A 72,089-nucleotide genomic window follows, 5' to 3' on the forward strand; every position below is an offset into this window, starting at 1 on the left:
AGGGTGTATAAAACCCATCTATAAAATTACCAAGACCTGTTGTATGTCTCTATTATAGGACAGCAAAGTTACTGAGTCAGTTCATTTAATGTTTTCATTTTCTTCTATTGTTCTACTTCTTCTTAAGAAAATTATGGTAGTATGTCCTTCAAAATTACTAGCATTAGTTTTTGCTTTGAATTGTATTATGATTTTAAAAATCTCTATAGAATCTGTATTAAAAGCCCTGTTTCCTCTTAAGTGTTAACTTGTACTTCTATCTTTTTATTGATCATTTTGCCAAAGGTTTGTTTTACTTATTTAGAATATCTTGAGGATACATCATTTGACAAGAGAATTTCTTTTTTTTTTAATATTATGCTTATATCAGCAACATAGAAGTCAAGAATTTTTGGAGGTCAAAATTTTTATATAAACATTTCTTTTATCAAATCCTGACATATTATTAGAGGTTTGACCTTTAGATACAGACAGATGACATACCTTCCAGACTTCTCCAATTTAGATTTATTCTTTATACCTTGAAAATAGAAGGATGTTTTCCAACAAGCTCCTCTAACTGTATTTAGTTGAAATCAGAGACCGGATTAACTCTTCTTTTGTTGCATGCCTTATCTACCCAGAGGGAGAGAAAAACCAATCCTGAGACGTCCTTACCTGGTGAATAAGTTATAGAGAAGAGGAAGAGTTGTTGCCACTTTCTTATTCTTTCCCTGCCCTTAAGAACATCAATCTCTTTTATTTTAAGTAGTTGGTTTTAAGTTGTCTCAGTTTAATTGATACACATTAGATTATACAGAAATAAAATAGGTCATCTATAATCCCTGTAACTGAACTAGAAGTCATTTACATCAGACCTTTAAGTATCCTTAAAATAATTTTTTTTACTTATATTCTGTAGTTTTACAAATTGCATGATTCTTTTTTATTTGGGGAGAGATGTGATTAAAATAAATTCAGCTACTTCCATTCCAGAATGAATAATTGCTTCTCTCCATATCAAAAGGCCTTGTTCAACAATCTCATGTTTTTCTACTTAGAATATCTATCCAAATAACATATATCATACTATTAATATATTAAATGCTCAGATAATGAGCTCTTTGGGTCAATTGTATATTTTATTTCGGCTCAAAGTAAATATATGATCTTTCATCAAATGTTGTGGTAGAGCAAAACATTGTGTACAATAAATGTGAACATTCATTCTTTCAAAAAACTAGCCAGTTTATTGATGGCTGTTCAGGGGATAGAACTCAGTGAGGTCAGACTTTTCTATTTTAACTTTACTGGCTGATAAGCCAGTGATTCAACTGTAACTTTTTTTCAGAATCACTGGGGATACTTTAAAAAAATATTCTGATCACAATCTCAGAAATTCTGATTTAATTTGTCTGGGCAGGTCCATGCATTTGTATTTTTTTCAAAAGATCCCTTGGAGACCCACTGAAATGGGCCAACATATGGGGTCATGACCCAGAGTTTAAGAACTACTAGACAAAACAAGCTTCAAACACCCAAAGCACTGAGTTCCAGCCAAGTGATCTTTCTCTAGTAGAACACTGTAGAAGACTGCTTAATGACTGAGAAGAATGCCATTAAGACCTTGGCAAGATAATGTGTGAATAGTAATTGAATAATGTCACTGTGTTTTTAAAATCTGCTTTTGCTTCCTCATGATACGCCCACCTAAAACCTTGGGATTCAGGATACTAATGACCTGCTTAGGGCCATATATAATAACGAAACAATTAACTTTTGTTTTATGTAATTGCTCCTGATTTTATGTCATTTTTATGTGTGTGTGGTTTATGTGGTATATGCTCTTTGTATTAAATTATTCAGTACCATTTCCCTCTCAGTACCATTTCTCTACTGTAAACAGGGAATGAGAAATGACACCTGTTATAACATAGATTACAACAGTTCTAAATTCCCTCATCCTATAGCTATCAAAACCTTGAAGCATTACATTTGTAGAGCTAAGTGCATGACACTCATTGATATACTAGGCATCACTGCACACCCATTATTTGCCAGGAATAGAATCATCCCTGGCCCAGAAGAGGTTACTGTCCAGCAAGAGAGCCAGTTTGCCAAGCATGTCATTGCAACTAATGTACTATCCAAGTCAGTAAACACACGTTAATTGTATTGTTGACACTCACGTCACTGGCCCTGGTTACAAAATGGTAGTCCCATAAGTAGTCCCTATCCTTGTAGAGATAATTGTCTAACTGAATATAAGTATCTATTATTGAAGGAGGCATTATTAGTTCAGAAAAAATTTCTTATGAGTGGGGATATATATGTAAAGACAGAGTTAAGATTTATAACTCAGTTGATTGTGTCCACAGGCCAGTTGGGCAAGAACTTTCTCTTCTGTAGATGAACAAGCAACAGGAAAACCAGCAAACTGGTAATAAGTGTATATTGGGCACAACAGTAGAGTTGTCAGCGGACAATGTTGTGGAAATATATGTAGGTGGGAGAAGCAATAGCCTATGAGGACCACTGGATCAAGAGAAAACAGTTTACCAGGGTTTGATATAAAAATTGATGGGATGGTTCAGAAGACAGCTTGTACAAAAAGAAAACTCAGATTGAATCTATGGAGCAGTGTGCTGCACTGTCATCTTTTATCAGCCACATCATCCTATCAAACATATAATTGAGTTTCTAAAGAGCCATAGTTAATAGTTTCTCTATCTCCACATCTCTGTTGTCATGGCAACAAATGTGGAAGACCCACTGAGTGATCAGTCCCCTGAAATGAAGGAAAGTCTGATATGAACTTCTCTATTTTCCTTTGCTTGAGAAGAACCAGACAGAAGCCCATTAAATGGGATCCTATTAAATACTGACTTCTCCCAAATTTCTGTGACTCACTCTTATTTTCAGACTTCAGATCATCTGTCAAAGTAGATGTTCAGATTTTCTGCCAAGGTAGAATTTTTTCATGTGGCTCTAGTTGTAAAATATAGGCTCTTTTAATTATATTTGTAAAATCTTTCTCTCCTTGATTTATGTCTCATGAACGTATTCAAGTCAATTATTTGTCTCCATATATCTTATCATTAGTGATTCTACTATGAAGGAATACCTATCAATAGATCATTGCAAATTTCATTTTTTAGCAATAGACGCAATTATAGACATCTTTGCCCCAAACACAATGGAAACAGCACCTAAAATCGATATTACTTCCTGGATGAATCCATCATGAAATTTTGGATTCTAACATTTTTTTGCACTATGAAATTTCTGCCAATGGAACGAAGTAAAAATAAAGTCCATCCACGTTATAAGCTACAACAATTAATACATTTGGTAAAACGATTATAACAAACATGGTGAATCCCCAAATTTTAGTAGTATAGTAACAGGATAATATTTTGAAATATTTTGAAAATATTTCGAAATATTTACTGGTGCATGGTATTTTGTAACTCCTACTTGTCTCAAATCAGCTCTCTAACCATTGAATCAAATCATTGTATTACTTCAGAGGAAGTGCAACTGAGAACAAAGTAATCATTACTTTGCTTTAATTTTCCAAATTGTTGTGTTTTATTTTAGAAATTACAAACAGTAAAACTTACTTTTTGTGGTGTACAGTTCTGTGGGTTTTCACAAAGGCATAGAGTAACATATCCACCACTACAGTCATGACACAAAATAGTTCCATCACCTCCCAAATCCCTTACCCTTTTATAGACAATCCCTCCCCCTGACTTGCAGCTCCTGGGAATCACTCATCTGATCTGTCTCCAGTAATTTTGCCTTTTCCTACAATCCGTGCATAATTTCTTTCGCTTATCAGAATGCATTTGAGAGTCATCTATGTTGTTACGGGAGTCAAAATTTTATCCTTCTTACTGAGAGTATACAGTGGAATATATGCCACAGTTGGTTTATCCATTTACTGGCTGAAGGACATTTAGGTTGTATCTTGCTTTCGGTGATAAGAAATAAAGCTACTATAAACAAACATTTGCATGCAGGACTTATACAAACATGAGTTTCTATTCCTCTTAGACAAATAACTAGAAGTGGAATTTGCTGGGATTTATAGGAAGTCTATCTCTAACTTTATAAGAAAAGGTCAAATTGTTTTCTGCTATGGCTGCACTGTTTTGCATTCCCACCACCAAGGTGGGAGAGTTAGAGCTGGTCTACATACTTGCCAGCAATTGGTATTGCCAAATTTTTTTTCCTCATTCTAATAAGTATGCAGTGATATCTCATTGTGGTTTTAACGGGGATTTTACTAATGAATAATTACGTTGAGCATATTTTCATGCACGTATTTGCCATCCACATATCTTCTTTGATGAAGTGCCTTTCAGTTCTTTTGCTTATTCTTTAATATCAGGTTGTTTCTTTTCTTATGGCTGAGTTTTGAGAGTTCTAATATAATCTGCAAACAAGCCTTTTGTCAGAAACATGATTTTCTCCCAGTTTATAGCTTGTCTTCTCTTTCTTTTAACTGTTTTCATGGACCTAAAGTTTTTAGTTTTGATAAAGCTCCAATTTTTCTTTTATGAATTTTGCTAAAAACTTTTTGACTGACCCAACAAGTTTTTTCTTCTGTATTTTCTATGGGTGAGCTGTGAGCTATGGGTCAAGATTTGTGTGTGTGTGTGTGACACCACTTACTTAAAAGATATCATTTCTCAATCAGTTTATCTTTGGATCTTTGTCAAAAATCGATTTCCCATATTTATGTGCGTTTATTTCTGTATTGTCTATTCTATTCCAATAATCTATGTATATCCTTTCACCAATACCACACTGTCTTGATTACTGTAGTTTTATACTAGGTCTTGTAATTGGGTTGCATGAGATCAGTCAAGATACTTTTGATTGGCAATAATTATGCACTTCAGAGAAGCCTGGGAGACTCAGGGTACAGAATTTACAGTACTGACCCAAAAGTCTGCAATAAAGTGTGTTTCTGTTCTTAGGAAACAGAAACAACTTAAATTTCTCTGATTTTCATAACAAGTTCTAAATGTCACAAATAAGTAGTAACATTTGGCCAGGTCTCACAAAACTATCTTTACTTGCATGTGATCTCATTTGGTATGTGCATTATTGTGAGGACTTGTGAATGTATAAATCAATCACCAAATAATCCAGCTCCTTTTGGTCCCTAACATATACCAGGTCCTAGACTGACCCCTGCCTCACAATGTTCAATTAAGAAAGTCTCTACCTTTAATGGCCTTGGAGTTAGGGGGTGAAAGGTAAGCATAAAATTTAGAGCAACATGATGCAAAATTGCTCTTCTAACTTAAGGGGAAAAAACCCACAGAAATGTTCTTTGCTTTAAAAGTCAAGGTAAAAGTAGAAACCAAATTTAATAAAGCTGTAAAACCACTCTATATAGTTGGCATTTTCATATTTTTGTCATCTTACTTCCTGGAGGCATTTAACTTTTCAATACAGTCATTGTAACAAAAATGCAGCACTGTTGAATGATCATAATAAATCATCTGTTCAAAGGAAAATTTTTAATTTATAACACCGTTAACGAATGCATTTGCTGTAATTATACATGGATCGATCCATAGCATTTGAGAGGGGCTGAGTAATGTTCATCTTCACAGTTATCCATAAATCACTGAAATGAAGTGCACACACTAAAGTTAAATTGTTGAACGAAGTTGTACTTTTAATTATGCCAATTATTCCCTGAGCTATGTGATCTGGGCAAAGGGAATTAACTTAAACTATGAATTATGTCATACCTCTAGCTCTTGGCTAAATCAGAGATAATTTGCATATGTATGGCTTCACTTCTATTTCTATTTACGTTGAAATGATTTGACAAGTGGAAATGGGGAGCTGATACTTAGAAATACTGGGTTTACTACCTGTGGAAAATTAAATGCCATAAAATATTCCCAAGGGACCACAGTGGTAAGACACTCTCAGATGGGGCTGCAGAGTTGCCGAGAGAAAATCTGAAATCATGGGTCAGCTCCAAGTACTGGTTCCAAATGTATGCGAGGTCTCTGTAGCCAAGATTATTTGGTCTGCCTGGGAAACCTCGGCAAACATAACATTTATAATTTTGATCCAGATGTGTTGCTTGCTGTCTCAAAAATTTCCGACTCTCATAAATTTCTCTCTATATCTCTTTATATTGGTAAACATGGAGAGTAGGAGCCACAGAAATAACCTTTATCCTTGCTGTATTTCAGCCTGGTAGACACTGAGCTCCAGGTGCATGCTATATATAGGACACAGACAGGAAAACTGACCGACCGTGGATCAGGGATAATTCATGGATAAAATTTATATAAAACTTCTTTTCCTGATAAAGGTATGACTCTTCCTTCTAGATTAATGTTACATTTTCTGATAAAGTCTGGTCATTTTATCAGAAAGGTGGTGTTCTTTGCACTTAGGAAATAAAATTATGAAACCAGAGTATAATTGAAAAATGTTTCAATTTTTTTCATTATGTCAAATTATTTGAAATACTTTTTACTTAAGTAATAGATTCATAATCTTTATATCATTCTTCTTTAAATAGTTTCAGATCATACCTTTCTTGTTACTGCCCCCATAAACATCTACACACACTTTAGGCGCCAACTATTGTCTATTTGTTCTGTGTTGTGCCTCTGACACAAGCCTTTGCACATGGAAAGGCAGAATGACAAACTAGAAAGAAAATGCGTTTTGAACACTGAGTTCAGAAACTTATCTCAAAACAACAATTTTAAAACTTGTGTTTGTAGTATTAATAATATTAGCATGTATCTAGGGTCTATATTTAAGACTTCAGGCACTGTTTAAAGAACTTAATATAAACAAACTAATTCATTTACCTGTGAGGAATTCTTATTATTTATTATAGAGATGGGGAAAGTGACTACAGGAAGACCAGGGAACTTGCTAGTAAGGGGCAGTTTGCCTGGTTCCAGCATCTGTGCTCTTTAAGCTGTTTGTCATGCTTTTTATTTTCACAAAGTTTGTGACTATGCCTTCTTTAGAAAACAGAATCAGCTAAAATAAAATATGCCAAAGTGATTTCAAGCTAGAAAATGGCTATCAAAAATTAGATTATTACTAGCTAGTATCTCATTTTCAACAAATGCTTTCATAGGATTTTCATAGTGCAGTTTACCAGTGATTTAAACTTAGGAGGTTATAGAACCCAGTTAGACTATTTGTAATCAAAGTAAAAATAGCAAAAATATTCATAGCCTTTCAAGGACCATAGGCTCATAAAGTACTGCTAGAATTTATTAACCAAAGCTATTTTAATTATTTTATAATTTAAAACATGGTAAGGTTTGCAACTAGATGTACCAAAGATGCTTCTTTAAGAAATTTTAAAGTTATTCTTAACAGGATATTTCAGAGTATTGAGAGGAATCTTGGAGATGGTAAGACTGTTTGAATATCCAACGAACTGTAGAATTGAAGGCACAACAGTGTTTTTGTTTTGTTTTTTGTTTTTCATTTTTATTTATGGCTGTGTTGGGTCTTCATTGTTGCACACGGGCTTTCTCTAGTTGCGGCGAGCGGGGGCTACCCTTCGTTGTGGTGCGCGGGCTTCTCATTGTGGTGGCTTCCCTTGTTGCGGAGCACAGGCTCTAGGTGTGCGGGCTTCAGTAGTTGTGGCATGTGGGCTCAGTAGTTGTGGCTTACGGGCTCTAGAGCGCAGGCTCAGTAGTTGTGGTGCACGGGCTTAGGGGCTCTGTGGCAGGTGGGATTTTCCCGGACCAGGGCTCGAACCCATGTCCCCTGCATTGGCAGGTAGATTCTTAACCACTGCGCCACGAGGGAAGTCCCACGACAGTGTTCTTTATAAATGGCTCATTAGTTTGAGAGGATGCTGGTATGGTTTAGTGGGATATCTGTTATTCCTATAGATAGCTTAAATAATGTATCAGCATAGCCACTGTCATCACTTTATCAAGAAAGTGTCTTGCAAAGTTGTTTTTTTTATTTTTTCTATGTGAAAAGACATTCTGTGTAGGAGTGAAGATCAGAAAGATTTAATGCCCATTCATTCTTATATTTGTGAAAGGAAAACTATAATGGGGACCTAGACATAAGAAATCTCACAAGAGATGGGAAAAATTCCAATATTCTTGTAAAAATATTTATTGAATTTTTACCCACATTCCATGGGGGGGTTTAGATTAGGAAAAAACAGGTATATTTAGATGGACAATTTAGATGGAAAGGGTTGGATACCGTTCGAAATATAGCAAACAAAGGTGACAGCGGGGCATAGCCTCTGGGTGGAGCCAGTATTCCTCATCTCTTCGTGAAGGCTGGGCAAGCAGCCCAGGGGAAGAGCAAGGGACTGATTGGGCAGAATAAACATTAAAAGTTGTGTCCTAGATGGAGGACTAATGTGAAAGCCAGACATTAGAGGGAAAACAAAACAAAACAAACAAGCAAAAAAAAGCCTGACTCTTCATTCAAAAGGAATTACGGGACCAACTGAGCTCAAATGCCAAACAAAAAACTGAAGACCCCAAGAATATAAAGCAATTATGATTCAGCAAAAGAGAGACTGTTTAGAGTCAATCCTGTGCCACTGTGACTTTTCTCCATTGCAGACCCACTTCTATAGGGCTGCACTGGAAACAGTGAAGGAATTAACTTAGACCAGGGTCTTCAAGCATTTCTTCTCAGTCTCCTGGGTCAGATAATCATTGAGCTAATACAAAGGATCTGAATTGTCAAATCAGACTCAGAGATCGTGTTCAGTATGAAGATTTACTAAGAATTTCTAGGATACACGTAATTGCGAAGCACAAAGTAGAGAGAGGCATGGGATTGTCAAAGAGTTGCCCAGGTCCTTTCTTGCTGGTTCAGACTACATTAACATATGAAGTCTCTAGGTAATGTATGATGCTACATTAATTACATGGAAGGGAGCTTTTTCAGTCATGAAACATCTCTACTTTATATTCAGGTAGCTATATAACTCGTGTGATATTTTCCAGAGAGCTAAGCCCTGTAAATCCATACATTTCATCTTGTTTTCTACATGCAAGTTAAATAAGACAATGACGTTGTGCTAATATGGGTCTCCCTTTTGGATTCTTGAGCTACTGAGATCTAAGCTGTCTCTCAAGCTAGAAACTTCAGGCTCTGTGGACTTTTATCTTCTCAATGCACGTTGGCAAATTTACTGCCGAAACTTAATTCCCTATTACCTTGCACTGCTAAATTCTTATCTCTTCTTGGATTATTGCAATGGCCTCTAAGGCCTGCTCTTCCTCCAATCAGTCCTTGAAACTGCCATCAAAATCAATGTCTTTTCCCCCCTCATCAATACAAGTTTTATTTTATTACCCCCACTGCATTCACTTTAGTTGTTTTCACAATGTCAAAATGCTAAATTTAAGGACCTATAATTCTCTAGCTACTTGAAGCAGACTCCGTAATTTTACACTCTACTCCAGCAATAGCAAACTGTTTATTTAAGTATTTTTGATTCTCCACGTAACTCTGATTATCATTGCTCCATGTTATCTGCCTGGTAAGAATCTAAATATTTCAGAACCCCCTTTGGATGTTGTTATATGTTTCAAGTGTCCTCTATATGTTATGCACAATTCTATACTAGCACTTTGAATTGAAAATAAAATTTAAAAACACATTATTTTCACTTTTTGGTCTACCCTAAGTTCAGGAGACACAGTCTCTCTGGAAGTCATCTCTGTTGGTTAAACCAGTGCTATCTATTATATGTCATATATTTGGGAAAAGTTCAAAAGAAAAAGATAAAGTTAGTAATATCCCTTTAAGAATTTTATGTTAAACTAAGTCTCTTAACAGCAAGAAAGGAGCCCATTTTATAGAATTCCTGTAAGTTATGGAAAGAAAACTCACACATTATTTCATGTAATACAAGGTTTGTGTCAGAACCTTGGTTGAGAGAACACAGCAAAGGGAACAGTGTTCTGTGGCTAAAATAATTTTGACTGGCCATGAAATAAAAAATAATCCAAGTTCAAGGGTGGGGGGATGACACAGGTTAATGAGTATTATCCTTTCTTTAATTTAAATGTTACAATTTTTCAACAATGTGTAAAATAGGTATCCAAATAATTGAAAATGCTGTATACCTCAAAACAGAACAATGCTTATTAGGTTCCTTGTTATTAACAAGACACTGCTGAATAAAACAGAACTGATATTGGAAGAAAGCACTGTTTTAACTAATTTATATAACCTATGCAATACATATTGAAGTATTCTTATGATTTAGTATATTCTTATTTCAAAGTGTTGATTAAGAAATAAAACCAATACCTAAAATTGTGGCTGTAGGGACAAAGAAACTTGAGGCATATTTTTTGAAAAGGAAATGTTTAATCTGTGCGTGATAAACTTTATGTAATGATAAGCAGTTATGAATAATGCATAGGGAAGAAACAGATTTATGTTTCTAAGTCTGACAGACCAGATCGCATTTGGAACAAACCCTCCCGTATAGCACAGTTATTCTTATTAAAGGATACGTTGCACTAAGATACTTAAACTGCTCTTCCCTGTATTTCACAAAGACACAAACTATCAAAGTCTGTAGCATAATCAATTTTATGTTTCCTCTGAGAAAAACTTTGGACATGAAATGTCTTATTTATATGGTAGAAGAGCAATTGAAAAGAATCTCTATCCCAATTCATGTGTCTTTATTTCTAAAATATAAAAGTTTTCAGACATTTAACTTGAATGGATGCAACAGAGCTTGAAAAACAGAAGGGTACAATCTCCTCTGTAATGAAGAACCATGACAGTATTTGCACCCTGAATGATTAATAAAGATAAAACCAATGTTATGGAACTTTATTTTTACCTAGTCTAGCTACTGGGTTGGCCAAGAAGTTCGTTGAGTTTTTTTCCATAAAATGGCTCTAGTAGTGCTTAGTTGTCTTTAACTTCATTCAAAACAATTTTGTTAGATTGTATTGTGACAGGTGTCGTATCAGTGTGCATTTTTAAAAAAACATCAAAATTGGTGAATTTTTGTGTAGCCATTTTAATATTGAATATAGAAGAAAAAAAGCAACATTTTCAGCATATTATGTTTTATTACTTCAAGAAAGGTAAAAACGCAACCGAAACACAAAAGATTTGTTTAGTGTATGGAGAAGGTGCTGTGACGGATCAAATGCGTCAAAAGTGGTTTGTGAATTTTCGTGCTGGAGATTTTAATATTTTAATATTTTAAATCTCTGGCTTTATTTGACATAATAAAAAATTAATTGTGCAAAACTAACGATTATGCACTGAGCCTATACACAGCCAAGACTACAGAGCTCTTATTGGGTCTGCCTTTCTGTTTGTCTGTTGGTGGGAAATAATTGTTAATGGGCTACAAAGAAGGAGTTATATATATATACTATATTAAATCCTTTTCCTCTCTGTATTCTTCTCTAAATTCAATTCTATATTTCCATTTATTTTTCTCATCATGTAATAATTTTTAAGGTCTCAGCTCTCTTTGAAGTTACAAAATTATTTGATTTTTTCCTATATTGAGAAAATATCTTTTAATTTTTTTCAGCTTTATTGTATTATAATTGATAATTAAAATTGTAACATATTTAAAGCGTGCATAATGATGATTTGATATATGTACACATTGTGAAAGAATAAAATAACATATACAGAGTGATTCAAAGTTTTAAAAAATATTTAACACAATTACTTTATTTTATTCTAACAACATCCCTGCAGTATAGGCACAATTATTATTCCTATTTCAGAGAAGAGGAAAGAGATCTGCATAGCTCAAGTGATTTGACAAATGGCTCGACTGGTAGTAGTGTATGTGAATTGCATCAAGGCATTTAGCAGGTTCTTTGTCATACACACTTGAGAGAAAACCTGGCTAGCGTCAAATTTGGGTTTTATTACTTATCAGCAGCATGCTGTTAGACACAGTATTTAAATTCTTTAAATCTTCATCTTCTCATTCATGAAATGGGGATAATAAATCACTTTAAATCGTAATATTGAGAGAAATAAATGAAACCATGCAAGTTAAGATTCGTAGCATACCGTAAGTGCTCAATGTTAACTCTATTATCTCAAAAAAGGAGCTGAAAAATACTGATTTTATCATCACTGTGGAGCTACCTGATTCCATTTTGTGAATTATGGCCAATATACTTTTGGAGAATTATAAAACGATGCCACTGTTGTTGACCTTTAGAGACATTAAAAATGGCACTGCAGAAAAAAATGAATTAAATCATTGCATAGAAACTTGGTAGAAGCCACAGTTCCTTCTAAATAAAAATGCAGGGATCAAAAGGCAAATATGTCAGCCCTTGTCATTCTCTTCCCTGACTCTCTGCTCCAAAATACAGAACGTTTTGTTCATCTGATTTATTGAAATAGAGAAACATCATAAGTATTATTTTATTTTTTACAGAAACAGAACACTACCATATGTTACTGAAAATGATTTCACCTCGGGAAGGCTTTATGCAACTAATTCAAGCATGTAAATATATGTTAACTTACCAAATGTTCACAATGGAACTTCTTTCTATACAAGAGGTAGGATTTTTGTCTTTCTTATTTACTGACGTATTCTAACACACCAAGAAAAGTCCCTGACAGTTAATGGATTTTCAATAATCTTTCATTGAATTAATGAAAACAAATACATAAACAAAATTGAATCTATTATCTATCTATCTATCAATCTTCAATGACCCACTGTTCTTTATTCATCTTGTATAACATAGGATAAAAGAGAATCAAACGTTCTGAAGAAAGAATATCATTTATAATATTCCTTTCTTATTATCTTCAGCAGTAAATCTTTAAAGTTGGTGTTTAGTTTTGGTATTCAAAATCATATTGCAGTATCATAAATCTTTCCCAAGTCTTTCAATTTCATCAATAACATAGTCAACATCAGTTTGTCCTGTGGCAGGATTAGAAAAGACCATTCGAAAAAAATTTACTTTGTCCCCATAAGGCTGGTAGTTTAGCATGGCTGTGCCTTCCTCTATCATTTGTGCTTTAATCTTTGGAGCAGTCTGTGTATAAATGCAAATATCATTAAAAGGAAATTTTACAAGTAAATACTGTTCCACATCCTAGATGGCTACCTAACTATCATTAGCTTGAAGTAAATTGCAGGCAATTTAAAACTGTCAGGGATAATTTTTAAGAAGCAGCTTAGTACAGAGAAAAGGCAGCACGTTCTATATTCATACTGTAGCTCTTGTTACTCCATGATTCACAATTACCAAACTCACAAAATAATGCAAGTATGCTAGAATACATTAAAGAAGGTTGTGTGACATTTTATTTATATGGCAATTCAAGTAGAAGTATCTGGGAGAGGTAAAATGAAATAGAAAATGGAAAAGCAGTAGTATCTTTTGGTATTCTAACTTCTGCTCTTTGAATCATTACAATACATCTTGAGTTTTTCTACAAGGTCACTGTTTTGCAGCAAAACATAGTTTCTTTGTAAATTTTACAGAGACAAATTCTATCTGTTTATCTTGCACAGCTCCTAAAACAATACCATGCACGTGACATTAGATCACATTACGCCCTTGGGTTATTATTATAAGACAAAGTGGTACTGAGGCTCGGAGAGGAAGAGGAGGGTATTCTGTAACTATTGAATGTGTTCCTCTTCTCGAAACTTCTACTCCTGCACAGTTTACCTTTAAAATGCTACAGATGCTCTCCATTACTTAACTTTCCCATAAGTTTTTATATATGGCAGGGCATATACATATATATATATATATATATATATGCTTATATAGTCATTATATGGTCAGACATTTCATTTAATGTCCTTCTTTAATATTTTAATTAATCAACATGACCATAAAATAAAAGGTATTAGTTATTGCCTGCAATATTATTAAAAACTGCTTTATATTTCCCCTTTGCCCTCCATCCAGGAGCATGCGCAGATCTCTGAGAGGGACGGCTCTCTGGTGAGTGTGTGTATCTCCAGGAAATAGCTCGCTCTCTGTAAACGTGTACTCCGCTAACTCTCAGCTGGTAGTAATTACCCTAGTAAAAGGTAACACTTACATGTTAAGAAAAAAAATTAAGAGCTTCACTCAATACTTGCCTCAAACCACAAAATATTTAAACAAGGGGTATTATCAAAAAGCAAAACAAAACCAAAAAAATTCTCTATTTTCTCTTAAGACTTACAAGCCCAGTGAAATTTTCTGATGACATAAAAAGTTGATGCCCTTAAACACTGATATCAGATAGTTTATGTTCAACTTCTCCTAGGGCGGATCACATTGCCTAAGATGAGTAGTTGTGATGTTGGTCAACTCAAAAGTGGTGGTGATACTATTATAAAATGTATGTATATAATGCATGCTTAAGATAGGTTAAAAACTTACAGTAAATGTATAGCTAAATAACATGTAATAGTGGCAATTCTCTTTATTTTAATATACATTCTTAGGGTAAAGATTAAATCTTCTCATTGCTATGACATTTATTTGGATTTTTTTCAGTATTGATCACTGATCTGTAATAAAATCTCTCCTAGATTCTTGCTCAGATGACCTTATGATAAATATTTCAAATGTGATAATTCTTCTCCAAGTATATCTTCTGTTGCTCATAAAAATTGTAATTATTTCTATTCTTATCTTCTCCCCACTAAGCCTTCTAGCTTAGAACTCAGATTCTGTCTTATTCATTTTATACCTCTAAATCCTCTGGAACATATGGCAAGCATTAACTGATGAATGAATTAACCAAAGGGTAAAAAACTCAGTAGATTGAATATTAGCATTCAAAAAATATTTTTCAATTATATAAAGGATGACTAGATTAATTTGCAAAATGACTGGTGGGTTGAGATTTCACTTGGTTCCATACAAATATTTTTAAAAAATGGCTTAAGACCACATTACCGCCTTCCACTAACCAATCAAACTAACCCAGACACATTATTTCAAAGGCAATATTAAAATGATAAATACCACACCATACACACAAACTTACCTTTTGCAGTTCTTGATCTCTTCCAAACTTTTTGGGATATGTTTAAGTCCAGAAGCAGACATTGGTGAACTCAGGCTAAATCAAATATTAAAAGTTTAGGGCTTCCCTGGTGGCACAGTGGTTGAGAGTCCACCTGCCGATGCAGGGGACACGGGTTCGTGCCCCAGTCCGGGAATATCCCACATGCCACAGAGCGGCTGGGCCCGTGAGCCATGGCCGCTGAGCCTGCGCGTCCAGAGCCTGTGCTCCGCAACGGGAGAGGTCACAACGGTGAGAGGCCTGCGTACCGCAAAAAAAAAAAAAAAAAAAATTAAAATTTTACAAGTATTCTTAAAGTTTTACCTAATTCTTTAGTAATTTTATAAGTATCCTTAAAGCCCTACCTAATTCCTTAATTATCCCAGAAGTATTTAACTTTTAATATATTTTAAAATAGTTTTTGAGGATCTAATACATGTATCAGGCACCAAATACAGAGATAAAGGAAATGGTGTCCTCACAGAGTGCCCAGTCTTCAGCCATCCATCCCATGCCCATTCCTCAAAATATATTAAATATTTTAATGGCAGTGCCAATTTTATATTTGAGTAAGGTCATTCAGGACAATCAATTAGGGGAGAGAACAATTGAGGGGAGGAGAATATTAGTTAATAGAATGTTATAGTAATTCAGGAGAGAATGGAGAGGACTTCACTGAAGCAGTGGCCACGGGTACAGATAGAAGAGTTTAAATTTCCCAAATCTTCAAAAGATAGAATTGATCTTTGCTAGGTCTTCAAGATGAATTCAAGGTTCTGGCTTCAGTGACTAGATGTCTTTTATATAGATAAAGGGGTATAAGAGAACTTTACTTAAATCAGTTTATGAAAGCTCATTTCAGAGAGGCAGATAAATGATCAGAGAATGTACAGTATTAAAAACAAACAGATTTCTTTACTTCTAGTTTCCACTTAAGACTGAGCGAGACTAACCAAAAATAGAAATAATACAATCAGAGGGAGACAATGTAGAAAAAAGACCAAGCACCTTTGTTTCCTAATAGTTACTCTTACTAGCATGACTTAAAGCATGCCATTGGGTTGGCTGACTGGGCCTTGCAGAGGAAGATGGATAGAATACTAGCAAAACTCTCCATTTTTTCATTAATATCTACTTAGTACTTTAATAATGATTAACCAAGGATTATCATATAATTTAAAGCCCACTTTTTCTTATGTCATCTACTATCCAGAAACCCAACTGCATTCTCTAACATACAAGAAAAAAACTAGGAACAATTAAATTACTCTTAATTCAGTGCCATCAAAATCAGAAAAGCAATTATAACCAAAGAGTTTCATCTCAAAAATTTAAAAATTGAGTATAATCATCAAATTAATCTTTTGGACCCTCGGCCTGTAAGAAAGAGAACTCAAATGGAAAAGTTTTTAAAACCGAAATGTTTTGCATTTAGATAAAATATTTAAAATAATTTTTACATATAACTTTTAAATTATCTCAAAGTATTGGATAGGTAACATATTCAAGTAAAAAAAATACTCAGCAAAGGGCTTCCCTGGTGGCGCAGTGGTTGAGAGTCCACCTGCCGATGCAGGGGACACGGGTTCGTGACCCGGTCCGGGAAGATCCCACATGCCGCGGAGCGGCTGGGCCCGTGAGCCATGGCCGCTGAGCCTGCGCGTCCGGAGCCTGTGCTCCGCAACGGGAGAGGCCACAGCAGTGAGAGGCCCGTGTACCGCAAAACAAAACAAAACAAAAACTCAGCAAAGAAAGTATAGATACTTTAAACTCACTCTCACAAAAAAAGCCCACTAATCGAGTCCTTACCTTTGCATCAAATACTAGCTTAAAGTTATCTTTTCTCTTTAAAACTTTATAAAAGTATTTTGCAAGTTCCATATATCTGTTGATCTGTGCCTCAAAGCCATAGGTTCCCTGTAGTTAAAAAAAATCAAAAGCTTCATTCAAGTAAGTACCTTTAAATTACACTGAAGAAGTTCCTGAAATGTATTAAATTTATTTAAATGTACTTATTTAAATAAATGTGATTAGTATCTTACTAACAGTAGGTATTATATATTCTCACTGCATTCTTATTTCTATCCCCTCAACCTGCTTTTACTCCCTACTGTCTGTGGAACTTGAGGCAAGTTACTCAGCCTTTCTAAGTTTGGTTGCCTAGATCTACAAATGTTTGATAAATATTTTGACATGAATTTTTTATCTGTCTAGTATGCAGAGCAAATTTTTAAAATAAGAAATATGACAAATAAAGCCCTTGGCATACTGGCTGGCATAGTGCATCTTAAAACTGACAATTGTTGAGCTTCAGCAGTATATCAGGTATGTAGTTTAGTGCTTTGTACTCTTAGTTTAATTTACTCTTAGAAGAATCCTATAAAGTGGATAATGGAGGCACAGAAAAATCGACCAATCTGTCTCCACTCACCGTCTTTCCCTTGGTGATTTCCACTTGTCTCATGGCTCTAAGCAGTATATACAGGTTGATGACTCTCCCACTTTCATTTCCGTCTGAGACCTCATCTCTGAACCTCAGTCTCCTGCTTCACATAACTAATAAACGTCTCAAAATCAATGTCCAAAAGTGAACTCCTGACCTGTCTGCACCAACTTGTTTCTCCCAGTCTTCCCAATCTCAGTAATACATCAGTTTTATCCTTTAGTTGCTAAGGCCCAAAACATCAAAGTTTTCTTATCCTTGACCCTCTTTCTTTTTCTCACTCCCCACATCTAATATTTTGGAAAATTCCACAGGATTTACCTTTAAAACGTAATGAGAATCTAATATATCTTAACCTATTCACTGCCACTATGCTGGCCCAATCACTGTCCACTGCATTACTGAAATTGCTTCCTAACTGGTCTCTTTGCTTCTGTCCATACGTTCCATGTATGTCCATGCTGAGGGTATGTGTTCATAGTTACTCTAGGCTTGTGTAGTGTAGAGCCTTGACAGCCATATGAGGTGGTACTTCAGTGTCTTCTCAATACTTAAGCCTTTGTGATCAGAGCTGGCTTCATGAGCACACAACCTGTGCAGTCACACAGGGCCCACATTCAGAAGGGCTTCAGGCTTAACGTAATGCTCTGCTGTCGCTGTCCTGAAATTCTTTAAAATTTTATTTTGGACTTGTGTTTTGAAAGTGAAGTCCAGTGGGACAATGGATTATGCCTATGAGCTAAGGAGATACAGACAACATATATGTCTGCCACTCCTTGCCTCCCCAGGCACACATAGCCTTTGCATTGCACAATGAGCAGGGGATTCCACTGGTCCTACCATATGTGGCAACTCAGTGACAATGCAAATAGCACGAGGTAAGGATGCTACACCTACAACTAAGTAAGCGGGGATGCTCGGAGCCCCCAAGAGGCTACACTTTCTGTTTAAATCAGAACTTGTTTTCAACAGAGACCAAAGGCAATGGAGTTCTAAGAAAGAGTAATGACGGAGGAACCCTTTCATTTTCTTTCTTACATTATTTCCTCATATGAACAGCTCATTCCATGTTAGCCACATTGATCTCCTTGTTGTGTCTTAGATGCAACAGGTGTGCTTCAGTCTCTAAGATTTTAAATTGAGATTCCCTCTTGCTACACAGCTAACTATTAGCGTGATCTCCTCTTCACTTTCTTCAGATTTTTGCACAAATGTAACCTTCTTATTGACAATTACCATACTATTTAAAATTATAAATACTTAACCCTAGCACGCAACTTTTTATCCTTTTTCAAAGCCTTATTTTTCTCCACAAGAAATATATATGAATCAAAATGTGTAAAAAGCTTTGATTGTATGAACATTTGGTCAGATGCTCCCAACTTTCACAATTTTGTAAAAATATTGGTTTGGAGAAGGCATTACTAGTCTTTGAAATGCTTAAGAATAGACATGATTAAATAGCAGTGGACTAATATTTTGAGCTAACCACTTTATCATTTGATATTTTTCTTTGAGGGCAGTCTGGTTCAGGGAGAAGCTGTAAGTAATTAGAGGAAGAAAAAATTGCAGAAAAGTTAATAGAAATTATTGATTAGAATATTCCTACTCTGAATTCTGAAGAAATGGGGCTAAATATCATTGAAATACTTGGCATAGAGTTTATTACTCTTCAGCAATTTTCCACATAGAGCTTTTGGTGGCATTCAATGCATACTAAATTGGCAATGAAAAGTATCAGGATATGCATCCTCCTCGTGAATGTATCTTTAAGTTTCTTGAAAAAAATCTACAAAGATTGAATAGTAAAGACAACGGCACTTCTATTCTGAACTTAATTGGACTCTGTTAGCCCAGGTCCTCCAAACGGCAGACACCAAGATGAGATTAAAGGTGCAAGGACTTCATTAGTGAAGTACCTGTGTGAAAGACAGTGGGAAGGAGCCAGTCAGACTGGGAGAGCTTTCAGACTGTGCATAAGTCTGACCCTAAGTGAAGGAAACAGGTGGGGAAAGGTGGGGAAGAAGCGTCCTGGAGTATGATGAAATCTAAGTAAAATTTAGAAAGGCCCTTGGGAACTCTTCACACCAACTCAGCTATCAAGAGAGTCTCCTGTCTCTCAGGAATGGGAATGCCTTAGAATCCCTGCCGTGCTCAATCAGTGATTGACTGGGAGAAAACTCTGGAAAGCACAGCCTCAGGGCAAATGCAGTTATGAATTTAAGAGAAGCAGATGGGCTCTTGGACAATTAAGCTCCCTATAGCACTCTCCTGGCCAAACACAGTCATTTTATGAATATAAAACCAGTCCAACCCATGTAGAAAATCCAACCAAAAAGAAGCTTTTGCATTCGATTTGCTTCTGCATAATAATCGATGTTTGTAGAATCTTACATTACTATATGATTTTCTTCTTACTTACTTTTGTAACCTATCACAGTATTTTAGGTAACTAATTTTATTTTTAAGAAATATGAATTTCATTAAAGGTGGCTCCTCATCCTACTATCAATGAAGTATTCATTCTGTAATTATAGCAAATGAGAAAAACTATGAAATCTTTCATTTCTATCTCTGGACTTCATTCTTAATGCCCATTATTTTGTGAAGAGTACTGATGGAGACTCACATAGCAGATGTTTAAATATTTACTAGTTATAAATCATGCTACAAACTTGCAAGTCGACTCCTCCCATTCAAGCCCATCATGGGTATTTACCTGAACCTGATTTCTTGTATATAAAAATGTTCTATAATATAAAAGAATTCCCATTTCACGGTACGCTGAATTTTTTTTCCTATTCCCAGGACTGGCCCTACTTATATAACATCTGTTTATACACCATTTTTATGAAGCAGTCTCCATATGCAAAAGATGATGGGCCTGCTTTTCATCACTACCCAGGTGAGTTTTGGCATTCCCATGGTGCTATGAATTGTATTAAGAAAGACAATATGAATTTGTGGAAAAAAATATATTTTGGATTTAGGTGAGTTGTCACCTTTGCTCCTTAGATGTAGTTCTCTTCATCCACTAGCAAGTTAATTTCTTTACCTATTTAACAGATATAACCAGCACAACTGTTGGGAAACATAAGCTAAATAACATACGTAAAGCTTCCTAGCCTAATACATGTTCAATGAATGGTAGATCCATTACTATTGAATGAATGTATTCATTATTTCAATGCCTCATTATCAAAAGAATTTAAGGTGAGTTACCAATGTCGATACACTATTCAAAGTGGTTTTTTTAATGCTTGTTTTGAACTAGGTGATTATAAGGTTAGGAAAAAGCAGTTGATGAAAGAGATAAATTTAGAAGAGAAAATGCTGCCAATATATTATATACTAACCAATATATTAATGCCAATATATTATAGACTAACCAATATATTATTGCAAATATATTATAGACTAACCAAAGTAGGATCATGAATTTGCCTCTGTGATTCATGTTACAGAACGTATTTTTCTATTAGTGTTTTGTACTAGGAATTCCATATCTACCAAATAAAAATCTAACCAGCTCTAACTGCCTCTGATACTGACATCTGAGAGAGTCCCTTAGGGTCCATGGGTGGGTAATGTAATGGAGAGGACCAGGTCCCCAATATATTAAAGATGTTGTTAGTTCATGGCAAAGCTTTCATCTGAACAGAACCTAATGCCCATCTTCCTATAGAGTACTAGGAAGAAGGTGATAGGAATAGCTTCCTAAAAGCATGTCAATTATTTAAATTAAATTTTAAATAAGGGACAGTTAAAAATTATAAATAAGGGGCAGAATGAGGGTGTAGACATGTCCTGCTGTTGTCATAGTGTTTGGAGAGACAATATATGCTGCTCTTGGGCTTACCTGGTGGCGCAGTGGTTGAGAGTCCGCCTGCCGATGCAGGGGACACAGGGTCGTGCCCCGGTCCGGGAGGATCCCACATTCCACAGAGCGGCTGGGCCCGTGAGCCATGGCTGCTGAGCCTGTGCGTCCGGAGCCTGTGCTCCGCAATGGGAGAAGCCACAACAGTGACAGGCCCGCGTACCGCAAAAAAAAAAAGAAACGAAATTGAGTTATTTTTAGTGAGGTGGATGGACCTAGAGTCTATCATACAGAGTGAAGTAAGTCAGAAAGAGAAAAACAAATACCGTATGCTAACACATCTATATGGAATCTAAGAAAAAAAAAAAAAAAGGTCATGAAGTACCTAGGGGTGAGACAGGAATAAAGACACAGATCTACTAGACTAGAGCATGGACTTGAGGATGTGGGGAGGGGGAAGGGTAAGTGGTGACAAAGTGAGAGAGTGGCATGGACATATATACACTACCAAACGTAAGGTAGATAGCTAATGGGAAGCAGCCGCATAGCACAGGGAGATCAGCTAGGTGGTTTGTGACCACCTAGAGGGGAGGGATAGGGAGGGTGGGAGGGAGGGAATGCAAGAGGGAAGAGATATGGGAACATATGTATATGTATAGCTGATTCACTTTGTTATACAGCAGAAACTAACACACCATTGTAAAGCAATTATAGTCCAATAAAGATGTTAAATAAATAAATAAATTCACATCCTTTCTCTGAAAACCTTGCCAACAGGTGGGTGTCAAAATACAGATTTTTTTATAATAAGTAGTTTAGTCCATATATAGACGATAATGCAGCATTTCATTGGGGTCTGGGGCTGTATGTCATAATCAAATTCATTAACATTTCTATAGTGAAGTATGAATATCTACATTAAGTGGGTACATAGAGTCAATATGAGCCTCACAACAGGTCAGGATTGGTTTTGTCACCTGATGAACTGCAAAAAAATTAATTGTTCAGAATGTCTTTAAATTTTAAAATTGTAAATAAGGGACTGTAAACCTATAATCCTTCAATTCTTGCTTAATTGGTGATAATTTATAAGGGAATAAAGAGGGAATTGTAATAGATAAGTTGGAGAGTATAGCAGAGGTTAGAGATCACAAAGCTCATACATGTTAGAGCAAAGATTTGAAAATGAATGAGATTAACCTCAGGTCCATCTTCCCTGCTAAATGACACTGGTCATAGATGAAGGACTACCTAAAAGCTGAAAGATATTGAGGGGAAACAATTCCAATCAGAGATGATGAAAACTTGCACTATGACAGAGAAGGCAGATTCAAAGAAATAAGAAGAGTTAAATATCTTAATTAGATTTTTTAAAGAGCAATTCAAACTTGCCCTAAGAAAGCAGTTAGTATTTGAATGGGAAAAAATAATTGCAATATTTTAACTTAAATAAAAGGACTATATCATAAAATAAAAAGATCAAAAGGGAAGGATCAGTTTTCTTCAACAGGGCAAATGGTGCTGCACTACGTTAATTCAATGAGGCCACAATTAGTTTGGTTTTGAACATTCACAATGAAGCTAATCATTACCAAGACATCCATTATGTCCCTACTTGAAAATAGAAATTATTTACTTTTTCCCCAGTCAGGATAGCAGAGCACTGAAGGGGGATACCCATGAGTTTATGTGGATTTCAGGTCACAGAGTTGGCCCTAGGTGACAAAACAGCCCCAGTTAGTGCTCACCGTCTAATGAAAGAAAATAGAAGCATAAATAGGTTCTTTCGCTTGCACAAGCAATGGCCCAGGTCTCACCTTTCAATGCCACTGAGTTTATAGGAGTGGTTTCTGGACAGCAACAATCCACCTCCCCAAGCTGCCTGTAACAGATACAAAGGATTTGTGTTCCTATTTCTTTTTTTTTTTTTTTTGCGGTACGCGGGCCTCTCACTGTTGTGGCCTCTCCCGTTGTGGAGCACAGGCTCCGGACGCGCAGGCTCAGTGGCCATGGCCCACGGCCCAGCCGCTTCGCGGCACGTGGGATCCTCCCGGACCGGGGCACGAACCCGTGTCCCCTGCATCGGCAGGCGGACTCTCAACCACTGCGCCACAAGGGAAGCCCTCTATTTCTTTTTACATAGCACTGCATGCTTTTTCCTATGTTAATTTTATTTCAAAAGTTGATGAAGATTTAATTGTTATTCAAGATAATTATAAACTTGGCTATAATTATCCTACTTAGAAGAACAATGCATTTAAAAATTTCGTCCTATTAGTTTTCATTGTCTATTCATGACATAGTAAAGTTTTTTTCTAATTAATTCAAAGAGATACCTTCTGTGTAATTTCCAGAGACAGAAATTTTTAAAAGTTGGAATCAGATTTGGCAATACTACAGAAAAATTAAAATATCTACCGTATTATATAACTTTAAATTTGTCCAAAGCCAAAGACATTTTTGCCCAAAGTCACTGTACCAAACTAATAGCATCAAAACTTTTGATTTCCATAATAGCTATTAATTAAGAAACGTATATTAGAGTAATGGGCTAAGTCCTTTTGATTTAAAATTGTTTTAACTATTTCTTTAAACTGATTTTCTAAATTGTTGGTTGAATATTAATAGAGGTTTAGACTTTTTTTAAACACTAGATACATTTGTAGCTCATTCCATGATAGTGTATTAAGTCTAATTTAAGATAATTTATGCAAATAAGACTATTCTTTCTTGATATTTATTCTTTATAAAAATTAGGGTTACAGAAATTTTTGTCTTGCCTGCAATGTCAATTAAAAAATTTTAAGGACTATTCATAGGATACATCTTTTTAAAAAGGTGAACCATGATCCAGACTCAAGGACGTGACTTACATCCACATGCATCCAGAGTTTGTGCATCTCACAAATATCTGCGATGTCGTGGAGTGGGTCGCAGGCCCCGAACACTGTGCTGCCAGCTGTGGCAGTGACACAAAAAGGAGTTTGGCCCTGGTGATGACAAAAGCTGCATCATTCTTACAATCCCATGAAGTCCACTCCTATGCTAATATTGTTACTTAACCGTTACACTTCTGGACATCAGGAAGCTGGATAACTTTGACTAAGGGCATTAAGTACTTAAAAATTTCAAATACTCAAAGGTACCTACAGTAATGGAAAAAGTAGCTTAACCATAAGATGAACTAATACCACTACCTCTGAGTCTCATTTATTGTTATTTCTCTCTGAATTTATTTTCAGAAAATCATACCACAACAATAGAGCTGACCAAACCCCTTTATTAGTAAATATCCTGATAACTTTTCTTTTGATAGTTAACAGAAACAAAATTATCAGGAAATACTACAATGTTAATTATTTCACTTCAGTTTTAGAAGAAATTTCCTACATTTAGGGATTATTTTATTTCCTTTAGCAATTATCAATTGTTTTCCACTAACAAAAATAGGTGAAGAGGGCTTCCCTGGTGGCGCAGTGGTTGAGAGTCCGCCTGCCGATGCAGGGGACACGGGTTCGTGCCCCGGTCCGGGAAGATCCCACATGCCGCGGAGCGGCTGGGCCCGTGAGCCATGGCCGCTGAGCCTGCGCGTCCAGAGCCTGTGCTCCGCAACGGGAGAGGCCACAACAGTGAGAGGCCCGCAAACCGCAAAAAAAAAAAAAAAAAAAAAAGGTGAAGAAAATTAAGATGCATTTGTGTGTTAAATATGGAACTTCAGAACATACCTTCCTTTTAGCTTGTAATATATTTTTCTCCAACTCAGCTGGAATCATCTTTCCCCTTAAAAATGCAAATACACATTGATTTCTTATCAGTGAATAAACAAACCAATTCTACCAATTAGAAGAATACATAATATTCAAGATTAAAAAATTAGTTTTTATTGTCTCCCAAAGGTATTTATAGGTGTAAAAACAACTATTAAGTAAATGTTTGATTGTCTAAAACCAATGTTAAATATCGTGTTATTTGAGTTAAAGAATGCTTAATTTACTATTCAATCATCTTAAAATCAGCATTACTTACAAATCAGAAGATTCTGATTTTTCTAAGAAAGATACAGATGATTCTTTCCTTTTTCTTTCTTTCTTTCTTTCTTCCTTTCTTTCTTTCTTTCTTTCTTTCTTTCTTTCCCTCCCTCCCTCCCTCCCTCCCTCCCTCCCTCCCTCCCTTCCTTCCTTTCTTTCTTTCATCTACCTAATTATTAACCTTTAATTATAAAGACTTCTTAGTATCAAGGTAGAAAAATCAAGTATCCAAATTGGGGGAGTGGGGGAAGAACATGACACAAATTCAGGTGGCCTCACATTTCTTCACAGAGAATTTCTGGGAAAAAAACCCAAAAGCCAATATTCTCCTACTCCATCCAGTTTTCAGACTAAAATCCTGTCTATTGATGATTCAGACGAAACATTTAAAAGTCAGGAACAAGATAAGGATGCTCACTACCATCAATATTATAGTATTTTTTTCTGAAGAAATACCTATTAGCTAGCTAGATGATTATAATGATGATGATAGATAGATAAAAAGAAGAGGAGAAAAAAACCCTAATTTGAGTACATATGGTTGTATACCTGGAAGTCCTAACATTGTTTATTGAAAAACTCTTGAAAATGATAAGAATGTTGAGCAAATGGGTGGTTACAAAAATTAGGTTCCTATTTTTTAAAACTAATTGTTCTGAATAAACATAGAACATATCCTATTCATAGCAGTAAAAAAGATATAAAGTATCTGGGGGAGGGATTCTCAGGAAATGTTCAGGATTTATATAAAGAAAACCAAATGACTTGAGATAAGTATTGAATTATAAACATAAAACATATTTGCAAAATATTTTATATTCATATATTTTATATTTCAAAACTTTTCAATATATAAATATTTTTTTACAAGCCAATAAATAATAAACCACCAATAAAATATGGGCAAAAAACATGAACAGACAGATCATGGTAATACACAATTGGCTGGTCCATATATTGGCTATACATTGTCCCAAGTAACTAAACGTCACCTTTGTCTATCAGAATTTTCAAGTATAGAAGTATTGATAATATTCAGGCTTCACAAGGTAGATAAGAGTATCAATTAACTGAAAAATGTTTGAAGGGCAAATAAAAATCTTTATGAAATTGTAAGTGTAGACATTCTTTGAACCAATAATTCAACCTCTAGAGATTCACATGAGAAATATTAAAACACAGACACTCAAATATATTTATATAATTATATTCATTTAAGCATTGTTCTTAAATACTAAAATCTAGGTGAAAACCCTTTTAAATAAGATATGTGAAATTATGTTAGTTATAAAATGGAAAACTCCAAAGTAATTAAAAAAGAATAAGGAAGGTCTGTATAAATTCATGGGATAAGATTCCTAAGATATATTCTAGAGCCAAAAAAAATAAAAGAATAAGTTGCAGATTATAACACAGAATTTGATATGCATAAATGTATAAATACATTTGATATGCATCAAAATGATCTCCCAGAATATATGTATTTGTAATGTAGTTTAGTTATGAAAAGTAGGATTCAAGACAAATGGAAATATACTTTCACTCTGTAGATTTCTAATGCAGTTGAATTTTTCATCTCTAAACATCATTATATTGCTAACTGGATCTACTTAAAACAAGGAACGGATATGTGACAGTCTCACTGATTTAGGACTATACTTAGTAAAGAAGTCTTAACAGTAGGATAGGATACCTTGGTGCTTGTTTCATAATTACTTCTAGTTAAAATTATTGAAACTAATATGGGAGAGTATTCTTGCTAAAAATTGGGATAATAGAAAAATGGGATTTTAATCTTCATACCAAGCATGATAATAAAAAATTTTGAGAATGTATTAAGGACGTACCTTTCATCACATTTTGCTTCAATTACATTATCAGTTCCCATACCGAGGATTGCTGCAGCTTTTTTTTACTGAATATTGACCCTTGGGCAAAAATGAAAACAAGAAAGGTATTAATTCTCCCGCCTTAAATCATCACTTACACTAGTGCATCACTCACACTAGGGCTTATACGCATAGCTTTGCATGGGTTTGTGCATGGATACACACACACACACACACGCACGCACGCACACGCAAGTAGAGTTCTTAAGGCATAGTTCCAGACCCTTATCATTACATTTGTTGAGATGAAGAAGGTTGTAGTACCTCTTTCCAGGAGGCACTGTCACAGAACACGACTCTTTAAATGCAGGAGTTTGAATATTCTCGTTCTCTGTATATACATGAATCGTGTCATTTATAAATTTAGTGACAATATCCTCCAGGTAAATCCTTACATGTTATGGACAGGTTTAAGTCTTGAATTTCCAATTTTTTTTAAAGAGTGAGGCCTGAAGAAATGAATCAATTCTTACTCTGCTTGCAGTTTTTAATGTTGACTTTGACATCAACTTTGATTTCTTGCCTTCTAGGTGACTACTATCTCCTTGTAGCATTTGCATAATGTAAACAGTATCAGTAAGATGGAGGTGACAGCTCAAAGATAAACTTGGCCTGGGTTATTTTTAGCTGCCCGGAAAAGACCAGATATATGAGAGAAACAAGTAGAGAAATTTAAAATCCTAACCATATATTTTCATTTCAATGGAGAATGCATAGATGAAATAGGAAATGTTCTTTTTTAATCTGTATTGTGGAATTTCAGCTTATTTGCTCATTATATTTAAAAAGTATATGTGAAATGATGAAAATGACATTTGTAAACAAGCATCTTCAATTGTATTAAGTTTTATAGTAAATTACATTAAATATGCAGCAGTGGTCTCTAATTTGATAATATACATTTATATAATGCCAATTTGAGTTTGGCAAAGGAAAGACATTGCAAACATGGGGACATTTTAAAGAAAACCCTGTGTTTCCAAGTACTTTTAGATAGAATTCGCAAGCTGGGACTACAATTACACTTTAAGATTATAACTGTTACCATGGTAGAAAAGAAAAAAGTGATCGGATTTATTAGAGGGATGAATTGATTTTTTAAAAATACGTATTGTTACTAGGCACAGGGTTGGAACATTAAAACTAAAGGAGACCTCAATGGATATATTGTCAGTATCAGAAACATCTGGCTGAGGACCTATAAAAACAAAGCTTTCTTGTCAACCGACTCTTACAGTCCTAACTGGAAAAAGAAAACATTAAACACATTCTCGTTCTTTTAATTCAACTTTAAAGTGAACCATTATATCTTTGAATTTTCTGTCTTGCTTTTTTTATGGTATAGGTAGCAAAATGTTTTATATTTATAATCACATTTTTTCTGTTAGTTTCTCCTATGTTGAAATAAAATTTTAATACTGACTTATCTGTACTGCTAATCTATAGAGTCTATACCAACTGGAAAGTTGTTTTTCCCCTTTCCAATATTAATCCATAGATCCAGACAGATTACTGAATATATTTAATGGAAAAATGAAGCTAATAGTCTCAGTCTTTCAATTACTTTATCAGTGTATCTTAGAAGACTCTTAAAAGTTGGAAAAATCTAAACTTTATACTTACTTGTTCAGAAACAAACAATACAATGCATGGAAGTGCTGTCATGCCTTTTGTTTTTATCTCTGGATATTGCCTATAACGAGCTACTAATACACCATAGAGGTTTGATATACTCCCACCTATGGAAGAGAAATCGTGACTGTTAATCTAGTTTCCAAAATCAGAAATGTGGATTGAAATCATGACAATTTGAGAGTTTTCTGAAACTAAAATTGTGCCAAATCACTGATGTCATTTTTAAAGTAGCCTTCCTTGAAAGTGTTAAGAGAAAGCTCAAACAACACAATTCACAACTTTAAGATTTCTAAAAACTTTCTTTATAATTATAACCAACACAACGGCTTATGAACATTTATCTCTGGAAAACAGTCATATTAGTTGAAATACATTTTGAGTGTCTCCTGATATTTCTTCTCGCTCATAAACATTTTTCTTACCAGATGAAAATATTCCATCTGCTTCTGTTTCTCTCCAGCCAGTAATTTCACACATTTTCTTAAGAAGAATTGTTTCCATGACAGTACATACTGGAGCTATTTCATAGGTAAACCTATAATATAGAAATTCTACTGTGAATTATATTACATGGAAGAGGATAAATAAAAGCATGTGCTAGATGAGATTCTACACACTTCTGTATGCTATAATAGACTGTGCAAGAAATGGTTACGTTTTATATGTTCTGACTGGTCCCTTCCAGATCTAGAGTGCGTTAGTTCTACAAAGGAAGTATCAAGGTTTCCATGGTTTTGTGAGGTAGCTGGGAATTTCATTTTCCACCAAAAGGAATTTGAAAGTAGCTCCGTCCCCTCAGCACACACACAACACTGTTTGGGACAGAAAATGTCCAGTTATCAAGAAAATATTTACACATTGCCTAGGGGACAAGTTAGAAAGACAGATATCTAGAGCTACAGACAATATCTTGCAGAACCTGAAAGAGCCTTTTCTAAAAACTGATTGATAAACGTTTTTCACCTAAAGACTGTACTGTGAGCAAACACACCCCCAAAAAAGGCTAAATACGGTTATGTTTTCAATAACAGCTTGAAGCAAGCAGACGTTACAGGAACCACATGGGCCCCATGGAAAAGAATTCAGAGAGCACTGTTACGGGTACTCTCCTCTGAGTCTCCCTGTGAAATTAGCTCCAGAGAAAGAAGCTGGGATTTAAAAGAAGGCTCTAAGCTTTTCTCTATATGTATCCTATGCAATAAACAGTGATGCATGTGCAGTGAGCTCTGAAATCAAAAAATGGGTTCAGTTGTTCTCAAGAAATCCTTTTATTTGTTCTTAAAAAAATTGTAAAGATCTCTCTAAGTGTAATTATATATGATGCCGGTATCAGGGACCACGTATGTGCCACTTCAGATGTCCTCAGCTTTCTCTGTCTCTAAGGCCTTTGGATGTTATTCAGGCCCAGCCACCACTGTGACCACTTTAACTCAGACTCACCCACAACCCAATGGAGAGTCGCCTCCCACCCACACTTGCAGTCTCTGACCTTCAGCCCCAGGGTCTTCCTTTTGCCCTTAGTATCACAAGTCATGGAATCAGCTGGTAATGCCAAGAATGCCCAGTTATTATGTGTGGGGAACTTAACATCCCATCGTGCAGTCCTTCGGCTGTAAGAGACCTGGTTGAGAATAAATTTGTTCCCCTTGCTCCCTCCAGAGGGACTGATCTTAGAAGCAGTCACTTACAGGGGGCCATATATCCCAGGAGATCATGCACTCACCTCTGTTTATACTAAGTGGTAGCCAGGTCTAAAATGCCCTTCATGTTACCCTCTGCCCTGTCCTGACTCCCTTCATTTCCCCCAATCCTGCTCCTCTGCAGGGCATGCCCTAATAAAGTGTTAATCTATAAACTCTGGCCCCAGGCTCTGCACAAAAACACAGATTAAGAAAATCCATTACCTATTAGAATTAGGCTTCTAGTTCCAAGAAGAACAAAGTTTACATAGCAAGCCTACGGATGTCCATTTCAATGAGGCTCATTTCTGCCAGTGTTCTGTCAATTTCAGCTTCTACACACATTACATTTTTGATCCTACTTCAATTCCATGGAGTAGACATTATTATTTTCAGACAACGGAGACCCAATAAATGGTAGAATTAGGACTTAAATTTGGTTCTCGTTAATTCCATCTCGCATGCTTTTCCATTATCTCAGATTATGGTAGGAGATACCCATGGAGCTATCCAATGGAGATATCCACTCATTAAAATGAGAAAAATTCAAAGGTAAAGAACCCTCTCTTAAATCCTTTGTCTTTGCATCTTCCATGTATTCTTTCCACTATTTCTCTGTTTAAACCAAGAATCTATATTTTCTTCACACAAAAAATGATTAAGTTTCATAATAATGGGATTCCAAATAATGAAGCAAGATTTATAAAATGATTTTTGTGTGATAATTTATATAACATATAAAGTGCATCATATAGTCTCAAAAGATATGTTTTTTAAAGTATTACTCTATGCATGTTTAAATAAAGGGCCATAATCAAGCAATAAAAATTAAAACTAGCAGTAAACTGTGCAGGTTATTTTTACATGCATTTACCATCTATAAATCCCTGTGCATCATTAAAATCCCAATGACAACTAAACAGTTAAAATAAACCACAGTCTTCCCACATAGCAGTCACTTCTCATAAATGTTTAGTTCTTGGTTTTAAAGTTTAAATTTCTACCACCTTTCTCTTTTGATAGCTAGTTAAATTATATTAACATCTGACACAGACTGATCCTTTCAATTTCATATCTAATCATTTCCCTATCCCTTTAACCTTGAAATATATTGCCCTAAAATTAATTGTACTTCAAAACGTTGCAGCAGTGTATCTAATTTTCTTATAACTGTAAGTTTTGCTGTGGCAAAGTTCAAAATTTGTAAGGAATCACATTGGAGTTCAATTTAACTTTCCTTTAATAGTTTACTTTCTTCACCTTCAAGCAGATTGAAGTTCTAATTTATATTCAGGAAACTTTTCACATACTTGTCTGTGTCTTTTTTCGACTACGTGCTCTGGGCTGTTTTGGGTAGTGTTGAAATGATTCCAATCCTGGAGCTGGGCTCCCAATCTGCACACTAATAACTCAGACTAAAAAACTGAACTTTACTACTTACCAGGAAATTCATATCCTGAGATTTTCTAGAGAGAGACTGTCCAGAGGACCAGTCAAAATGTCACTCAGGGAACAGGAACCATCTTCTTTGCATTTCTCTCGGGGTATCAACTATTTGTTTCTGATATAGCAAACATCCTATCCAGCAAAATGTAACTTCCGCAACTGACATCTTCACTCTTGCTTGTGTGTCTAATAGTCTCACATTCCTTAGACCCAGAAGGATACTGACATGTTGGTATTTGCAGTGGCTGTCAACCATTCCCCTGCAAGTCCAATCACATCTAGCCCACTGGAGAGCTGGTTAAAATAGCATGGATGTCCTAGAAAAAAAGACAAAATTGCAAATGGGTCAAAGTAAAAACACAAAATTGCAAATGGGTCAAAGTAAAAACACAAGGCTAAAAAGTAGTTAAATTTTATAGCAGTTTCTCAGTGAACAGGTATTATGGATCAAGCACACTTTACTTACTTCATTCAGTAAGTATTCCTGAGCAATTATCATATGCAGGGACAATGCTGGGTATTGGGATCCAGTGGGCATACAAGGTGGACATAGCTGCTACCATGGGGATCTCACTGACTGGTGGAAGAAAAAGACAATAATCAAGTAATGACACAAATGTGTTTAATTACAGTAAAAATCACTACAAAGGAAAGGATCAGGATGTTATAAGACCATTCCTAGGGCATCCACAGCAGTCAGGGGAGCAGAAGAGGCAATCTCCAGAGAAGGCTTCTTGGAGGAGGTGATCTTTCAGGGACAATTTGGTTGGTTTCCAAACAGTGGAGGAGGATTATTATGAGCACAAGGAACAGCTATGAGAAGGCACTGAATTGAGAAGGGGCTTGAATGCCAATGCCAGAGTGAGGAGCCCACCTAAAGCAGACCAAGGATGCGGGGTGTAAAGCTACCTCAGTGAATGGGGGATCAACCACCTAAAAGGTAAAACAATTTTCCCTCCGAAGTTCCTTATCCATTTTTTGATTAAAACATCAAGTCCCTAGAGATTATCATACTAAGCAAAGTAACTCAAAGAAAGGCAAATACCATATGCTATCACCTATATGTGGAATCTAAAATATGACACAAATGAACTTATCTATGAAACAGAAACAGGCTCACAGACACGGAGAACAGACTTGTGGTTGCCAAGGGGGAGGGGGGTGGGGGGAGGGATGGAGTGGGAGTTTGGGCTTAGCAGGTGCAAACTATTATATATAGAATGGATAAACAACAAGACCTATTGTATAGCACCGAAAACAATATCCAATATCCTGTAATAAACCATAATGGAAAATAATTTTTAAAAAGCACCAAAAAAAGATAAATAATTTCAACTAGGTTCTGAAGAACCTAGGGGCAGGACAGGAATAAAGACGCAGATGTAGAGAATGGACTTGAGGACACGGGGAGGGGGAAGGGTAAGCTGGGACGAAGTTGAGAGAGTGGCATGGACATATATACACTACCAAATGTAAAACAGATAGCTAGTGGGAAGCAGCCACATAGCACAGGGAGATCAGCTCGGTGCTTTGTGACCACTTAGAGGGGTGGGATAGGGAGGGTGGGAGAGAGACGCAAGAGGGAGGAGAAATGGGGATAAATGTATATGTATAGTTACTCACTTTGTTGTACAGCAGAAACTAACACACCATTGTAAAGCAATTATAGTCCAATAAAGATGTGAAAAAATAAAAATAAAAAAACACCAAAAATAGATAATTTCAACTATGAAAAAAACCAGGTCCCTCGTAAAATGATGTTTTGAAATTTTATATTAAGAAAGGATCACCAAACATTACTTGTCAAACTGAACAATCTATATTCAGCTCAGTTTAAATTAATCTTCCCCTCCTTAGCTCCAAAACGGATTGTTCTTTGCACTGGTTTTACACTATATCTTAAAGATGATGTGCATGATAGCTCTTTTTGAATCTCTTTTTTGCCTCTAGAGCCTGTTCAAATATCGTTTGCTCCTGGAAGTATCATTGCTTTAAGAGATTAAGAATCAAGTTACAACGATATTAATTTATTCAGAAAACACTTTCTAAAATGTAGGCTGTATATATAAATTATACATATATCTAATTTTAGCACTCTATGTTTTATTGATGTATAGAGACAATAAATTAAGCATCAATAATGAATATTATCAAATAAAACAAAAAAATGAAAAAGGTAAATAAAAATTTTATGTTATTTGCCATTGAGATATAACTCTCCAAATCAAAATCATTTTTTTACTTTTCTCTGTTAATTAATAAGCAATTCATATATGACAATACCAATTTAAAATAAACCAAATGTTTTAAATAAAAATGAATAAAATTGGAGTATTTTTCAACACAAATGTAAACTCAAAGCTATTCATCCAGTTCAGTTCAGACACACAAATTTGAAAATCACCTGTTTTAACACCATATTTTAAGGTATCTGTGCAGTAACCAAGCAACTGCTCCAGAGACTCAGGATGGTCAGATGGCTATTAAGTCAAACCCATCCAAACCTTCAAGCAGTTGATGAGGATGATGAAAAGTCCAATATTTTACTCTTAACATCAAAAGTTTTCTCGATGTAGTGCAGAAGAATATTTACCACTTGTAGCAGAAAACATTTTGTTAAATCTTTGCCATCCTTGGATGGCAACAAATCTAGAGAAAAAAAAAAAGAGAGATAAACAGCAGGGTCAGTAACTAAAGAGCCAAAGAAAATCACCATGAGACTGAGTTTTGATCATTAAATATTAAAGATATTAAAAGGCCATGTCAAATAGCAAATGAAGCAGCATTTGTCCAAATCCAACAAGTAATCTTCATTCAAAGTCCCACTGGATAACAGTTTTCACCAAAAAATAGACCATTTTAGATTAACATCATTGGACAGAAGAATTGTCCCTTCAAGTTCTCCTAGATGGACCTTATTTGTCTTGTCAAAAACTGAGCTGGTAAGTGTACTTTTAAAAGTAAGCTGAAGAATCAGATCTTAAGGAAATCATAATTGCTTCAATAAATATATAGATGACATAGAATTTTGTAAAAAGAAAACAAATAACATTTGTTAATGGCATCCATACCTGAAGCGTAAGCATTTGATAAATTAGTCATTAAATTCTCAGTGTGAGCTTCTTTTTTTGCATCTTTGTCAGCTGATTGAAATGGATAGACAGATTTTTTTCTCATGTTTCCTATCTAAGTTGAGAAAGAAAGTTATTTGTGATTATTAAAACATGCTGATAATATGTATTTACTGCTTTTATCTGTAATCAAATGTATGCCTCCAAAAAATTCATAACATTAGCAATTTTATTTACACATGATCTCTGGTGGAGAGGTGTAAACTGGAGAGAAGCGTTAGCTCTACTGAAGTTACGTAAGGCTCTTTAGTTTCCTATCAGTTTAGTGTAGAGGATTAGTAATTTAGTAATTAAGACCTATCATGTTTAACTATAACAATGCCTACTATATAAGATCCTGAGGTGCCTTGCATACATATTAGCATTTAACTATAAATTCTACTACATACTAAGAGTCCTAAGTGCTGTACACACATTTTAATCCTTATAAAGAGATTTTTCCCAGTATGCACATAAACAGATTTAAAGAAGTTAAGAAATAATAATAATTAACACTTGTTGAGCACATACTATGGCCCAGGAACTGTTCTAAGTATCTCACATGTATTATTCTATTCAATCCTTATAGCATAGGCTTATGATGTAGATAACTATTATTATTAACAAAGATAGCTTTATATATGGTGGAACTAGAATTTATAGACAGGTATTTGAATCGAAACGCCATTAAGTTATCTATCCTCTTTAAAAATTAATATTTGAAAATAGTAAGTCTTGAGGTCTTCTTCAATAAAAGTATTTAACCAGATATCCAATCAAGCAAGTAATTCGTTGTTAAGCATCATTTTATGTTCTGGGCAATGTATGGGAAAAAAGAAAGTACAAACTATAATGTATAAAATCAACTTGTTTACCTATAGCTATATAGAAAAAACACAAAGTAATCAGAAAATGATGTATGGCTAAATTTTGTAGTTTGGATTTTATAAGCTTAGTAGTATTGTTTCCAGTTCTAATGGATCTTTCTTAAAGTAAAATAAGCTATTGCCCTATATAATCCAGGCTACATTTGTTAAAACTGTAGCAAGATTAATTTGGTTTAATTTTTAAGCATTGCTACAACAATTAACAATTGATAAAACATAAGCATTTTAAATGTTTATGTATGACAGATAAAAGTGTTCTATAATAGCTTTTTCCATAAATAAAAACCTGATACATGAAAAAAACTGTGCATAAGAAAAGAGCAGAAATTACAGAAATGTGAGATGATTTGCAAAGAATGCAGTGTTCTTAAAAACAAATTTCCATATTACATGTTGACCCAGTAGACATATATTAGGTTAATACTTCGTACAATTTTTTTTCTAGAGGAAAATTGCTTTCTTCGAGTTTCACTGCTATAGACAATGAGAAATAATTGATAATAAGTAAATTTTAAAGTACTAAAGCTTTAAAAGCATTACTTTTTAAAAATAATTAGTGGAAACAAAAAGCACAAGGAAAAGGGAAAGTAAGAAGCTTCTGTACATGAAACAGTATTACAGAACGTTTATAAGGAAATTATGTAGAAACCAAAAAATTTGATATTATTGGCATAAGAATTATATTCCACTAATAGCTCAACTACACATTGGATCTACAACCTAAAACTAAATTAAATTAATCTTTAATAACAAAATGCTTGTTTTAAATGCATAAGTAAGATAATGATTGCTCATATGCTTCTGTCAAAATATGTTAATAGGGCTTCCCTGGTGGCGCAGTGGTTGAGAGTCCGCCTGCCGATGCAGGGGACACGGGTTAGTGCCCCGGTCCGGGAAGATCGCACATGCCGTGGAGCGGCTGGGCCTGTAAGCCATGGCCGCTGAGCCTGCGCGTCCGGAGCCTGTGCTCCGCAGCGGGAGGGGCCGCATCGGTGAGAGGCCCGTGTACCGCAAAAAAAAAAACAAAAAAAAAAAAACAAAAAAAAAACTATCTGCAAATATAAAATTAATTTGATTCTTGACTGTGTTATTGTCTGGACACCCTCCTCTAATTTCCCCATGAGAGTGATGTTCTCAATTTATTCACCTCTTTATCTCTGGTTCCCAAGATGTGGTGGTATATATTAAGTAGCTAATAATGATCTGGAATAAATCAATTATTTGTTTGTTTTTTCTTAAAAACATTTACATTCCTGAAATTCTTCTTCAGGACTCAAAATGTTTACCTATGAAATAGCACCTTTAATCACAAAGTAAAATTCTACATCTAATGGAAACTCTGTTGATACATATAAATTAGGCCACAGTGACAGTGCGCCAAGTTCAGAAGTAACTGAATTGGTCCTGCTTAACAAACCTCTTCATCACACATCGAAATCCTTAAAAATCAAATTGAATAAGAACATTTGTTAATAAAAATGGAGTCCATCAAATGAAATTGCTGTTACTTTTATTAGGAGAAATCAGTTAGAAAAGCATGCTGTTTCTAAATATATCAAGTTATTAAGTCAAGATTACTAATGACAGTTTAACAGCTGGCAACTTGAGAGTTGTTTGATCTCAAAGACAAACAGAATAGGAGCCAGTTTTCTGGAAATCTAGTTTCAAGCAGTGACAACCCTTAGAGATCACATTTTTTAAAAAAGAAATTCTAAAATTACTGATAATTCAAATATGGCTTTGAAAATATCATAAATAATATGTGAATATAATATGTAAGATTTAATATTTTTCCAGCAACCTATGCCTGACATCTGTCTTCTTAGAAGATCAGAAGATATTGCTGATTTAGAAGTAGAAAATATTGAGAATTATGTACTTTACATTAAAGAGTATATGAGTAAACTTTTCTTGTTATACTTATTTTGAGGATACACTCATAAATTTGAGGGCAGTTTTGTCATCTTGATCATTCTGTGTTTTTCAAACGCTGGAATTCTGTACAGAGAATGGGATGTAGAGGGCACTGTTGGACTTAAAAACAGAGGTAGCCTGTGCAGGATGAAATTCAAGGAATTAACTCAGCAGGATCCGTTTCTCTCACCTTGTTTACCAGACTAGAAAACAAAAGTATTTTTTTAAATATTTGATAGTCCAAAATGCTACTTTTTCCTCTTACAGTGTATTAAGAAAATCAGATTGTTGTATTGTTCATACAGGAATTTTCTTACAATACAACAAAATCATTAATAAAATTATTTTAAAAATCAGGTAGAGAGCTTTATAATGTCAGGTGGTACATATTTTTCAGCTCTGGGGAAGATATGTATTAGCTTGGAGAGGTCAAATTTAAGGAAAAGCAATATGCTTTAGATGTGATTAATCCAGGACTCCCACAATAAGAGAAATTATTTCTTTATCCACACTCAGTAATCCTCAGTTTGTTTTTAACACTCATTTTTTGATGCAGGTGTTAGAAATCTAATTGCCTCCTTTGATTGAGATGAGTGTATTTTTTATCCCATTTCTTCTCCTTACATCAAAAATGCTGCCAAGTCATTAACAGTCATGAAAAATTCCACCCTAATCCCCAAGTCTTTTGGTACCTATGACCTACAAATTCTCTCCTGAAAGGAAATCTACTCATTTTCTTTATTTCTCTCACAGGGACATTCTATCACCTATCACAGTTTATTTGTGAGCATGTGTCACCCTCTTACTAGACTCCTGAGAGCCACAGTCATGAAGCCACAGTCTAGAGAACCCAGAACCAAGGTCAGCATGCTGTGCTTCGCAGACTTAGGTGAGAGGCCTCCCAACAAAAGGCCCAGGCAAGGCCCTACTTGGGGAAATGGAACAGACTTTGTACAACTTCCATTTTCAGCATCCTTTACCCTCCACCTGTGATCACATCCTCATGCCTCTCCCACCAGGCGAGAGGCCTCCATCTCACTCTGGTATTTCACCTGGGCTGGTCCTCACTAGGTAAGGTAAATATATGATTTTCTACCTAAAGCCTTTGAGAATAGAGAGGGCACTACTAAAATACAAATGTCTGAAAGTTACATTAATAATTTAAATGTCATTTAACAGAGTAACACTTAACCTGAGATTCACACATGAGCTAAAGAGAAGTTATTGGCCCATATCACAGGGCCTCAATTACGCCCCATGCGCATACATACTGACTTCCTGAGGGAGATATATTTCCATGATATGATAGCAGATAGAAGCAAATGAACTTTGTGTTTAGTTTTCTGTTAACCGAGAAGAAAAACAATACAGAAATGAGTGCAGACTCTCTCTCCAAAGAAAAAATCTTCAAATCCTCTCACCACTAATTCATAGGAAGGAGGTAGGAGAACCCACTTCCTGTAACCTTGGAGGTACAGTGTCTCTACCTGCTAGAAAAACAGCCAATCAGAGATGTTACTGCCGACACATCCACAGCAACCCTGTTCTGTGACGACAGGAACTCTTGTTCCCGACTTGGAGGATGGTTCAAGAAACAGTGGTTTGGGCTTCCCTGGTGGCGCAGTGGTTGAGAATCTGCCTGCTGATGCAGGGGACACGGGTTCGAGCCCTGGTCTGGGAAGATCCCACATGCCGCGGAACAACTAGGCCCGTGAGCCACAACTAATGAGCCTACGCATCTGGAGCCTGTGCTCCGCAACAGAGGCCGCGACAGTGAGAGGCCCGCACACCGCGATGAAGAGGGGCCCCCACTTGCCGCAACTAGAGAAAGCCCTCGCATGGAGACGAAGACCCAACACAGCAAAAATAAATAAATAAATAAAATTTTTTTTAAAAAAGGCAAAATTCCTTTAAAAAAAAAAAAGTGGTTTATGTTGTGAATTTGGGTAAGTTAGAAAACCTTGTTAACCTCGTAGAGATTAATATCTTCTTTAAAGATCATTCTGAAGATCAAATGAAATAATATTTCCACACTCATTTTCCCATTCATTCAATAAAAAACTAATGAGTAATTAATTACTAAGTGCTATTCACCATTCTAAGTGCTAGGGATATTGTCGTTTTGTTTTGTTTTTTTTAAATCCCTTGGTATTAGTGTATCAGCTGTTGAGTTACTAATGAAGAGTATTCATTCTGTAAATAGCAGTGATAACTATAACTGCAAATTTATTTCCCTATAGTGCTTACACGTGCATCCTAAAGACAAACACTTTCTCTAGGATGTACAAAGTATAAACTGATAATCTTGATTTCATAAACTCAGGGCCAGAGATTTATAAAGGGGTAAATTTGAAATTAAATCTTATATATATGAAAGAGAAGATAAATATTATTCTGGATATGGCCATTTTAAAGATACTTGGTTTTCCAGTATTTTAGGAGCATCTTAAGACGATAAGAACATATTATTAATCAATTCATTTAGTTTTCAACTGCTTCCTCAGAGCTAAAAAAAAAAAAAAGCCCTTCCTTGAATTACGTATATATGCTAAACTAACCAAAATATGCCCTATGCTTACACACTTCTTGATAGTTCCAAAACCATGTGATATTTTTTACTTTCAAAAGAAGGCTTTCATATATTTATTTTTAATTATGAAAGATTTCAAAGACAGTCAAAGTACAGAGAACAATAAAACAATGTACTCACTACCCAGATTTTAAAATTGTTTTGCCATGTTTACCTCAGGATTTTATATATATACATTTGCTATAAAATGTATATACATAAATAATAATGTATTTTATTATATGCAGATTTTTAAATATATAAAAATAAAGTTTATATAAAGTGTTACAAAAAAGATTAAAAGTCTCTCCTCCATCTCTCCCCACACCCTTCTCCTCACGAGGAAGCCATGTACATCCTTCTCTCTATAACTTATAAATTTATAACATATTTCCCTACCTGTAAGCAACAAATACAATTCCTCAACGTATTTGTAAAATTCACAGCATAGTATAATTATTATTTACCTTCTTTGTAAACTCAACATTAGGTTTTAAGATTTATCAATTCTGATTGAAACAAATTAAATTCATTTCTGTTGTATAAGTGCACCATAGTAAGGTGTTCCTTGTACCTACTGATGTACATTTATTTGTTAGTTTGTTCATTTGTTTTTGCTTTTCAAACAAGGCTATAATGACTATACTAGGATACTCACCTGCATATACGTTCAGGTCTTTTAAATAGGTTTTAATTCTGTAAGTAGAATGGCAGGATCAAAACACAGGCACAGCTCAGCTTTATTAGAAATTGCCTGTTGCTCCCCGCAAACAGTGCAAACACTTAGATTCCTACAAGCCTTGCATGAGAGAATTTGTTTCCCCATATTCTAGCTAAGACTTGGTATTATCAGAGTTTTAAGTTCTGCCAATCATGTAAAACGGTATTTCACTGTTGTTATAATTTACATTCTCCTGATAAATAATGAGACTTTTCGTATGTCTATTGGCTCTTGGGGTTCCCTTGCAGTGAACCGCCTGATTTTTATCCATTTCATAATTGACTTGCCTTTCTCTTGTTAGTTTATCTATACTTCTCTGAGTTTTAAACTTTTGCTTTTTACATTTCAGACTTTAAGTGTTCTCCATGCTGTGAGCAGGGATCTGATTTAAGTTTTTAATCATATATAAAGCTGAGTAGTGAACACCACTTTTTAAAAACATTCATCCTTTTACTAGTCCATTATTTTTTGTAGTGCTATCTCTATTATATTAAAACTTCCTTTATATATTCATAGGTAGTTTTTAGCCTTTATTCTTGTTAATGTGAAGTTTACTCCTTGTTCTTTGTCAGGATTGTTTTGGCTCTTTTAGGTTGCCTGTTTTTTCATGTAAATTTTAGGATCTGAATATTAATTTCCACAGCAACAAAAAACTCCAACTGGCATTTTTATAGGGATTTCATTAAATGTGTTGGTAAATTTGGGAGTATTGCTTTATTAACAATATTAGGTCTTCCAATCCATGAACATGCAATAACTTTTCACTTATTTAGGTCTATTTCAATTTCTTTCAGCAGGGTTTTGCAGTTTTCAATGCGAAATTTTGCACTTACTGTTAAATTTATTTCCAGGTATTTTATTCCTTTTGATACCATTGTAAATTTAATCATTTTCTCAACTTTATTTTTGGATTGTTCATTGCTGTTTTTTAGAAATACAGTTGATTTTTTAATATTGATCTTGTATCATGCTACTTTGCTGAACTCTTTTATTAGTTCTAACAGACTTTTGAGGGTAGATTCATTGGTATTTTCTATACACAAGATCATGTCACGTCATCTACAGGTAGAGATAGTCTTTCTTCTTTCCAATCTGTACACCTTTTGTTTGTTTTTTTCTTGCCCTGACTAGACCCTTCCAGTATATTGTTGAGCAGAAGTAGGACAGTGAAACTCCTCGTCTTATTCCTAATATAGGTGGGAAAACATCCAGTCTTTCACCGTTAAGTATGATATTAGCTGTGGTTTTTGTGGGTTTGTTTGTTTGTTTTTTCATCTATGACATTCATCAGTTTGAGAAAGGTCTCTTCTATGCCTAGTTTGCTGGGTGTTTTTATTATGAAAGGTATTGGATTTTTGTCAGATGATTTTCTGTAGCTTTTGAGATAATCATGTATTTTTTCCCTTTTATTCTGTTAACAAAATATATGACATTGATTGATAGTGTGAATTCGTAAGTGACTCATGAGTCACATTTTTTTGAGTTTTCAATTTTAAAAGCCATTCCCCTCCCCAGTGTCAGCCTGTACCTGGGGCAAATTACAAGCTTCTTTCAACTTTCTTAGGCTGGTGAGATTTTTTTCCAGTTTCATTTTCACAGAAGAGGAAGCACCACAAAGTCCTGGCCTTATGGTTTTATTTAGGATTTTCGGACCTAAGACTTAGTAAGTCCAAAGCCCCATGTGGAGTCAGAACCTCTGCTCCAAATTTTCTAGGCTTTACATCTCGTCCTGTTGCCTCTTCTTCCCACTTTCAGGGTTTGCAAAATCATCAGCTCTAGTCTCTTGACCTGGCATTGAGGGTCTTATCTATTTCCAGCACTCAAAAACGTTTTTTCTTTATAACTCAGCTATATATTTTAAGTGTTTTTATATTTTATTCATCATTTTATTATTTGTAATGGACAGGATCCATTTTGGTTCTGTCCTATGTTTTGCTGGAGACATTGATATTTATTCTTTCACATTCTAGTGAATATATGCAACAGTAATAAAAACTAAATCATTGATTCTTTAAATAACAGTATTATTAATAAATAACAGTTATTAGCAAATAACTATTATTTAATAGTAAAAATCATACAATGTAATATGTATGATCTCCACCTTATATTTTAGAATTCTCTTTTTTTATTAGAAGCCAAGAAACACAATTCAGTAGAGAAAAATGCAAATTTGAATACTTTTCTATGACTAAAATGGACAATGTGTGAGGATTTATTTTTTCATCCAAAAATAAACTATTCCACTAAATTGATACAAAATAATCATTATATTTGAATATATGCCTATGATATAAGTATGATATTCAAGGGCAAGAAGGTAGAGGAACAATGAAAAGATTCCCCGAATATTGATAGAAATGTCACCGGAGCGCTACCAAAGTTTACCTGGTAGTTACACACACCCCAGACATTGTCATGCTTGTTTACATCACATCTTGGCCTTCTCTGTTTGTAAGGTTCTCTAGAGGAAAGGAAAGCAAAGCATGAAATCTTGCCACCTCCTGGGACTCTTTCAGGATCTTCCCTGGGCATTTACCAGGTGTAGGCCAGCTAAAGACCACAGAGAAATAAAAGGTAGCTCTTCCTCATGAATAGTTGGAGCTCCCTTGACAGTAAATTACATTAACTGTTGACACTGCTCTTTCTACAGTAAAGTCATGGAAGTTCATTATAAGTGCACTTTTAATAGAAGCAGCGTTGAACAATGCTTGGCACACAGTAGAACTCAATTTCCTATCTTTATTCTTCCTGGTTATATTGTAGTAATTATCATAATATGCTAAGAACTTGTGCATCAATCAGTGTAGAAAGGAGACATGCCCTGTGGCGACTGGCTAAGGTTCATTGCCACAGGGATAATGTGGATACGTTTTTTTCGTGATATTACGGATGCACATGCACTGTGTCTCATTTCCCATCACTACTTGGAGGAGCATATCTTTCACATGCCCTAGGCTTTCAATTAGCCTTCAAAACAATCTTGTAAGAATGGTGCCAGTTTTCCTCCTCTTTAAAGATGAGGCTCAAAGAAGATGGGGATATTCTCGTAAGTAAGGGGTGGAGCTTGGATTAAAATCCTAGTTTGCTTAACTCCAAAGCACTATATTAAAGGGGAACATATCATTAAAGGGGAACATATTTCTAATGTCCTTGTCCAGCAGTGATGTCACGGGAAAGAAATGGTTGTATGCATAAAGATGAGTGGCCGGGGTTCTGACATGTATGACCCATTCATTCTTTTAAGCCATCGTGAATGCCTGGACTGTTTACCTTTAAGGGAGGTGCACCCTGCTCAAGTTTAAAGAAACTGACAACTCTGTGGGAGTGTCACTGATAACAAAAATGCTTTGCCTCTCTAAACTTTACAATTATTTTTACAAGGAAAACAGTTTGATATTTACAGGACCTAAAAACCCATGAAGTGAGTGAATGGGACTATGCTAAGATTCTAATCATTTTATCTCTATGGCTAATGGCTTATATGAGTATATATATTCATAAATGGGGCATATCACCCTTCGGTAATGCACTTGGGTAAAGCAGTAGGATGAGAAGTAGCAGAAACTATTTCATCACCCTAATGTGGTGAAACTGATGATGGTACTAAGACTGAATTTCAGGGAACACAAGTGATGACAGCTCACAAAAACAAATTCAAAGGCAATAAATATACAGCATTTACACGATTCCAGGAAACAGGGTGTATGAGTTAATAGCACAGAGCATGAGGGTGATGTTCTATCCCGAAAACATGCCCATTGCTGACTGCCTGCTGACCTTTCCATCTACAGCTAATAATCTTGATTTCTGAAACAATGTATGCTAGATAACATTATTTGAACTGTATTCTTTATTTCTGCGTGAGTTATTGGTTGCTTTATGTCAGTGACAGACTGGCCTTTAGTTTGTTTCAGTTGAAGGACATAGTGGAAACCTCATGAATAGAATCAGTTTGCTTATCTTCTATTAACTTACAAGAATCTTCAGTTCAAAGGGCAATATCTGACTATTGAAAAAAGGGAAATTGATGTTTTCCTTTGTTAGAGACATTTGTGTCATTTATGCGTTTCATCCTATGATCAGCTTTCTACTCGCAGTAATCTGATCTAAAAATATAAAAATGGGCAATTGTGAATCTTATTCTTGATGATGTAATTATTTTCTACTTTCTGACTTTGGACAAAGAAACTTCTGAATTCATGATGGCAAATCACCAACCACTTTTCTCTTATAAGCACTGATTTTTTCCTACTACAGGTCTTCTTTTCGTTACCTGAATTCTACACACTAACACTTGATGGCTTTGGATTCCAGAAGGATAAATAAAAAAGCATGTTTGTATAAGTCAAGATTTTCTCTGTTCTTGTGAGAGAGCTAAATATCTTGTGACTGAAAAATGTGTTGGCTTCTCAGAAAATTTATAGACTAAAGTTTAGAAAATATAAATATGGCTGATAATTTCAAAATAGGAATGAGAAAAGATTTTGTTCATCTGCACAGATATTTTATTTTCCTCCATTTACTGCTCATTAGGATTTCTTGTATACATTTGAGGTTTATTTGAACAAATTTAAACTTCAGTGTCTTTCCTGCTGCTTGTTTCAAATTCATACATTTCTCTATGAAATATTGGTGATAATCAGGGCTCATATTCAACCACTTCTGAAATATCACACAGGTTATTAAAATACTGAAATAATAGTAGAAGCCCTACCCCTATAAGATCGTCCACTATACAGCCCCACCTTTCTGCCAGGGACCTTGAATATATTTGGGGTTGGAAATATTGGGAGGTTAAAATTGAAATAATATGAAATATTATGCCAACTGAAATAATATGAAATGGAAGCTGATTGAAATTTGAAGGGTAGTAGAGAGTAAACTTCAAGAGTTAATTAGTTCACAATATGTTTCGTGATAATTTATGTTCTATTTTTGTATCTAACTTTAAAAAGACAAATACCGCATGGTCTCACTTTAGATATGGAATCTAAAATACCTTACCCACAGAGGATACTTTCCAAGACCCCCAGTGGATGCCTGAAACCATGAATAGTACCGAACCCTATATATATTATGTTTTTCCCTATACATACATACCTATGATAAAATTTAATTTACAAATTAGGCACAATAAGAGAATATCCATATTGCCAGCATCACTACTCTTGCCTTTGGGGGCCAATACTAAGTAAAATAAGGTTTACTTAAAAGAACTGTGATACTGCAACAGTCAATCTGATAACGAGACGGCCACCAAGTGACTATCGGGTGGTGGCATGCACAGCCTGGAGACACTAGACAGAGGGGAGATTCACAGCACAGGACAAAGCAGGTCGGTGCGAGGTTTCATCACACTACTCAGAATGGCATGCATTATAAAACTTTATTCCTGGAATCTTCCGTTTAATATTTTCAGATCACAGTTCATTGAGAGTAATTGCAACTGCGGATAGAGAGACCTCAGATAAGGGGGGACTGGTATAGTCAAACTCATACAGAGACTAGAATAGTGGTTGCAAGGGACTTGGAGGAAGGGGAAATAGGGTGACGCTGGTCAAAGGGCACAAAGTTTCAGTTATGGAAGATAAGTTCTTGCGATCTAATGTACAGCCTGGTGACTATCGTTAATGATACTATATTGCATAGTTGTAAGTTGCTAAGAGGGTAACTATTAAATTAAGTCTTGAATCACACACAAAAAGGACATGGTGGAGGGACCTTCAAGATGGTGGAGTAGATGCGGAGATCACCTTTCTCCCCACAAATACATCAGAAATACATCTACATGTGGAACTTCTCCTATAGAACACCTACTGAACGCTGGCAGAAGACCTCAGACTTCCCAAAGGGCAAGAAACTCCCCACGTACCTGGGTAGGGCAAACGAAAAAAGAAAAAACAGAGACAAAAGAATAGGGACCGGACATGCACCAGTGGGAGGGAGCTGTGAAGGAGGAAAGGTTTCCACACACTAGAAGCCCCTTCGCGGGCGGAGACTGCGGGTGGCGGAGGGGGAAAGCTTCGGAGCTGCGTAGGAGAGCACAGCAACAGGGGTGCGGGGGGCAAAGCGGAGGGATTCCTGCACAGAGGATCGGTGCCGACCGGCACTCACCAGCCCGAGAGGCTTGTCTGCTCACCCGCCGGGGCGGGCGGGGCTGGGAGCTGAGCTCGGGGCTTCGGTCGGATCGCAGGGAGAGGACTGGGGTTGTCGGCGTGAACACAGCCTGAAGGGGTTAGTGCACCACAGCTGGCCGGGAGGGAGTCCGGGAAAAAGTCTGGACCTGCCGAAGAGGCAAGAGACCATTGTATCAGGGTGCGCGAGGAGAGGGGATTCAGAGCACCGCCTAAACGAGCGGATATCCCCCTGGAGTGGACCCCTCAGAGTCAGAGAAGGGAAGCTGGTGGCCCAGCCTTCCAGGGACAGGTCTCAGGGTCACCTTTGACTCACAGATCCTGCTGCTGGGCTTGGGCAGAGCCTATCTGCATGGAGTTGTTGGTTTGGGGCACGGGCCAAACTGCAGGTGGTCTGGCCCTGGAATGAAGAGTAGATTACAACTTCAAAATGGGGCATACAGCAATGACCGAAATATGCCAAGTTCCTGCTGTCAGTTAGCTTTTATTCTAGCTGAGGAAGACAGACAATAAATAAATAACAAACTATGTCAGGTGATGGCAAGTCATAAAGTTTTGGTGAGATAAGGAGGATTGTGGTGGAGGGAGGGTGGCGCTCTTTTACACAGGGTGATCAAGACAGTCTTTTCTAATGAGATGACGGTACAGCAGAATGCAGTGAGAAAGTAAGTGATATGACTACTTGGAAGGGGTGGGGTGAAGGAATCCTAGGAGAGCAAATAGCAGAAGTCCTGATGTCCGGGCTTCCTTAAGGTGTTCAAGGATCCTCAAAGGAGACCAGGGTGAGTGGGGAGGGTGGAGCCACGGGGAGAGTAGGAGATGAGGTCAACAGGAGGCTAGATTGCATAGAAGCTTACAGGCCATTGTAAGGATTTGTCCTCTACCTTCATTAAGATAGATGGAGCCATGGGGGAGGCATCAGAGTGGAGAAGTTAGATGAACTGACTTAGGTTTTAAAAGGATCATACCGATTGCTGTGTTAAGAAAAGAGCATAAGATGGCAAGGGCAGAAGCAAAAACAGAAGTTGGGATTCTGTTGCAGTAATCCAAGAGAGATGATGTGCTCGGACTCAAATGGTCAGAGAGGATGGTATGAGAAGGTGTCAGATTAGGGAAACATTTTCAAGGGAGAACCAATAGGAGTTCCTCCTGGATTCAATACAAGATGTAAGAGAAAGTGGGGAGTCAGAATTCCTTTTTTTTTTTTAAAGCTGGAACTACAGATGAATTGGAGTTTCCACTAATTGAGGTGGGAAAGATTGCATGAGAACAAGGTGTGGGATATGTGCACATAGGGGTGAGTGGGATGATGAAAATTCAAATCAAGGGTTCAGTTTTAGAAATGTTGAATTTGACTTATCTATAGATACCCAAATAGGAAGGGAGACATATTAGTCTGGAGTTAAGTGAGAAGTTGAGGAGAAAGGGGCTACTTTGAATATATATATATATATATATATATATATATATATATATTCATACAAAATGAAATATATATAGTCTCATGATATTTAATTTTATGTATACATGTGTCATATATATCATAATTAAATATATGAGTGAGATCACCTAAGAGTAATTGTGGTCAGAGAAGAGAAATGTGTACTAATCCTTGTAGAATTACACAGTTTAAAACACAGGAAGGGCTTCCCTGGTGGCGCAGTGGTTGAGAGTCTGCCTGCCGATGCAGGGGACACGAGTTCGTGCCCCGGTCCAGGAGGATCCCACATGCCGCGGAGCGGCTGGGCCCGTGAGCCATGGCCGCTGAGCCTGCGCGTCCGGAGCCTGTGCTCCGCAATGGGAGAGGCCACAACGGTGAGAGGCCCGTGTACCGAAAAAAAAAACACAGGAAGATGAGGAGAATCCAGTAATAGCGACTGAGAGGGGCACGCAGTCAGTGCAACAGTAGGAAACCCCCCAAAAGAGCGGTGTACAGTAGGTCAAATGAAGAAAGTGTTTCAAATAAAAGGGAATGATTCAGGTATCAAATACTGCTGAGAAAATACGGTGAGGACTGAGAACTGACCATGGGGTAGGGGGCGATCAATGGTGACCTTGGCCAGAACGGCTATGGCGACAAAAGCCTGATTAAAGAGGGTCCCAGAGAATAGAGAAGAGGCAATAATGAGGTGACAATTTGAAAAAGTTTTGCTATAAAGAGTGGCAGAGAAGTGGAATGGTAGCTTTAAAGTGATTTACAATCAATAAGCGATTACGGCATTTTGAAATCCTGATAGAAAAAGAAAACAGCTACAAAATAGATTCGAGAGGAGTTGGCCTTGGACAACAGCACACATGGTTTATCCCTTGAAACATGAGGCAAGGTGGAGTGTATAGATACAGATGCTTGTAAGGAGGGCAGATTTGGAGGAGGGAGCAGGTAGAAGTTATTTTCCAAATGCTTTCAATTTCTAGGGAACAAAGAAGGTTATCAGCAAAGAATGAGGGGAAAGGAAAGAGGAGCTATTGAAAGTTTGATGAGAGAGAGAGAGGGTATGAATAGTTTATAGGAAAGTGGGAGAGTGAATTGACTGGGAAACTCAAGTAGGATTGCAGGACTTATTGGAGGGAGAGATTCTGAATTTAAAGTGAGAACAATCATAATTAATAGAGATGTATTTTGTCCAATACAGGAATTAGAGTGTTTCTCATTATACTTAACTTTTACCGCCCTGTATAGCCAACTCCACCACAAAGAGATAAACTATCACTCCATGTATTACAATAATTTTATGATAAGAATTTCTAAATGGAATTATATGCAAACTGTCTTGAAACTTGATTTTTTTAACTTAAAAATATACAGTGAGCATTTTTATGTCAACAATATACATTTATGTCATACTTTAAATGCCCAATATTTCCTTGAATTATTCCATTTTATATTATTTAAGCATTAATTAACAGTCAACTTTTCAGAAATGAATTTATTCTATAAAATAGTAATTTAAAAAGTGATGATGGCTTTTATTATGGTGTGCTTGAACGGATATGAATGTTTATGACTTTCTTTACCTCCTAATACTGCATTAATCTGTTTGAAAAAATATAGTAAACTTAGCAAGCGCCCTATATGCAAAGCATAGTTTGTTTCATTGTGACAGTAAAATCTGCTGAATTATCATAAAAAAATGTTAAAAGACCAAGGAAGTAAACAATAGTTGTATTAGAAAAATGTTTATTGTCTTGGTCTTTATAAAGTTATAACTTGTAACTTGACCATTTTCAAAATCAAACTAATTTAAGAGTCTCTAACCTCAGATTTTGTTTCAGATGCCTCCCAGGTGATCTTGGGGATTGAATTTCTAATAAGGGAGAAAACCATCTAGCAATGATGATCAGCCCTGCTGGGTTTCATGCTAGGTTACTGCTTCACAGCAGGCTAAGATCATCCTCATAATACAAGATAATCAGACTAAGCTTTTCATGGAGAGGAGTATCATAGTTAAAATTTCTATGAATAAAATAATATTAAGTACCATTTGTAAAAGCCTTAAAAAAGCCCGCATTTTATCTTATTTATCTCACAGGGTAACCTTATGATATATTGAGATATGTATCATGAGATACCTAGAACTCAGAGAGATCAAGTAGAACTTTTAAAGGCACAGAGTAAATAGAGAAGGCGGAATTCACATGCGTCCGTTCAACTGCAAAGCTCATACTCTGTTCCTGTGCTGGTGCCTTGGAACAAAGGTGTCTATTCGTAGCCCTGCCTTGACTTCCTGAGGCAAGCTCAGCAGGAATACAGAGCAGCAATGGAACTCTAACGTGCCTCGGAGAGAGTCAAGTCCTTCCCTTGAAAAGCACGAGTTTTGTTCTTTTGAATTGTTCTGAAAGCAAAACATGTGTACATTTTTCACTAGTCAATCCGAAGTCGGAGAGGCCGATTAGAATCTACTGTGAAACACTCTGAATGACCTTAATACTTATAATACCACCTGACTGTTGTTCACCTGGAAAGTTTTAATAAATACTCAAACTGCTCACTGAACGCTGCTTCCGCCTTCCTCTCAGAGCAGGAAGTTGCGAGTCGTATTGATCAGAATAATGGTCTGTATTTCCAAAACTTTTCATTGCCCCTGAAAATTAAAACTTAGCTCTTTAAAAAAAAAAAAAAAAAACTTAGCTCTTTTCCTTAGCTTTAAATTTTATAGAAAGAATTCTGTAAAACACTTGAGGTCGAGGATTAATTTTTCTAGAGCTTAAATAATGAGGAAAATTATTATTGACTCATTATATTATTGCATTAATAGCATTAAAACATTATTAAATTATTCAATAATAAGAAATCATGGTGATAAATCTTAAATCAATTGCATCCAGTTAAGAATCCCAATGCACCAATCATAATGAGCTAATATTAAGGAAACACATACAATTAAATCTCAACATTTTATCAAGAATGGCCAGTTTTTAAAACTGCTTCTTATGAGAATTTATTTAATCACATCTAGTTTTTTCCCTTGTTGGGCTTCCTCTCTAGATCAATAAAAGATAAAAAGAATATTAAACAAGACTAGTTCCTCATACAAGCCCCTTTAAAATCATCTACTCTGAAGTCAAGGCTGAGTAGAATTCAGCCACCAGGGATAGAAGATACGAAGGTTATTACTACATCCAACCAGGACCATTTAGTGAAATCTCTCAGTAATGGTAATTATGCAGAAAAAGAAAGAAAATTGGTTCCCCACAATGACTGCCAGTACCAATGAATTTATTAGGAAGCAAAGCAGGCAATCACCTATGTGACGTTACTTCAAATGACATCCCATTCAAGATCTATTCATGCCTACAAGGTTTAATTAGAGCCTTTCCTCCAAGCAACCAGTTAATACAGTTGCCCTTCCTAACATGGGCTCCAATTAAGTTCCTGAATGAGACACCTGAGCCAGGAGGAAAGATAATTTTTTTTTAAATGAGTGGGCATTGGGGGCAGGGGGAAGAAGAATTCCAGAAGAAAAACCAAAGCCAGGTGTTCATTAAAGGCAGAGTGGAAGATCCAAGGAATGAATTCGAAGATGAGGGCCAGGTAGTCAGCAGAAGCAGATATACACCTCAAGCACATAGACTTCAAAACTGGAGCAAGCCTCAGCTCAGGAAGGAAACCTCTTATATTCACTCTTACAGAACAGGAACCACAGGAACCAGGCTTTTCGTTTATTTTAAACCACGCCTGAGAGCCAGACTTCTGACACATAGATTCAGAAGCCTGAGATGAAAAAACTACAAGGTACCTTAGAGATCACAGTTTAACTAATGAGTTTGACAAATGAAAGCACGCATGGCCAGAGAAACGAATGAAGTCGCTTAAGTTGACACAGTGAATACCGGACTTAGTACGCAAGTCCAGATGTAGATGTTCAAAATCTCACTCTCCGTACACCACAGCACATAAATGGAAGATGCTGACCCAAGAAAATCCAAGTTCTGATGAGCATAAAGAATGGAATGACATTTGGATGAAAGACAAACATCTGATTAAAGCTAGCCCTTCTAGGGGGCCAAAGTAAACCAGAGAAATAGCGTGAAAACACAGGGAAAACAGTTGAAGAAGATGAACGGGTCAAAGGGGCCCAGAGATGGGACACAGAGGAAAGATAAAGGTTACTTCTTCCTCTGCTTTGTTGAGATTGGACCTATCTCCAATAGTTTAGCTATCGTCTAAACTCCACAGCAAAAATAATTCTGAGTTCTTGTCACTCTTGTAGTTAGGATCACTTGTCTATGAGAATAAAGGAATGACACAGCAGACAAGGAAAATATCAGAAGAAACATGTTGCCTGTTTTGTCCAGGCCCATGTTTGTCAGTTGTGTCTTTTCGGTGCAGGATGCCAAAAACTATTTTTATTTCCCTTCACCTCACCTCTGTTCAAAGGGAAAAAGGAATGTTTCCTATCCAACTGAGGCCACTTTGCAATTCACCTGTATTAGTAAAACTGTGGAATAAAATGTTCATTCCTTGATAATGTCTTGCATCATCACGTGGCATAAGGCCTAAAATTAAGGCTCAATATCAAGTGCTACCTTGATATCTGGTGAAATTGAGAGGGCACTGAATGGCCCAACTGCTCCTTACTTGCTCCTGAGGATAAGGTCTCCTAGCTAAACAACCCTCCTTATCAGAGGGACCTAGAGCAGTTCCTGCTTAATCCAAGAGTACTGTAGTGGGTTTCAGTTTGCTGCTAGCTGGGAATTATTCAAACAAGCCAATCACATCCTCGAGTGGGAACCAGGGGTCACCTCACCTTTTTGAGGGTCCAGAGCCCATCTCCTCCAGCCCCTTGTTGATTGCTCTATTCCCAAGTGCAGCCCAATGTGGTCCTGCCCGGCTGGGGTGTCCTCCTCCCCCAGGCTGTGAGTGTTTGTGATTAATAAACTGCTGTGATCTCATCCAACCAGTGTCTGGTGTCATGTGTTCAGCCATCCCCATAACTCTAGTGGAGGAATCCCTCCCTCACTGATGGGATAAGTAGGCGGTGATTAAAACATCATATGTTTACCAACTCTCCAAACATCCCAAATCACTTTGGTAGATCTCCTTCTAGTCAGAAAATCCAGTAAGTTCATCATTTGCAAGGCTCTCATGAGCACTGATGAAGAGGATGCTTCCACTACTCAATCCTTCCTATGCTACTAACTCACCCCTGTACTGCACACTTTGGGGAAACTGACCACCACCCAGACAGGTAACAGCTTTTCATATTTAGCGAATATGATGTTTGACTTAACTTACCAAACATATCTGCTTCCTTTAAAATCTCTGTTTGTATTCCTTTATTTTTTTTCAATTGTTTTACCCGAACTATGTCCAATTTTTCCCATCTCCGTTATATCATGAAGGGCCAAGTGAGTAACAGTACTATGTTAATAGTATGACTTTGTACAGAAGATTTTGAAACCACATAGCTGAGTCATGCTTATAAGATAAATAATTCATCATCCAACAAATATTTATTAAATGTCTTCTACAGACATTTATGTTTACTTATGTTTCCCCGTTGATTCACTTGATCAGAGAGATCCTCTGCATATGCACCTACTTTATAACTGGTCTTATACTAATACACTGCGTTATTCGTTCATCAGTGCCCTATTTTCAATTCTTTAAAGATTAAAGGTTGTCTCAACACAAAATTGGCCCACTTTGAATGATTAAATTGGTTCTCCCTTTTCAGAAGGACAATTAAAAAACCAGGTTAGATTCAATTGATTATGCGTCTCATGTACTCAAAGTTGTCCTATTTTCATTCCAAGGGCATTTTAAAACTTAAGATCAAAAGCCAAAAGAAGATTAATTTTAAGTTTATTTTAAAGAAACTTGACATCAGATGGTTTTCAGGAATAGAAATTCTATTTCTCCAAAGTGCTAAAAAAAAAAAAGTCAAACAATAAACATCATTCAGTGAAGGATTGGACTGCTCAGTATTACATAGACATTGCAGAATTACCGTTTTAAAAAACACAGCAGATCCTTCTCAACCCATTACTGCTACTGTTCAGAGCATTATTCTAGGGGCATCTACAACAGCTTAGGCATTTTCATTTACATTTTCCAAAGACAGCAGTAATGAAAGGGTTCAATTCAGGTGTTTATTTTTGCCCTATGAGTTGATCAAAGAGTTTTTAAGTCACTGCAAGGGTTCAAGTCCCAGCCTGCTATTTATTTGTTAGCTTCTATAAAGGTCAACTTCCTTATCATTAAGTTAGTGGAATTATAATATATCTATGTCATTGGGTATTAAAGATAGAATATGCAGTCAGCCCTCTATCACCAGGGTTCTGCATCCTTGGATTCAACCAACCATAAATCAAAAATATTCTAAAAAACATTCCATAAAATTCTAAAAAGCAAAATTTAAATTTGCTGTGTACCAGCAACTACTTCCATAGTTTTGACATTGGATTTACAACTATTTCCATAGTTTTACAGAAAGACTATGTATTAGGAAACGGTAGAAGCAGTGGGTTCTAAGCTGAGTGATCACAGAATCTTTTTTTTTTTTTTTTTTAGGACAGATTTCTGTGCTCTACCCTGTACTTAATAGATCAGAATTTCTAAAGGTCAGGACCTTCATACTTGTGGTTATGGAAAGAACCCCAGGTGAACAGATTGACCAGACAGGTTTGAGACTCACGCAAGGTGCACAGCATCCAATTATCTAGGCCCAATATCTTCAAAACTTATGTGTTTGTATGTTTGTTTAGCAATGCACTTTTGTGTAGTTATGTTTATACAGAAACAATATGCTAGTCAGATTGAAGAGGACGTCTTCTGGTTAAAAAATAACTTGTGATCTAGAACATCAAAAGCTTCCATCTCTTCCTTACTCCTTAGTGAATTCTGAAGTCCTGCAGTCCCTCAGGGTCCATGGAACACACGTGTAAATACAAAACCCACAATTCTCTAGATATACAGTTTCACCTTTGAATTAACTAAAACTGCCAGAAGTCTACGTGTGTGCAACTCCTAAGAGTGCTCCTGGTAAGGTCACTACACTGATGGGTGCTTCAATATTAGGCTCTCAAATTAATCAGACTTCACCACAGGAAATAGATATTTGGATTTCACTTCCTTATTTGCTATAAAACTTGTTGAGGACACTCTCTGATGTACTACCCAATGGACCTCTCGTAATATCCCAAGCGAGAAATTCCCCTTCAGATTTAGTAAATGAAAAATCTGTGGTGCTGTGAAAACTTGGATTATTTCTGTCTTTCCGGACAATGGGTTTCAGTTTGTGAGGGTAAAAACGTAGGGATTTTTTTGGAGCCACTATTTTGCGTAAGCAGAGTGTCTGACCTCAAGGAACTCTGTCTAGTGGGAACCAGAGTCTCAGAAAGCTAATTCTAAAGCAATGCGATAAATTAAATGCAAGAGATATACATAAGTTGCTATGGAAACAAGAACATAAGTTCTATAAGTAATTACGTTTCCATTTTTGCCTTAGCTACAGGAGGTAAGAGCTAATTGTGCTCAATTATAGCAACATTAACATTTACCAGAGGCATACTTGCTTGTTCTTTTCCCCCCAGTCTTACTTTATCTGTTTTATACTTTTTAATTCATACTGTCATATACCTTTTTTCTGTAAAATCAAAATTAAAGCATTGCATTAAAAATATACAACTTATAAAATTTCTTACCAGATATTTCCTGCCTTTTTAAACTTCTCTTACAATTACAGGATAAAAAGACAAAATCATGAGTATTTAGTGGTGATATTACATTCCAGAAACTCATGTATATTCTAAATAGGAGAGTATTAAAAGATAGGAAAAAAATGAAAGTTGAAAACTAAATGTGAGGCATTATGTATAATTTATATAATCTGTTCAGGGTAGAGTAATAAGGGAAGTAACCCACAACCTCATTTCTCTAAGAGGCGCAAATCTATTGCCTTAATTAAGCAGAAAACCCAATGCTCTTTATTATGGACCTAGTTTCATTTTAAAGAGCTACCTGCAAGCTAGTTAATAAAATAATCCTCAGTATTCTGTTACAAACACATTTTCTTGTCCCATATTATAATTTCCCACTGTCTCACCACTGCTGTAACAGATCTAATGCTCACCTGTGGACAAAAGATTGGGCAACACTACACTTAGGACACAAAGTCATAGATGGTACATGTTACTGTATCCATGAGGAAGATGCTGCTTACTCACAGCCAGGAATGCAATTTGAATTTTTCCTTCCCTGGGGATGCTCTGTACACACTGGTTTGTTCACTCTATACAATCTCCCTCCAGGCAGTTTAGAAAATAAAACAATGCTAACTGGTCCAAACAATTATAGACCCTACAACCTGTGCTCTGTGGTGCCCAAGCTGAGTGACAATGGCTTTACCTTCACTTTTCTTCCCTCAATTTGTTTTCTACAAGGTAGTGACTATAATAATGTAAACAATAACGTCCATTTTCATCTTCTCTTTCATCTCCATTCTGTAAAAGTCAAGCATGTTCCAGAGAGTGGTTCTGTAAATTATGGACATGATAAATAATAACTGAGATCTCAGGTCTGTCACTCACTGAGTGATTGCTCCTGCAACATACTTGACCTTTTTGTGTCTCAGTTTTCTTATCCATAAAACAGGGATTCTAAATCATACTTATATCATAGGGTCAGTGACAGAGTTTGACAAATTTAAAAAATGTAAAGTGCTTAGAATAATGTATTGGTACAGTAATTGTTATGAAAGGGCTACTGTTAGTGGTGATGGTATTGTTATGCTATTATTACGTTCTTTAAGAACAATACCAAAATGCATCAGTGATGTGTGTGAAAAATTTGCCAGCCTAATGACAAAACCTCCAAGTTGCTAATTCCAAAACGTCCCTGCACCGTGCATGCTATCTTGTCAATCCAGCTTCAGCCAGAAGGCTAATTGTTTTGAAGAATTTTTTCTTCAGTGAGTCAGACTGATTTTAAAATTTACAGCATCTGATGAACTGGTATGTTCCTTCTTCTGTGTTAATGGGACCTAGACAGTAGTGCTTCCATTTCTTCAAAAATAAATCTGAAGTTGCCCGCAGCAGTCATGTGAAATTTAAGGCTGCCAGGTATGTGCTTCTTTCCCAGATCTTTATTTCTACTCTCAGTCTGATTCTGTATTCTTAGCTGTGTCTTAGTATATGTGTTCATGTATATGCTCCCTTAAATACTTTGTGGAAGAAGGAAGTTATTAATAAATAATATGAAATACATTTCTTTTTGTACTTTGCTAAAGCACCCCTTGTTACCTATGGGAATAAACTGAATCTATAGATGATCATTGTTGCAAATCTCTCTGCAAGGTGTTTTGAATTACACCTTTTTCCCAGTCTTGGTAGAACCTGTGATCTATGCTTTAACCAAAGGTTCAATGAATGGAGGAGAAGTAGATGATAAAAACAGAGATAAGAGAAACAAAAGTATGAATCATTAAAATGCTGCAAAATTACTTCCTAACTGTATGAGTTGATCCTGTTACTCATCTTGAAACAAAGTATAAAGTAAGCAAAGGAATTCCAAACTAAGAAAAAAATAGACTTTCTTTTATGATTTTAAAAAACACACAAACATTTAGCATATTTAAATTCTAGTGGCAAAATAAAACTGTGTGTGTACTTCCGCTTCACCATTTCCAGGTAATCATGCCTGCAAAAAAGACATGATCTCATGGTTCTTTGGGGAATGATCCCTTCATCAGCTTCCAGGCACCAATGATGGGTCCCCAGTGCAGGACCCGGACAAGATGGCCGCTGCAGGCTCAGGCTGACTACAGTCACTGGGGTGACAAGTGTCAAAATTCCCAAATAAATTTCCTACCCAGATCAGCATACATACAGTATGTTATGGGAGACCTTCTCCAAAGTAAAATGACGCTTTATGGCCTCCTTTCTGCAATAGCACTAGGTTAAATGTCTCCTGCTATAACCTATCCAAAATAATAATAATAAATTTGTATTAAAAGTGGAATTTTATACTTCTAAGGCCTGTTACTATCGTCCAAGCCTATACATACAACAACCCTGGTTTTGTTACCCTCTTAAAATTATCTAGATGGCAATAGTTCTGAAGCAGCCTAAGTTATTAAGGGAGTTTTATTAAAAAGCGCACACTCATACATACACACACCTGATGGAAAAAGTCCTCTGATGCTCAACCTCTGAAACAATTTCCAGGTCACTCAGCTTGAACTTGCACAATCAGAGGTATAGAAATTATTATAAAAGCGGAGCGTAGCATCAAATTATTGGTTAGTTTGCATATGAAAGGCATGCTCTGGGTTTAGCCCTTTGCTGTCTCTAAGAATTGGCTAGCACCGGGAGGGGGAGACTCTCCCCAGTCAGGGAGACCACAAATGCCACAATCTCAAGAATACAGAAAATAAGAAAATATAGTTAATATAACTGAGCCTGTGATGAATGGATGCCAAACAAACAAATGCAAAATCTAAGGACATACAGTTGAAATAATCTATCACTATATCTATGTTTGCATCGACAGCTATAACTATATCTCTACCCAGGTATTAACAGTAGCTGTCTATGAATGTGGGATTAAGGGTAATTTTTTTAAACAGCTAACATTCATTGAATATTATGCTTTTATTGGTAACCTAATTACAATGTCTCTTCCCAACAACCATATTTGATAGGTCCTGTTATTATTTGCATTTTAATGAGGAAATTAAGGCTGAGAGGGGTGAAGTGACTTTCTCAAAGTCACACAGCTAGTGAAGGTCACTCTAGATGTAGTCAACCAGATTCCAGAGTATTTTGTTAACTAACAAATAACATAGTTTTCCTAATTGTACATTCGAACATGTGTTACTTTTATGAATAAAAGGAAACACTTTTATGCACACATTTGAAAAATTAGGTCTATGTACAAACATGTATGAATATATAAATCATATATAAACACATTATACATACACAAATGTATGTGTACATATATGTATGCAAATGTACATAATTATGAGTATGTGTGTACACAAACATTAAGTTAATGTCTTGAGACCAAAGTTCTCAGAAAGCAAAGGTCTTGTAGAGTAGATGCGGGCAATAGAATGTGATATAAAGATAGTAAAATAGATTCTGTCCTCACTTCTCCTTACTGTGTGTGTGTGTGTGTGTGTGTGTGTGTGTGTGTGTGTGTGTGTGTGTGTGTGTGCAGGTTATTTTAAACAGCTGTATGTGTGTTTTGAAGGCACTTAAAGACATTTGCAAACCCATCTATGTACAATATTTTTGAATAACAGACAAGGAAACAGATGGCATCGGATCAGTGAACCTCCTTCTTTCAATGATCAGATACAGGCAAATAGAGTGCTACTTCACAGCAGCAGAGTTTCAACTACATCCCACATCACAGATTCAAAGAAAAGACACTTAATTATTGAAGTCACTTGCAGATGTAAAAAAAAAAAATCAAGCATATATTCAGCTCCTAAGCAAATGAAAAGAAAGCTTCGAGAAAAGCCCATTTTGTGCAATGTTGTTCTGATGTAATATTCATGCTATTTGAAATAACGTCTCCATTTCCTTCAGGATGGCATTTTAGCAGCACTGAAAACCAAAAGTACATTCTTTGGAATGACTACATTGAGAAAGGAGGAGGAAAAGTATGCTTTGAAAAACTGGAATTCACATATCAGCAAGAGGCTTGACATTTGGTAAGAGAACAAACATTTCCCTAGTTCTTAAAATATCTGAAGCTTCCAGTTTGAGTTAACGTCAAGCCCAATAATGGGGAATTCAGCCATACCAGAAGGAATCCCTTCATCAATTAATGTGGGAAGTTTCCCATTTGCATTCAGGAAGACAGGAATCACAAACATTGGAATCAGGTCCACTGAGTTTTGTTGCCTGGTGGATTGTATCTGACTTTCTGTCCCAATCTCCCCTCTGAAGCATCCCAGGCTTCACCTGACTGCCTTCTCAAAAAAAGTAGTTTATTTTAAAAAATTCTTAGTTCCAGTTTTCTACATGGCTTGTTAACTCAAATATTAAGACAGTTTTTTATAGATTTGGCATGGTAAAGCCCATTCTGGTTAATAAGAGTCGGGTGAATAATAATATGAGTGTACAGTTTTTGGACCTCTAATATCTTATAGGGAAAATATTGTAGTATTTTGGAATAAATGTGTTAAATAAACCAAAATACTGAAAAGTTAAATGCTACCATTAATGTTTATTTTGGTTGATTACTGTACTAGAAACTTAATACGTATGACTCCTTTAAAGCTAACAAAATGCTAATGGCATTTCTTATGTACATTTAAAGATGAAGAAACTGAGACTAAGAGGGATAAATACCTCCCCCAAAACTTTCATAACTGACAAGCCAGGATTTGAAATGCAGCGGTTCTTTGTAAGAACGCTGGATAAAGAAAGATCTTGGTGGACACAAAAGGACCATTTTCTAACTCTATAATTCCAAGCAAGTTATTTACCTTCTATTACCTCCATTTCATCATCTGTTACATGAGGGAAGTGATAGTATTTACTTCACATGGTTTTGTAAGGATTAAATATGTTAATTTGTGTAAAGTGGTTAGCACTTGGCTGGCACAGAATTAGTTTTTATTATATGATAGCTCTTATGACCAGCCTCTGTAATCTACAGCAGTAACCACAGGATCATTTTATCATACTCTCTCCAACTGTCAGGGAAACTATATGGATTTAGAAAGTGAAGGATGTAAAAAGCCTATGGTAAGACAGGCAGCATGAACAGCAATGAATATTACACAGAAGACAGTTGACTACTTTTTTTTTTACTCTAGCCAACTGTAGAGAAAAGGGAAATCCAGAGACTAGAATATTTGATGGACCTGAAACCTCTGATTCTACTGCTAATCACACCAGACTATCTTTTATAGGCACTTGTTTGGAACATCCGCCAGCCTCGAATTTAAGATTTGGGTGGAAAAATGAGTAATGGAGATATAGGCCAAGAGGCACTGTGCATGGGCCAGTGGATTTGCTGATGTTTCATAGATTACTCAGTGGATGACAGAAGAGAGCAGAAGACTTTAACCCACATTTTGTTCCATCTCCTCTCAAAAAGAAGTTTCTTCAGGTGTCAAGGAAAATTGTACCAGATCGAATTAAACAGACAAGAAGACTTTATTCAACACAGTTGAGATTGCAACGAGTCAAGATGATTGCAACAGGGGAGAGAGGTTGAACCTAACTCTGCTGAAACAAAAGGCAGGAGGAACTTTAAATGCTGAGGTGAGCTAATGGGAAAGTACTGAAGGACATAATTCAGTGTGGAGGCCATGTGTGTTTGCAAATTGCCACTTATCGAACTTCGGCCCCTACTCCCCTGTAGGGACTGGGAGATGGGGACTCTACCTTTCCTGGTGATTACACGTTCTAGAGAAGGCTCCCAGGTCTTTGAGAAAGGCATTCCTGGGTTGTTAAACTGGCAAGAGTCTAGGAGAATATTTTCATAAAAATTTGTATGTGTATTATATTGCCCTTCCATGTAGAAAAAAAAATACAGATTTATGCATCTATGTTTCCAAGGAATGTCTCTATGAAACTGTAACTCCATCCATTAGTTTTATCCCATGTAGAGTCATAAAATGCAAAGTTTGCCTATGTGGTCTCCGAGAAAAACAAAATATGAATTTAAATACTATCTTTACCACTTATTAGCTCTGTGGCCTTAAACAAGCTATTTAACCAATCTGTGCTTCATTTGTTTAATCTATAATTTATGGATAATGTCACAATCTGTTCGTGGGGTCACAGTGACACCACTTGGCACATAGAGAACGCTAAACTGATGTTAGCTACTATTACTCCCAAAAGTTCCAAAGCGAAGAGAATTGAGCTGATAAAATAAATGGTTAAATGGTTTTCTAAGGAATCGCCATCACATTTCTGAGTAAACATATGATCTGATGGTTAAGTGCAGAAGGTAGGTTGTAAACTAGGAAATGTACAGCAATCTTTTTCTTTAAAGTATGTATTCCGTCAGTAACAGAAGGGAGAGGGAAAGAGAAAAAGCCTAAGAATGCATAGCACGTGAGAGAAAGAGATAAGAAAAGCGACACTTCTGACATCACCCTTCACAGATGACCAGCACTGGGACAGCTTTGGAGACCACCCTGATCTGATGCTCAGATTAAATTACAGAAAATACCAGGCAACCCAATCATTCTGCATTTGTGTGTAATTTTAGTTGGCCTCCTTGCAAAGAACTGCTTTGTTTCTACTCTAGAAAGATTGGACTTTGACAGACAGAGAGAAAAGTTCTGTGGTCATATAAAAACTATTTCTGCATTTACTTAACTGGCAACAGCATAGTCTTATCCTAAACGCTCTGCTGCTTTTACTACAGAGACAAGTTACTCCTACCTTAGATCATTAATTATTGGGAACATTTTGATTTTGTTTCACCAGAAATAAAGTAATGCCTTTAAAAGATGACGAATGGCTAACAAGCTTGTCAAATACAACCATGGAAGAGAAAAATCAATATTCAGTGCTAAGTGAAGTTTTTTTCTTTTTTAAGATGGCTCTACCCTAAATTATCATCAGTAGCTACAGAAGCTTTAAAGGATCTAGAAAGAAGATTCTAGACTTAGCATTTCCATATCATAGAGTATGATGCTGTAATTTTAAAAATGAGTTGATTCTCTAGATACCGACTTGGAAAGAGCACTAGGATATATTTCAGTAAAAAGCAAAAGGAAGTTGCTGAATAACATCTAAAATATGACATCATTTATGTAAAGCATATGCAACATATATACACAAAATATTTCTATGTGTAAATTCATGTAGTATAAATGCATGGAAAAAATTCTGGAATGCCATACTTAAAATAGAAGTTATCTCTAGGGAAAAAAGAGTAGCTTTAGCTTTAAGAGTTATGTCTGCATATTATAATATACTTTTTATTTTAAAATACTATTTAGAATACTTTAGTAATTTAAACATCAACTTAAAAGTTTCAATAGCTGGTTATATCTTCACATGTTCTTGACTCACTAAAACTGGCCTCTCTGATAAATAGATTTTTGCATAATGACCTATATGAAATAAAAAGTGTTAAATGTATCTTTTCTACATGATTTCAAGGGAATTATTCTCAGAAATTAAAAACATCTGTGTACAAGAAAACCATTCTAAGAATGTAAACACGGCTGGTAGTTCCTTTATCTTTCATCATCATTTTTCATCTTAGATTTAGAATCACCTAAAGACATTTGAAGTACAACAAAAATTGCTTTTCTAAAGTTAAAGTAAAAAAAAGTATACTAAAATATTTTCCTGAAGTTATTAGGAACAAATATCAGTGAATTTATTAAAATCTTTTTAGACATATTATTATTATTTTCAGTTTTTAATAGGTTTGGTATTCAAATTTCTCCTAGCTATACAAAGTTATACTTCCTTTCATTTGCCCTGAATTTGACTATTAAAAAGGAAAGTGTTACACAGAGACAAGAATTATATCTTTCTATGAATGAAATACTTTTGTATTTATATCTCTATTTAATATAGCTTATAAGTCTTGAGAATTCATTTTTACTGTGCCCAAATATGTCCAGTGATGAAATTAATTCCTGTTTGTAGTGTATTACAGTTAAGCATAGAAACAGAGAACAGAAAGTTTCTGAGTGTTACTTACCAGTTTGACTGTCAGCTGCAGGAGGACAGGGATATGGTCTTGTTGTTCAGACACACTATCTAACACACAATAGATACTCCGTAAAGAACAACTCTGTCACTTCTGAAATCCTACGCCCTCCATTTCCTCTCATTTGCTTGCATTTCACAAATGGCCACATCATTTTATCAAATCATGGAGCCACTTGGAAATTGGGCATAGAGTTTTGCATAATCATTCGTGTCATGCCTGTGACACTTGGTGATTATATATAACGGTCTCTGAGGAGTCCTGAGGCAGGAGAATGTTACCTGGCTGGCCTTAGAGCCAAGTTCTACTACAACCATTTCATAGAGAAGGACACTGAGGGGAAAAAGTTGCTACATCTGCACCGGGCCCCTGTGCAGACAAGGAGGAAAAGCAGAACACTCAGCTTGAGTCAGTGAGTTAGTGACTGGAAGATGAAACACTAGACTTGTCTAAAATTAACCTCCTTGAAAACCAGCTCAATTGATTTCTGAGCCTAGACACAGAAGCCAAATTTAACTAAAATTTCACAAGGTGGAAAAAAAAAATCAGCTTTTGCTTCATGACAAATTCTCTATATCTCTGAAGATAAAGATAAGACTGTTTCTCAAGAATGGAAAGCTGGGTTTTTTTTTCTGCTTTTCAGTTTTATGTATTTGTTAAAATTGAAGTACAATTGATTTACAATACTGTGCTAAGAATGGAAAGATGTTAATAACAGTAGGCATTGGGTGATATAGGAACATAGAAGTTCATTGCTATTCTCTCTACTTCTCTATATATTTTAAATGTTTCATATTAAAACTTTTTTTAATGAAACATGTAAAGTTTCAAAGAAAAAGGAAGAAGAACTCACCCATATCTGCCTTGGATTTTCCTCCAGGTCTCCTAAATCTATTCTCCAAAGCTATGATCTGTTCCAACATAGTTTCCATTTCTTTGAAGCTTTGTTCTGCACTTTTAGATATCTCTACTATGTGAATTCCGAAGAGGCCAAGACACACTTTTAGCAATTTATGTATAAATAATAATAATTTATAATTATCTCACTTAATCTTCCTTTAACTTTGTGTATTAGGTACTATTACCTTCATTTTACAGATGAGGAAATTAAGACACAGAGATACATAACTTAGATAAACAGAAGTATTCACATAAAATCAAGAGAAAGGCAGAATGCATTCTATTGCCATTACTGTTGAGCATCTTACTAGATATTCTGTCCAGGGCACAAAGAAAATGAAATTGAATCATTGGTACAAATATTGGAAAGAGACAATAATTATTATCCTTTATATATATATATATATATATATGTTATTATCTGTTGAGAAATTACAAGAAAATCTATCGACACATTATTAATATGGATAACATGGTTCAGTAATGAGAAGTGGTACAATTAAGCAGCAATAATGCTTATTATTATATAGAAGCCAAAAATGTTCAAAATATGATAGAAAAATTATTCCATCATAGGAGCAATAAAATACATAACATGTCTAGAAATCAATTCAACTAGAAATGTTCAGGACCCATATGAAGCGTATTACCAAACTTTACTAAAGGCAAAAAACACCCACCTAAATAATGGAAAACCATTTTCCATGTTTTGGGGAAGTCATGTTTGATGGGCAGGTGTGGCAACGTAAACATTCTCTATGAAATTGTTTACAAATTCATCGTGATCCCAGTCAATACCCTCAGTGGTATCGCACTTAGGACTTGGCAAAACCATTTGAAAGATAATTGGGATTGAGAAGAATCAGCCTCGCCACAAACAGTTTTGAAGAATAATGACAGGAAATCACTTGCACCACCCCATGGATCTATAGAAGCCAAAAGAGTGGAATACTAGCACACACAAAAAGATCAGTGGCACGAAACAGACAATAAATACACAGATTGTTGTACTTGTTCATAATGTAGCTAACATTTGTGCGCAGAGACTGTAACCACTGTGACAAATAGTACCCCAGTTGCAGGTCAAGTGCGATAATTCTTCTGAAGTCACGTTGACAAAGACTAGGGTGAAGAAAGAGTTGGAATCTAGAGCATAAAATTTAAGGAAGCACTCACTCTCAGGGCAGTGCAAGTGCCAACTCCGTATGTGCATGAACCTGACAGAAAGATACTCCTTAAATTTTATACCTATTTTTACTTAACCCTGGTCAAGGGCTGGGGCTCACTCTCTTTCAAGTGAGCTGTTGAAACGACTCCACAGCAGCCTCACTAATTTTATCCATTAACACCTACATCATAATCCCTGGTCATTAGATCTTATCCACACCTCTGTTCCCAATTAAGTTCTGTATATTCTTGCTTCTGACTCAACCACCCCTTCGGAAAGTTTTTTACTGTGCCTTGGCCAATATAGATCCATTATCAGCAAACTCCACAAACATCTTCATCTTTCAGAGAGTACTTACTGTACTGGTTTGTCTTAACTGAACCTGAGAACACAGTATCCCCTGAAATTTGGTGAAGTCATACACTTGGGTCTCAAGATCAGAAGACAGGATCTACGTTTTTTCTTTTCTTTGAATTGCAAGATAAATCACTACAAGTCTCTTACAAAGCAGATAATTCTCTATGATCTTTTTACAAAAAAAAGAAAAACTCCTGCTCTTTACCACCATCCACTCTTTTTTTGGTTTTTTTGTTTGTTTGTTTGTTTTTGCGGTACACGGGCCTCTCACTGCTGTGGCCTCTCCTGTTGCGGAGCACAGGCTCTGGACGCGCAGGCTCAGCGGCCATGGCTCACGGGCCCAGCCGCTCCGCGACACGTGGGATCCTCCCGGACCGGGGCACGAAGCCGCATCCCCTGCATCGGCAGGCGGACTCTCAACCACTGCGCTACCAGGTAAGCCCTACTTTCAAAGCTTTTGATGCTGGAGACAGATTTACCATGCCACATAAAAGCATAGGATACAACTTTTTTTTAAAGCACACAATCTAAGACTTCAATTTGGCTCGTGGTGAACACTAATTCAAAAATGATTGATGTTCTGTTTACATTGTAGTGAGGCCATGAATTCCTTCACCTATCATGGCTGAAAAAAAAAGGACAACCAGAATCTTGTAATATACTCTAGAATAATGATTTTCAAACTTCTTTGACCATTTCCCATGTTAAAAAATTGATTTTACATTTAGTTCAGCACATATATACAGACAGTAACAAACACATATAAAACCCCCAAAGTTCTAATGAAAAAATACTTAAATTTAATAGAAGTGATGCATTATATTTTCTCATCTATTACATTCTAATTCTTTTTTTAACTGTTGCTGGCTACCTATTATTTCACGACTGGTTTCGACCTGCAGTTTGAAGAATAATGCTTGCATTGAGAGGATTTTTTCCCACTGGAGTTTTTGTTGAAAATAACAGAAAGATAATTTTGCTAATTTAAGTAGAAAATGAATTTATGAACAGGATACCAGATATCACACGGAATCAGCAAAGAAGTAACAGAAATTAAGGGAGTCTTCTGGGTAGCAGAGAGGAAAGTCAAGGTCATGCCATTGCAACTGTCTGGTTAAGGTACAGCTGCTGTGCTGTCCCCACTTGTCATCCACCGGCAGTGAACATCATTTCATAGCCACGGCAACTGCGGTAGGACTCTTGACTCCACTGCTGTGGCTTCAAGTAATTTCTCCTATGACTCTGTGTGTGTGTGTGTGTGTGTGTGTGTGTGTGTGTGTGTGTGTGTATCCTTCTCCAGATGTGAAGTCTGGTGGAAGCATATATTTGACTTAGACCTTGTGTATAGCAAGGATATTTAGAAGCTGAGCTGCCAAAAAATAACAAATACACAGTACAAAGTTCTTTTCAATCTCTGGTTACTTAGTATTACTTATAACACTGGATTCAGCAGAACCCTCAGGGGCCAGCAGTTTAGGCTTCATCTCCTCTTCTACCAATGGCTGTGCAGTAAGACCTGAGGGGGGAAGGACCGAAACAGAGACTTTCTGAATCATCACTTAAGCCTTGATAGCCAACAGGACAAGATCTTCTCTGCTGTGAAGGGAGAAGGACCAGCTTCTGGTCAGATGGAGCCTGGGATCTGGTAGCAGATGCCCTGCTCCTCCCACCTCAGTGGGCTGAATTATATGAACCATATGAAAGTTTCCCCTGGCTTTTGGTTGGGTTTGGTCAAAGACGAACTTGGCAGGAGATCAGATGGAGGGAGAAGATGAGGTTCGTGTATTTATTTCCCATCACCTTCCCTCTGAGAGCAGACAGGTTCCCTTCTCTGAAGGTTACTGATTCTCTCAAGGCAGCTCACTCCTCAGGAATCTCTCCTTCCAGGCTCCAGTAACTGGAACCCTCTTCTTACCCCTCCAGGTCTAGAGGAAGTAACAGTTTCAGTTCCTGCACTATCTATGCCCATGTCTTTGTAAAAAGCCCCTTTAATAATTAACCTCTCTGTGAATCACCCTATTCCAAGTATGCTAACTGCTTCCCCTTGGGAGCCAGCTTAATACAGATCATAGCTTGACTTTACCAAAATTACATAGGCTTGGTTGAGAAAAAATTATTTGACCTCAGTTCTCTATAAAATGTGTACCCTAAGAATAATTGTGCTGCTTAAGAATATGATTATTCAGGTTATAATAAAAATGATAAATTCTAAAAAGTATTATACAGATTATCATTAGGAATAGTATGAAATTCATATTGCAATATAGCCAAATTTGATTATAAAGATCAAATGTGATAAAACATAATAAAACATAGATGTTAATTATGTGAAGAATAAAATGGGCACAATAAAATTTTCTCACTCTACTTCATTAAAAAGACTTTTATTACTGCTATTTTTTTAAATAATCATTTTAATTCCAAGTAGAAATAATGAAATCTTGGATATGTTTCAATAAAATCACCACACTATATTAACTGAGCAGCTAATTTGATTAAAATAATTGTCTGGCAAAATTAAATCCTTAATAAAGAAACATCTCAGTGTACCAAAGATACCATCTTTGAAACAGTAAACAATGTTTTGGTTTATTTGCAGTGCTGAGGCTGAAAGAATAAAATAAAAAGATTGTACCTGAATATCATTTCAGTTTGCCTCACTCTCTTGAACCTCAAAGATGCTCTAAGAGAGATGAGGGTACCTGGTAGCCATGGCAATGCACTTTGAAGATGCCCAGAGCTCCAAAAAGGGCCTAAACGGATGATGCCACTATAGCTGAAGCAACAGCTTACGTACAGGACACTGGTGAAGACAACTCCAGGGGACTTCAAAAAAATACATGAGCAGCATTCTCCTTTCCATAAGCAAATATGGAAAGAATACAGGAGAATTGTGTTATTGCTCTTAAAGTTATCTCCCCATCTGTACCCTTGGTAAGTTTTAGAAAAACCCGTGCTACCTAAAAAAGCAAAACATAAGTCTGTAACAACAGCTGTAAAATATATTTTTTTGCTCAGAGTCCTGAGTGACTGCATGTGTGTGTTTGGGGTGTAGGAAGAGTGGTCATTCAGGGGCAAATTTCTCCATCATCAGCTAGTCCATTCTAAAGTCACCATGGTCACCTCTGTCTACTCAGTGGAAGGGGAAAAAGCACAGATCATCTTTCTTGGGGGGTCTTTTGGGATAAGAAAATAATTTTTACAAATATTCCATTAGAGCTTAGTTACCTGAACCTACCTAACTACAAATATATTCTAGCTGTGTTACCAGAAAAGAGGATAAAGTGGGTTTTGGTTAACACTTAGCAGATGCTGTCATAAATTTATCCTGTTTTTTCCTCACTTAATTCATTACCCTCTTGTGCAAATTTTATTTGAGTAAATCAGATTCAGTAGCTTCACAATATCCTATCATGTGAACATACAGTAATGCACTAAGCTATTTTCTCAATTAGCAGTTTATCAAGTTTAGGGGTGTTACAAATCACACTGCTATGAACATTTTTACACATAAATTATGATTTATCATAAACTCATTTCCTCAGACAAAATGTACAAAAGAGGAAAACAAAGTCTAAAGACACTTTAAAGTGTCTTGGTAATCTTGCAAATTGCTTTCCAGAAAGATTGGAGCAATTTACATTTCCATGGGAGGAACATGAGGGGCCTGATGGTTTTAATCAATACCCTTGATGGTATTGATTGAAACCATATCATTCATATTTGCCATTTTGATAAACAAAACAGTCAGCAAAACACTGGTTGAAAGTACATTTCATTGATTTTTAGAGTGGTTATGAGGCAGGAGATAGATGGGCCCCAGGCCGAGCAGCTGGAGTTCGTCCCCTGTGGACAGATACTCCAAAATAGCAGGAGGGAAGAGAAGCTGAGCCCTGCCCAAATAATAGACCACACATTTCTCATTCCCGAGTTCAAGGAGACCTTCCTGACTACACATGTGCAGAAAGGCTCCTTGAATGTCAAAAAGGGATGGGACGCCACCACACAGTAGGTGAAGTCAACCTACCCATAGGCCTCTTTGCTAGAATCCAGCTTGGCTGAGAGATGCGCGCACACACTGGAGGACCCTGAGATACACCAGATACGAACTCAGAACCAGGTAAAGCTAGATGACGGCCAAAGGAAACCCAGAAGAAATGCCCCATTAAAGTGATTCAAACTACAATGGGGGCGCGACTCTCCCTCTGAGCCCACCCATATGTCTATCCACACGTACTCTTTTCCCTCCTGATAAACACTATAATTGTTTCACTGCTTTCTGACTCTCTGTGGAAATTCATTTCTACCCAGCTGATGGGCCAGGGCCTTGTCACTGGCCACTGGTCTAGAGGCTAGGATTCAGCGCTCTCACTGCCGTGGGCTGACCTCAATCTCTGGCCAGGAACTGAATTCCTACTTCAAGCCACTGCAGGCCAAGGCCATCCGAGATCAGTTAAATATGTTTTCATAAATTTCTTTGCATTTGTGTTTTCTCTTTTGTGCTTTTTTCTTAAGTTCTACATATTAGCTTTAAGATATTTTGAATAAGAAAATTTTATATGTATCATCTATATATTAAGGCAGGCTGTAAACCTCCTTAATTTTATGCCATATTTGTATCAAAATTTCAATCAGATATTTTTGACTTTTCAATGTCATGAATTTTCCATTGGGTAAATGTGATTATTAATTTTATGAGTTAACTTGACTGGGCAAGTGGTGCCCAGATTAAACATTATTTCTAGGCGTCTGTGAGGGTGTTTATGGATGAGAGCAGCATTTGAATTGGTGCACTCAGTAAAGTAGATTGCCCTGCCCTGTGTGGGTGGGTATCATCTAATCTGTTGAAGGCCTGGAAAAAAGACAGAGGAAGGAGGAATTTGGCCTTTTTTCATGCCTCAGTGCATGAGCGAGAACATATCTCTTCTCTTCTTGCCCTTGGTCTGGGCTTTATGCTATAGGCTCCCTTGGTTCTCAGGACTTTGGACTTGAGCTGAATTACACCACTGGCTTTTCTGGGTCTTCAGATTACAGACGGCAGATCATGGAATTTCACAGCTTCCATATCATCTTATGTGTCTACTCATCATTTTATATATATTATATATTCAGTATATTATATATATACATGTATGTAAAAATAACACACACACCCTATTGCTTTTGTTTATCTGGAGATCCCTGACTAATACAGTGAACAGTCACACATATAAACA

General features: G+C 36.2%; 1 pseudogene; it reads right to left on the bottom strand.

Annotated features, from left to right (window-relative positions):
• Window positions 1–12,869: 12,869 nt before the first annotated feature.
• On the bottom strand, window positions 12,870–35,138 carry LOC137204218 (glutamate decarboxylase 1-like; annotated as a pseudogene).
• Window positions 35,139–72,089: the final 36,951 nt, after the last annotated feature.

This window comes from Pseudorca crassidens, chromosome 12 (assembly GCF_039906515.1).
Source record: "Pseudorca crassidens isolate mPseCra1 chromosome 12, mPseCra1.hap1, whole genome shotgun sequence".
NCBI classification, from domain to species: domain Eukaryota; kingdom Metazoa; phylum Chordata; class Mammalia; order Artiodactyla; family Delphinidae; genus Pseudorca; species Pseudorca crassidens.